Source organism: Arachis ipaensis, chromosome B2, assembly GCF_059453495.1.
Source record: "Arachis ipaensis isolate K30076 ecotype BB chromosome B2, ASM5945349v1, whole genome shotgun sequence".
NCBI lineage: Eukaryota > Viridiplantae > Streptophyta > Magnoliopsida > Fabales > Fabaceae > Arachis > Arachis ipaensis.
Window position 1 is genome coordinate 39190400 of NC_142437.1, and position 69122 is coordinate 39259521.

Genomic DNA, 69122 nt, shown 5'->3' on the forward strand with positions numbered 1-69122 from the left:
AATAATTAAGAGTAGAAGAAAACTAAATTAAATAAGATAGAATTCTAAATTGGAGAAGAAATAAAACTAAGAAACTTAAAACCTAGAGAGAGGAGAGGCTCTCTCCTCTATCTCTAAAAAACTACATCTAAACCTAAAATTATGTGAATGAGTTGTTGTATCTATGATTCCCCCACTCTGCAGTCTCTAATATGTGTTTTCAGGCTTAGAATTGGGCCAAAAAGAGCCCAGAAATCGCCCCCAGCGTTTTCTGATACGTGCAGCACGCGGCTCTGTCACGCGTACGCGTCGCTGAACTTTCGCAAGGTCACGCGTGCGCGTTGCCTAACTGCATGGAAACTATGACAAATTACATATCATTTTGAAGCTCCGGATGTTAGCTTTTCAACGCAACTAGAATTGCCTCATTCGGACCTGTGTAGCTCAAGTTATGACCGATTTATTACGAAGAGGTCAAGCTTGACAGCTTAGCAATTCCTTCAATTTCTTGTATTCCTTCCACTTTTGCATGCTTCATTTCCATCCTCTAAGTCATTCCTGCCCTATAAAACCTAAAAATACTTAACAAACATATCACGACATCGAATGGTAATAATATTTAAAATTAGCAAATTTAAGGCCAAAGAAGTATGTTTTCAATCATAGCACAAAATTAGGAAGGAAAATGTAAAACATGCAAATTATATAAATAAGTGTGAGTTTAGTGGATAAAATCCACTCAATTAAGCATAAGATAAACCCTAAAATAAGCAAAATTTGATACACAAACACACATATCAAGAGAGCTTTTAAAGGTTGTAATGGGGTTAGGGCCAAGGTAGGATTGTATTTGGTCAAGTAAACTGAAATCTAAATCCTTAATTAACCTAAACTTTCCACCTAAATTAAGATAGTCTATAATCAGAATATAAAATCTAACTACCCATTTACTATATTTACCACATATTCAAGCATCCGATTTTGAGTACAGTACATATGCATTGCTATCACAATTTACTTTGGGGCATTTTGTCCCCTTTTATTTTTGCTCTTTTTTTTCTTTTTTTTTCCTCAGTGCATATGACAAAGATATTGAATGTAAGAATATATGCTCAACTATTGTTTTGCACATTTTCATAAGAATATACAACACTCAATTCTCAAACCAAATATTGGCAAACCCAACTTCCTCACACTTAAATCATGAACACTCTCACTAGTCTAAGCTAACCAAGGATTCAAATTAAGGACATTATTGTTCTCCGCTTAGAGTTAGTGATGAGTTAAAGTAAAGAATAAATGGGGTTAAAAGGCTCAACATTGGTTTACAAAGGATAATGAAAAGGTTAAGGGTATATGGGTATGTACTCTCAGTGAAACAAGGCCTCAATCATATAAGTGCATGCATACATCAAACAATGAAAATATAGAATTAAGCAAGACAAAGATCACAATTTTAGAGAGAACAACACACACCAGAAATAAAATATTGGTTAATAAAATGCAACCAATCGAATAGACTCAAAATCTCACTGGTTTTGTGTGTTCGAGCTCTAAACCATGTTCCAAAATAAAATTCTTCAAACAAGTTTAACAAAAATTTTGATTTAAATTAATGAAATGCTATAAAAATTTTCTTGAAAAAGAATTCATCACTTCAACCAAGTAGTGGTAAAATATGCACAAAATCAAGCAAACATGCAATCAAACATGCAAATGCAACAATGAACTAACAAAGAAAATAAAATATTGGTGTTGAGAAGAAAATAACTAACCCACGGAAGTTGGTATCGACCTCCCCACACTTAAAAATTGCACCGTCCTCGGTGCATGCTGAGATGTGCAAGTGGACGGGTTGCTACACTGATGCTTTTCTCCAAAAATTGTGCAGATGGACTTGTCTGTCATCCCATTGAGAAGCTTTTCCTTTTCCTTCTCGATGGCCATCCTGAAAGAAGAGAAAAAAGAAGAAAAGGAACCCAGAAATAAAGATAAGAAAATAAATAAAGTATAGGTGGTTTAATGCCAAATAATGAGGGTCTCAATTACATGGTAGCTACGACATGCAAGTGAGAAAACAGAAGAAGCAAATGGCATACACCAATGGTAAAATAGGAAATTGGAAAAGAAGATAAAAATATGAATAAAATTAAAATGCAATGAAGGAAAGTATGCAAATGAAGTATGTAAAAGAGAATGAAAGAGAATAAGGATGAGAAGAAAGTGAGAAGGGAAGAAGAAATAGTAAGAAAGGAGAGAAGAAGGAAGAAACATAGAAAACAGGAAATGGAGTCGATGCACGCGCCTGCATCACGTGTACGCGTGAAAACTGAAGTAGCCATGCGACGCGTAAGCGTCGCCCACGCGTACGCGTGGATGGCAAAAAATGTACACTGACGCGTGACCGTCGGTCGCACGTACGCGTGACTACTCGCGCGACTCCAACGCCATGGCATCACAACTCTCTGTTTAAGCATCCTTTTACGCCGATTGGCAAGCCCACGCGTACGCGTCGTTGACGCTTACGCGTGGATTGGCAAAAATGCAGGGGAAGCGTACGCGTGAGTCTGGCTGTGCGCGTAGCACCCCTCCCGCTCGGCTCTCGCGCAACTCCCTATTCATTTTCAATATGTTGCGTATACACACACTACGCGTGCGCGTCGATTCCTCTTTTTTTTTAACCTATGAAATATGAAGCAAAATAATGGTAAACATGCAGAATTGGAAATTAACACTAACAAAAATAAAATAAAACTGATAAAAAGGAAGATCATACCATGGTGGGTTGTCTCCCACCTAGCACTTTTAGCTAAAGTCCTTAAGTTGGACATTTGGTGAGCTCCTTGTCATGGTGGCTTGTGCTTGAACTCATCTTGAAATTGCCACCAACGCTTGGACTTCCAATAAGCTCTATCGATTCCAAGGAAATTCCCCAAGCCTTGATGAAGTTTTTCACAAGCTTTGAGCTCCCAAAATTGATCCCCATATATTCCCGGATCCCAAATCTTGTTTCTACTCCCGTCTTGAAGTGGATCACCATTGTCCGAACCGGGTGGTTTAGCCTTGGAATTCTCATTTAAGCCCCAAACATCCTCCTAGACCCAATCAATTGAGAATTATATCAACCCTTGTAATTAGACCTTGAGCTTCCAACCATAACGAACCTAGGATGGTGTTGCCAACCGCTAACCATCTCCCTGTTACTCTTAAAATCGCAGATAGCTCTAAGTTATCCATCCGTTTCAAGCAGACCATATTCAAGTGGGAAGGTAGAGTTTAAGGATAAGAATTTTACCAACTTGAATGTTGTGTTGGATGGTAATGGCTTGGGGGGAAGGTATCTCCTGTGGCGACTTTGCCAATGTATGCTTCACTCTCTTGGGCTCCTCTTTGATGATCTCCACCTCTTGACAAGCTTCTGCAACATTGACCTCTTCTTTAAGTCCAATGGGGGAGGATTCAATTGTTGATAAAAACTCATCAATTATTGAATCCATCTCATGATCAACCTCCTCCAAGTCTTCAACCATGACATGCCTTGGAGGTTGTACACCCTCCTCAACATCAAATTCAAACATTTTGGAAGGAGGCTCTATGACTTGAGTTTCCCATGGAGGTTTTGAATCTCCTAAGTCCTCAACTACTTCCTCTTCTTCGATAATTTCGGTTTTCTCCACTTGCTCTAGTACAAAATCTCATCCTTGATAACTTCCACCTCTTGACAAATTTCTTCAATTCCCCCTAATTCTTCAACTACTCCTTCATCTTCAAGGGTCTCTCCTACCTCCACCTTTTGGGCCTCCCCTTGCTTCTCTTGAAGTATGGATGCGTGAACCCGATTCATTATGTCCCTAAGACGATCCCTTCTATCTTGTTCCATGTCAATAGCGTAATTGGGATCATGTTGCTCTTGGATTGATGGATATGGGTGAAAAGTAAGTGCACTAGAGCTTGAGGGTTGAGTATTGGGAGTAAAGGATGGATCCACACGAGATATAAGAGCTTGGAGAGTAGAGGTAAGACCGGTGAGAGTAGAGGTAAGTGTGGTTTGAAGCTCTCTTTGCCCTTGGCGAATAGCACTAAAGGTATCATCTATGGGAGCTTGGGGTGGATAGGAGGGTTCATTTGTTAGGAGAAAAAGCTCATAATGGGAAGATGGTTCTTCTTGATAAGGATATGGAGATGGTGTATATTGAGGTGGTGGTCCTTGAGAGTAATTTTGTTGGAGTGTGGGTGGTTCTATGTATGGTTCATATGGCTCATAAGGTGGTTGGTATGGAGGATAAGGGTTAGGGTCATATGGAGGTGAATGGTGGAAAGGGGCTTGTGAGTATGGTGGTTCATAACTATATTGAGGAGGGGGTTCATAGGCATATGGTGGGGCTTGTTGGTAACTACAAGGGGGTCCACCAAAGCTATTAGATTGATACACATCTTGGAATGGCTCATGCTCATAGTACGTTGGTGGAGGTTGTTGCCGAGAGGGTTGATCAAATCCTTGTGACTCCTCCCATCTTTGATTATCCCATCCTTGATGCATGTTCTCATTGTAGCTTCCATTCTCTACAACATAGTTTGAACCAAACTCATAGCCCAAGGGGTGAAAATTCATAGTAGCAAATAAAAACAAAAACTAATAAAAATAAGTAATAAAGTCCTGAAACTAACAAAAACTAACAAACAAGCAAAAAGCAAATATATACAATAACTAATAATAAGGCACACGTTTGTGATTCCCCGACAACGGTGCCAAAAATTGATGGAGGGAAAAATCGTCGGTAAAGAATTTCACAAAAGTAAGCGTATTGCAAGTATAGATTTAAACCGACAATTAAATCTCAATCAAATTTAATTTGTTTGTCACTAAAGCAAACCCAATAAAAATAACCGAAGTATTAAACCTCGGGTCGTCTCTCAAGTAATTGCAGGGAGGTATGTTACTATTGGTTATAAAATAGTATATTTTTGGGTTTTTGAAAGGTTGAACAAAGGATGTAAATGACAAGAAAATAAACTAATAATTAAGAAAAGTCTTGACAAGTATTGAGAATTGGAATTCCTATCCTCATTAACATCATCAATTATGATAGTAATTGCCTTTTGCTTTCACTTAGTTAACCTCTAACAATGAAGGAAAGTCAAGTGAGAAAAGTTAACTTAAGTTCACAAGTCCTAGTCAAAGACTAGATTTAGTGAAGCTTAAACCAACTAGCAAGTCTCAAATACCAGTCAATAAAAGACCTTTGGTAATTCAAGAGTCTCCAATTAATCAATCCAAGTTAAGAATAGGAAAATCTAACTTAAAACCCTCCCAAGCATTTTATCAAACACTTGGGAGGCATAACATAACAACATAGAAATTAATAAGAGATAATAAAACCTAATCAGCCAATTGCAAGGAATCAATAACAACAAATGAGAAAAGAAGTAATAAACATGAAATACTTCAAATTGCATTAGAAGGAAAATCAAATCTAACATGAGAATTCATAAACTAAATTAGCAACATAGAATAATCAACAAGGGAAATAAATAAACTAAAGTGCTAAAATAATTAAGAGTAGAAGAAAACTAAATTAAACTAAGATAGAATTCTAAATTGGAGAAGAAATAAAACTAAAAAACCTAAAACCTCTCTTCTCTCTCTAGAAAACTACATCTAAACCTAAAATTATGTGAATGAGTTGTTGTATCTATGATTCCCCCACTCTACAGTCTCTAATATGTGTTTTCATGCTTGGAACTGGGCCAAAAAGAGTCCAGAAATTGCTCCAGCATTTTCTGATACGTGCAGCACGTGGCTCTCTCACGCGTACGCGTCGCTGAACTTTCGCAAGGTCATGCGTGTGCGTCATCCACGTGTACGCGTCACCTAACTGCATGGCAACTATGACAAATTGCATATCATTTTGAAGCCCCAGATGTTATCTTTCCAACGCAACTGAAACTGCCTCATTCGGATCTCTGTAGCTCAAGTTATGATCGATTTAGTACGAAGAGGTCAGGCTTAGAAGCTTAGCAATTCCTTCAATTTCTTGTATTCCTTCCACTTTTGCATGCTTCCTTTCCATCCTCTAAGCCATTCCTGCCCTATAAACCCTGAAAACACTTAACAAATATATCACGGCATCGAATGGTAATAAGAGAGGATTAAAATTAGTAAATTTAAGGCCAAAGAAGCATGTTTTCAATCATAGCACAAAATTAGGAAGGGAAATGTAAAACATGCGAATTATATGAATAAGTGTGCGTTTAGTGGATAAAATCCACTCAATTAAGCATAAGATAAACCCTAAAAATGGGGTTTATTAGTATGCCGTGCGGATAGTGCAAGTTCGCACACCATTCTCAAAAGTGATATATATATATATATATATATATATATATATATATATATATATATATTACCCATCTTGTGCTAAAAGAAGAATATATTAATACTATTATTGGCTCAGGCAATGTGATAGAAGGCTCCGGAAGAGCTATAATTTTATTTCCCAAAGGAACAAAATTTATAATAAATAATACACTATTATCTACTAAGTCTCTAAGAAACTTATTGAGTTTCAAAGATATTCGCCGAAATGGATATCATATGGAGACGATGAATGAGGGAAATCATGAGTACTTATGTATCACAACTCATAATTCAAATAAAAAGGTTATACTAGAAAAAGTTACCCTTACTTTCATCTGGGTTATATTATACCAAAACTAGTGCAATTGAATCACATGCCATTGTAAAGCAGAAGTTTACCAGTCCAAATGAATTCATAACTTGGCATGATCGATTGGGTCATCCGAGAATAACCATGATGCAGAGAATTATTGAAAACTCCCATCGACATTCACTAAAGAACTAAAAGATTCTTAAATCTAGTGAATTTTGTTGTGCTGCATGTTCTCAAAGGAAGTTAATTTTAAGGCCATCACCAGTAAATATTGGATTTGAGTCTCCTGAATTCCTAGAAAGGATTCAAGGTAATATATGTGGACCTATTCATCCACCATATGGATCTTTTAGATATTTTGTGGTCATAATAGGCGCATCTTCAAGATGGTCATAAGTGTTCTTATTGTCTTCTCACAACCTGGTGTTTGCGAGATTACTAGCTCAAATTATTCGATAAAAAGCACAATTTCTAGAAAATCCAATCAAAGCAATTCGTCTTGATAATGCTGGTGAATTTACTTCCCAAGCTTTTGATGCTTATTGTATGGCTAATGGAATAAGTGTTAAACATCCAGTAGCTCATATTCACACACAAAATGGGTTAGCATAATCACTTATTAAGTGCCTCCAATTAATTGCTAGACCCTTACTTATGAGAACAAATCTCCCAACCTCGGTCTGGAGGCATGCTATTTTACATGCCGCAGCACTTATTCGTTTGAGGCCAACGAGTTACTATCAATTCTCTCCTATGCAATTAGCTTTTGGCCTGCAGCCAAATGTTTCCCATTTAAGAATATTCGGGTGTGCGATATATGTTCCCATATCACCATCTAATCCCACCAAAATAGGACCCCAAAGAAAATTGGGGATATATGTTGGATATGATTATCCCTCTATAGTGAGGTATGTTGAGATATAAATTGGAGATGTATTTAAAGCCTGGTTTGCGGATTGTCATTTTGATGAATCAAAATTTCTAACATTAGGGGGAGAGAATAAGCTTCCTGAAAAGGAAGTTAATTGGAAAGCATCATCTTTGATGCATTTGGATCCTCGATCAGGGCAATGTGAACTAGAAGTTCAAAAGATTATACATTTGTAAAGAACAACAAATGAATTGCTTGATGCATTTTTCGATACAAAGAGAATAACCAAATCTTATATACCAGCGGAAAATGCCCTAATTCAAATTGAGATCCCAATCGGACAAATAGCCACTGAAGCAAATTCACGCCAAAAGCGTGGCAGGCCTGTCGATTCCAAAGACAAAAATCCTCGTAAAAGAAAAGAGGTAAATACTATTCCTGTTAAAAAAGACATAGCAAAGACACCTATAGTTGTCCAAAATTTTGATATAATTTTAACGCCAGAAGATGTTCAGGTACCTGAAAATTGTGAAAATAACAAGATCTCGATAAATTATGTCTTTACAGGAGAAAAATGGGACCGAAATAAGATAATTGTCAATGAAATATTTGCATATAATGTGGCATTAAATATCATGCATGAAAGTAAGGATCTTGAGCCAAGATCAGTCGAAGAATGTCGACAAAGAAATGATTGGCCAAAATGGGAAGAAGTCATAAAGGCTGAGTTAGGCTCACTTGCAAAACGTGAAGTCTTTGGACCTGTAGTCCGTACACCAGAAAATGTAAAACCTATTGGATACCGATGGATATTTGTGAAAAATGAAATGAGAAAAATGAAGTTGTGAGCTACAAAACTCGACTTGTAGCACAAGGTTTTTCACAAAGGCCCGGTATAGATTATGAAAAAACATATTCCCCTGTAATGGATGCAATAACATTGCGTTATTTGGTTAGTTTATCTGCAAATCATAAACTGCATATGTATTTAATGGATGTGGTAACAGCCTACTTATACGGATCATTAGATCGTGATATCTATATGAAAGTCCCTGAAGGACTAAAGATATCTAAACCATCCAATGAATATTCACAGAGATTATACTCAGTCAAATTGCAAAGATCTTTATATGGTCTAAAGCAATCTGGACGAATGTGGTATAATCGTTTTACTGAATATCTGGCCAAAAATGGATTTAAGAATGATGATATCTGCCCATGTGTTTTCATAAAGAAATCTGCATCTGGATTTATTATAATTGCTGTGTATGTTGATGATTTAAATATCATTGAAACTCCTGAAGAGATTCCAACAACTATAAAGCTCTAAAAAAAGAGTTTGAGATGAAAGATCTTGGAAAGACTAAATTTTGTCTCGGCCTGCAGATCGAGCATACAAGAAATAGGATATTTATCCATTAAACAACATACACAGAAAAGATCTTGAAGAAATTTTATATGGATAAGTCACATCCCTTGAGTACCCCAATGATCGTAAGATCTTTGGATGTGGAAAAGGATCAATACCGTCCTAAAGAAGAGAATGAAGATATCCTTGGTCCTGAAATACCATATCTTAGTGCTATTAGAGCGCTAATGTATCTCGTTAATAATACACGACCTGATATATCATTTGCTGTAAATTTACTAGCAAGATATAGTTCCTCTCCAACTAGAAGACATTGGAGTGGAATCAAACAAATCTTTCGATATCTTTATGGAACGGTTGATATGGGATTGTTTTATCCCTATGGATCCAAGTTACAACTAGTTGGCTATGCAGATGCAGGATACTTGTCTGATCCACATAAAGGGAGATCTCAAATAGGATAACTATTCACATATGGTGGTACAACTATATCATGGAGGTCCACAAAACAGACAATTGCAGTAACATCCTCTAATCATGCTGAAATACTAGCAATTCATGAAGCAAGTCGTGAGTGTTTTTGGCTCAGGAGTTTGATCCAATATATTCTATCATCATGTGGACTAATAGATCATAAGATAGCTCCAACTTTCCTGTTTGAAGATAATACTGCATGTATTGCTCAACTTAAAGGCGGATACATCAAAGATGATAGAACAAAGCATATTTCTCCTAAATTTTTCTTCACTCGTGATCTTCAAAATCAAGGGACAATTGATGTCCAGCAAATCCATTCAAGTGATAATCTGGCAGATTTATTCACAAAGTCACTCCCGAAATTCTCTTTTGAAAGATTGGTACATGAGATTGGGATGCGCCGATTTCGAGACATTAAATGATGTCGACAAGAGGGAGAGACTGTACTCTTTTTTCCTTGGTCATGTTTTTTTCTGTTGAGTTTTTCTTGACAAGGTTTTTAATGAGGCAGTCCCCATCACAAAGGATTTTGTACTCTTTTTTCTTCACTAAAGTTTTTTTTCCATTTGGGTTTTTTTTAGTAAGGTTTTAACGAGGCATAATTCTAAATGGTCATCCAAGGGGGAGTGTTCTGATAAGGATGAAAGATGAGGTGGATGACCATCATTAATATGGGCATTTGATTTCAATATTGAATGGCTAAACTCCTCATGGCAAACATAAGTTAATGAAGTTGAAATTGTAAACTTCACACGCCTATAAATAGTGAAGCAATCTGAGGATCTAAACACAAGCAATAAAACATTCTCCTCTTTCTTTATACAATGTTAATATCTCTCTCTATTTATATTACTTCATATCTCTTTCTATTTACATAAATATATGAATTATTTTTATTGAGTTAATTATATTATTATTAGAGTCTTCTATTTACACATCTTTATTTTATATTTAGTATATCTTCCTTATTTATTTTACAACAATTTGCGAATTTTTTCTCTACCAATGCGTGTCCCTGGTTCCACCTCCATGGGTTTGACGCATGGAAACAACTGTATTTCAGTTGGTGTTTTGCTCCTCGGCAGAAACTTCTCACCTGTGGGAAGGTTATCGGGGGAGATCTTTGCCCAGCGATTGAAGAGAGTCATTCTTGCAGCAATCCCAAAACCACCATCTACCGGAAGAAAATGGAAATGCTAGCTTCTGATTGGATGATTGGGGTTAACAATAGATTGAGAACTCATTGTCCCTGATGAAGAAGAGGAAAAGAAGCAGCAATTTTCTCCCAAATTCTAAGGTACCTTCTTATCCATTGTGTTTAACGCATGTTTGAGCATCAGCAATCCCAAAACGATGGAAGGGTAATGGACCGTACTGCAATAATTTGAGCGGGATCGGTGGCAAATTTTGGGCACAAATTTTCAAAATTTTCAAATTTTAATCCTTTTTTCTATCTATTTCTCGGTTTCTCTCTCCTTCACCCACAGAAATCAGAATCACTCTCTTCTTTCGATGCTCTTTCTCCTTTTTCTCTCTTCTCTTATTGTCCTCCTCATTTTATCTTCATCTCACCAACTGGAAGTTGTGTTTCAAGTCACCAGAGATGGCTGGGCATTCGCTCATCAGAAAAGAGCTAAAAGTTGCAAATGTCATTGCTCTGGGGCGTAGATGAAGCCTTTCTTTACCTCCACTGGTCAGCTGTGGAAGGAGCATAAGCTAGCCGGAAAACCCGCAAGGTTCGGCATCAGCACTGGCACCCAAGGTGCTAAAAGAGCCCCCATTAAAGAGCTCATCAACAATGGTCACTCTTCCACTTTCTCTCACCAACTGTAGCCTTATTTTTCCCTGAACTGATAGCTTTTATTTTTGGCCTCAAGGAGTAGTTCATTGAAAACAGAGTCCTACATCTTGCTAAAATCATGGTAATTTTTTAATTTTTTAAGTCTTTACATTTTTTAACAGTGTTTATTTACATGTATTCTTATTACACTGTGTATTTATGTTCTTATTAAACTTCATGTTTTGGTGTTCATAGCAACGAACAAAGCACAGAGCGGAGTTCCAAGAAATTGTGTTTTGCTGTTATTAAATATTTTTTTATTTTTTAGAGTAAGGAAAAAGGAAACATTTTAATAATTATGCTGAGTTCAGCTGCTTCTTCAACTGCGGGTCTTTTTCCGGAAAGGAAAAAGAGTCGGCCAAGGTGAAAGAAGAATGGACCTTCGATAGGTATTCTTTTTCTTTGAGAAATTATTTTTGGCAAAAGAATGTATTATTTCTTTTAGAAATGGTATAAATACAGTTTCTAAATCGACTATTGAAAGATTTGAGGCTTTAAGGATGCCATTGAAAGTATTGATTTGTAGATGTATAAGATTCAGTAGTTACAGAATCAAACACAATTACTACAATATTCTTTTACTAGAATTATATGTATGCTCATACCCATTTTATTCTTTTTGGTTTGGAATCTAGTGAGAAAATTGAAGCTTTTTTTAAAAAAAAAATTTAGATGTGTATTCATTTTTGTACATTTTGAATCTTGGAATAGCAAGTAGACAAATTGGGCTTTAGACAAATGAGATACTTGGTGAAGGAGAATGCTTTGCTTTCCAATCCTGTCAGAAGCTTATTCAAAGATGTCTCCAAGGTGTGAATTATTAGTATATAATAAAACAATTTTGTCTTTGAAGGAATAATTGTTAGCTTCTTGACTTCATTTATCGATTTTATTGAAGAGTTTAGGACACATACAATTCTAATTATGTCTCTCACTTGAATCTTTCTCTCATTTCTTCTCATAACCACTTTCTTCCCTTAGAATTCAAATTGCAGACAAGAAAACCACATGCAAATGCAAAGCAAAGAGAACGATGGACATATAGGAGGAGCATACGTTGTTTCTAGGAGCCATAGTGCTATATGGAAGAATGGCATGAAATGTAATATTTTACTCCCCATCAATACTTACTTGTATAATTCTTTATTCTTGTGGCATTTCATCTGATGCATATTTGGTTTAGATTGCCAATTAATCTAGAAATGTATTCGGGCTCAAAATTTTGAAATTGATGTCATTGTTTGTTTCCTTTGATTTTATTTATTGAAATTTGATATGATAAAAAAAAATTGTTTCAGTTACTATTTGTCCTTTGAAATTGAGTGGCTTAGGCATTTATAGGTTTGGCAATTTTAAAATCTATTTACAGGTTTGCTAGGATCAACTTTCACAAATTCAGAGTACTTTGCCTCTGTCTCAACACTTGCACCACCATTCATGCTTTGCTTCTTATTATATGTATGCTTTTCTCTTTTATTTTTTATTAATTTTTCCTTTGCAAGGCCTTTTATTTGCTATTATGAGACAAACAGTGAGAAAGAACAACAAAAAGAAAAGATTTTAAAATGAATTTAACTATTTAACTATATAAATTTTGTTCATAAGGCAATCCTTATCTTTTTTAATTCTATAATTGTTGTTGTATTTAGATGATAAGGTTGACCAAATAACCATTTAGTTGTTTTAAAAGTAAGCTAAAATTTATATTTAGGCATATCTTGATGAGGAAAATAAAAATGTTGATTCAGGTAGCATTTGTAAGAAGGGGGCTGAAAGATTTAGATTTGATGATAGCTCTTTGTTAGGCCTTTTTCCTTTTCAGTTATGTTAGTAGTTGGTAGCGTTAGGGATATAGATGTTATGGTTTAGGTTTATGTATATTTTAGCTTTCTTTTTACCTTATTGCCAATAATATTTAGTTCCTTCAGCTATTTGGCATTTATTCAAGCAATTGTCATAAACTTTAGGTATACTTTGTTTGATAATTCTCAAATAGTATATATCTCAACATATAATGAATGAAATTTGTTTGATGGAAAGATTCTGGAATTTTGAGAAAGAAAGTAAAAAGGTGGGAGGTCAAGGTGTTGGGACTTAGCTCAGAGTTGGTGAGGAAGGGGAAGAAAATTGAGCAACTCATCAAGGAGGTATTTTTTTTATTTTAATACCAATCTATTGTTATTTTATTTTATTGAGACTATTTACTTAAAAAATCAAAAGCTTTGACTGAGCTGTTAGAAGGGCACGTTGTCCCCAATAAGAAATTTTGGACCTGTTGCTATTTCCTATCTTGAATATAAGATGATAAATTTTTGCATAAAGGAGGGTGCTGATGAGGAGGGTGTGGAACCAGTGAAGAAACAAGAGGAGAAAAGTGTTAACTAGCAATGTTTTGAAATGTAATGCATGTTAGACATTGTTAGCACTTGCTTGCTTGGTCATTATAGGTTTCTTGCTAAGGCGACAAAGCAAAAGCCTGCAAATCTGCCTTTGTATTTGATGAATACATTTCTGTCTTCATAATTCTATATTTACACAGTTGTTTTCAATCTTTGAATACTCGAACATATCTGTTGATGCATAGCTAGAAGTGTCGTTAGTATTTCTTTGATGTTGGAACAAAGCTTTGGAGAAGAGAACTAATTCAATAGGTGAGACACAGTGATTTTCAACACCATATCCTGTTGTTGAGTTACTTCCATTATTGTTGAAGAGCAGAGAAGTAGATTATATTGTTGAAAGGTACCGCTTATGGTGGTGTATGATCCTGCAAGTTGGATTGAAAGTGGTCTTATAGAAAAAACTTTAGTGATCTAGCGTTTTACTTTTATGAATTTTTATTTCATAAATTATTATTTTTATATTTCTTTTGATGGTTTGCAGAAAAGTATGGGTCGTCAGCTCAAAAAGTAAAGAATATTAAAGGTACCATATTGTTAACATATAATGCGTTATTACTGTCTAAATGAATAATGTTTGATAGTTTATGGAATTTTATTAGCCATACTTTTTGGTTTGTTAGATAGTAAACCATTTTAACTGTTGATGGCCATAATAATAACCTCTTCATTCTTTGTCACCCCTTTATAATTTCCTACTTTCCTTCGTTACCTTGCTTCTCTTTTCTTTTTATTGCTCTTTGAATATTTGTTTAATGATACTGATCTATGTATCACAACCTAATCCTCTTTTAATTCCATTGCTGTTATTGTGGTTGCACATATTAGTGTTATTTAGTTCTTTAGTTTCTATTGTTAGAAATTCTGCATTAACAAACACTAAGCAAAAGAATGAATGGCAATTTGTCACACATAATTTACACCGTCACAAAATACACAAGAAACCAAATATTTACGTTCAAAAATTGCCTAATCATCGGATAAAATACATGTATAAGTTCTTTCTGTTTCATATCAATAATTGGCACCAATTGCAAATCAACTTTATTGATAATAGTTATTTATTTATTTTGGTGCACCTATTTGCCGCTTTAATATGTGATAATTTCTTAATATTTGTAAGTATTACTAAAAATATCACGACCCAAAAGTTCAGAAGCACTTAGGTCAAACAAACTCATTCAATTACTATTGTCAAGGAGTTAGAAAAAATCATTGTTCTTAACTTATGTTGCTCATGTGATATCATAGATAGTCCCCCTAAATGGTTTCCATCAAGAATAATTTGATGGACTAGTAGAGGATGAGGAAATTTTTTTTCGAAAAAATTCCAAAGATACTATCAATTTATAAAAGCTATAGAAGAAAAAACCAGCACAATTATTGATTTAAAATACTAAAAGAAAATAATTATTTGACTAGGTATGAGCCACTGGCAACTGAAGTAGTCGATAGTTTATGTGATTTATGCTTTAAGGCATTACATTTTGTTTATTTTTGTTTTTGTTTTTGTGTGCGTGTGTAAGGATGTTAGCCTGTGCTTGAATGTTGATTTGTGTTACTTAAGCATATATGTTTAAGTAGAACAAAAATGTTGATTGTGTTGTTGTATCAATGACTGTTAGGTAACTATACATGTTAACTGTTGGTTTATTTTATTAGATAATTTGGCTAATGAAGAAATGTGTGTAATTTTCTAAGAATACATTATTAATTTATGTGATTAATAGTTGAAATTTATTTTCAGTTTTACAGCAAATAAAGAAGGAAATAAAAGGAGAGAGAGAAAATAAAAAAACTGAGAAAGAAATATGGAAAGTGAAGAATTTAAAAAATATCTTTTTCTTTTGTTCACTTCTATGTCATTGTGAATAAAAATAATTTTTTAAATATGTTAAAAATATATTATTCATAAAATACTCACTAGATAATAACTCATGAATAAAATAATATGTATCAAATTAAATTATAAGTCAAATTTTAAATTGAATAATTAAATAATAATAAAAAATATAATATATTATTTTTTTATAAAAAAATTTCAATGAAAAGGTAGTCTTAATATATTACGATTATATATAAAAAGTTATGTATAAAACAATGCACATTTGTGCTTAACTTTAGAGAAATGTTAGAAATTAATACTTAATGTTTAAAGTGTAAGTCAAGTAGTCATAAAAGAAAAAGTGTAAGCCAAATATTAAAAAATAATAAATTTTATTAGTTATATATTATCATTCTTTTTAATTAGAATACATATAAGATAGTTAATTCCTCTTTTATATAACAGCAAATTCATATATTTATTTGTTTTTATAAATTTAATTAAAATATAATTTAAAAGTTATTAACTAAAATTATTAATTGTAAAGATAATATATTCACTATTATTAAAAAATTAATCATTCTAAATTTTATATATTAATTTTTTATAATCGGATTAAACCATCATTATGATTTTATATATATATGACAAACATAACATTATCTACTTTCTATATCTTTCTGTCATATATCACTTATTCCACTACTTTAAATAGGTAATTTTAAAATTTTTACATCATGTATTTTCTTACAAATCAATAATACGTAAACATCTATTATTAATAATATAATTTATAGGGCAAATAACTTGGTTAAACCAAGTACATTTGAAAATGTCCTGAATGTCCCAAACAAAAATTTGCAATGTCAAAGTCCCAATGTTGATTTCTATATAAATCGAATTCACTCATTTCGATTTAGCCAAACACGAAGTAAATCAAATTTAAATTATTTGAATTACGTGAGAGAAGAATTTGTATGCAAATCGAATCAACTCAATTCGATTTCAGAAACCGTATAAATCGAATTTACTGAATTCGATTTCAGAAACCGTGTAAATCGAATTAACTTAATTCGATTTAGCCAACGGAATCAAAACCAACGTAAATCGAAACAACTTGTTTCGATTTAGGGCTTTTGTAATCAAACTGACTTGCTTCGATTTACATGCAATTGGAACGAGTATAGTTCGAATCAAGTTGATTCGATTTACATGCTTCTTCGCTATTTAAACAAATCGAATTCACTTGATTCGAACCCAAAAGCTCATACCCCACTCCCAACCCCACCACCCAGTTCCGAGATTCTCTGGAAAGCAACTCGGTTTGGACTGACTCTGCATGCATGGAGGACGACCCCAATCGTCTGTATCGACTTGATGGAGTCGCGCATATCGCTGGAGCCGTTCACCTCGAGGTTAGTGTTTTTTTAATATTTATTTTTTAAAATAAATTAGTCGTTAGGGTGAACTGTTAGTGTGGGAATTTTAAAATAAATCCAGAAACAGATATTTGAATTTAGTTCATGTCAGTCTTAGTGAGTCATTAACTATAGAATAGGGTTAGGTGTAGAGTAATGAACAGGGTTAAGTGCTGTATTTGATGTTTTTTGATAAGAAGAACATGTGTTTTATCTCATGTTAGTAACTATTTTGTTAATACGAAAAATTGGATCGTGAGTAATGTAGTAGTTAGGGGTTCTATCTATAAAGGATTGGTTGGGATTCATTGTGGAGTTTTTTTTTTGTGACGAATGTGAAAAGTTATGTTCTATTGTTATGCAGCCCCATCGATGCATCAGCAGCTTGAGACGGCAGCACGGTATGAGTTTGGATGATAGGATCGTTCCTTACTTGTAGATGGATGGTCTGTACCATCTTGCAAGATTGAACGAGAGTTGGTTTCGGTTGGACGAGCCGTTGGTCAGCGCCTTCGTAGAAAGATGGCGCCCTGAGACGCATACATTCCACATGCCGTTTGGAGAGTGCACCATAACCCTATAGGATGTAGCGTACCACCTTGGTCTCCCGGTCGACGGTCAGTATGTTAGCGGCTGCCTGACAAACTTTTTGCGGTTTATAGAGTGCGGCCGACCACCATGGGTGTGGTTTGAGGAGCTGCTCGAGGTGTTGCCTCCTGCGAACTGCATCGACAAGTTCACAGTGAAGTGCACATGGTTTGAGATCAACAAATTCCTATGGAGTGCATATTCCTGTTCAAGCCTCCAGAACTAGATGCCATATCCACAAGTTTCGCCAACAACTCTGGAGTCCTCACCTCAGGAAACTGACGGCGACAATGAAACAGCACCTGCATATCTTTGTCACTGCTAATAATGAATGAATCATACTTCACATCATCGCGTAACACGGAGATCGAAATACGATAGAACAACTTCTCCACCCGTTTCACGCCATGCAGTCCTAGTCTCTGTAGTATAGTACTCTTAAACTCAGCGAAACTTGTTGAAGGTTTGAGAAAAACACTCAGCGGGTCCTTGTCAGTGAACTTAATCCCTGATCGCGTTTTCTTCTTAATGGACCCTCTATAGCGCACAAGAGTTACTAAACTCTCATCACTAGCCATTGTGAATCTCACTCTTCTACAAAATTTTGCATAGCATCTGATTTTTATATACCTCTCTCCTTTATAAATCGAAACAATTACATTCGATTTACTCTAACGCTGGTTGCATGTATAAATCGAATTAAATTCATTCGATTTACGTTCACACATAAATCAAATCTAGTAGATTCGATTTACGTTCATTCCTAAATCGAATTTATTTGATTCGATTTCCATTAAATTTTGATTATTGGCTAATTCGAATTAATTAGATTCGATTTACTACCTATTTTACTAAATCGAATTTATTCAATTCAATTTATATAGAAATGTAATATGAGATTTTGACATTGCAAATTTTCGTTTGAGACATTTAAGACATTTTCAAATGTACTTAATTTAACAAGTCGTTTGCCCTAATTTATAATTTAAGATCAACAAATTTATAAAAAAGATTGTCTCTGATCCGCGCATAGGGTATATAGTCAACACCATACTTAGACCAACCCTGATGGCCCAACCCAAACCATGAACAGGTCAGTCAACTTAAACAAACCCAGAAAATTCTTTTTCAACTGCCAATCTGCCAGCCTTTACCTGCTGCGCAACCTTCTTTTTTTCTTTTTCCTTTTTCTTCAGTTTACCAAATTCCCACTCTCTTTGCATTGATTCTTCTCTTCCCTTCAAGCGTCGTCGTTTAGCTTCAAACGAAACGACCGATACAGCCTGCGCCATTCATCGTTCGACTCCCTCACTTTCTTCCTTGAAAAGTTTTTCAATCAGCTTTTACTATTTTTACTTCCCATGTTGGTTCCTCATCCCCGCAATTCTAGGGTTTCCATTGCCCCTTTCTTCTTCTTCTTCATATTCCACACCTTCTTCACTGGTATAAAAGTTTATTTCTACTAGAAAATGGCTGAGGAATTCTGATACTTATTTCATTTTATTTTAAAGCGTATTTAGCTGATAGGGTTTGTATTTGAATGTTGTGATGCACAGGGTCAATTTTATGTGCAGAAGTGTCGCTGAGTTCAATTGAGATATTTAAGACTCACGAGTGGCTGAAAGTGACTCCAACTGTTTATTTCTTGTGCAAAGGGGAGAACAAAACGGTGTTTCCAGATGTGAAAAAAGCCCACGTCTTCTATGATTTTAATGGTCAAGAATCTTGGCAGGTTTCTTATTTTGTGTCTTGACTTTTTTTTTCCCATTAACTGTTTATGTTTTGTCATGTTTTTTATTTCATATTTTGTAATTTGTTAATCGTGCCATGCATATTACTAAAACTATTAAATTAAGCATATGTTGCATTCTTTAGTTAGGGTTTAGGAATTATGACTTTGGAATAGGATAGTTGGTGAAGTTTGAGAGAGAATTATACAATTCGAGGGAAAATTTTGAGAGGAATAACTAGGGAGAAGACAAGAAAATCCAATTCGCAATTCACATAACTTACCTCTTGTACTCCTATTTATACTGTTTTCTCCTATAACTAAGCCGAATCTACTGTTTCGGTTAATTGGACTCGTACATGTTACAGACTAATGGTGACATAGATTGATCCATTGGTATGTTGAAACCGAATATAGTTTTTTCTCTGCGTAAGTGCTTATAATTTATGATATATCTCTGGTATGGTACTAGCATAAGTTTTTTTTATTGGATTTGTTGTGTGAGGGAGTTTGGGATGGGGGAGGGGTAGGTGGATGGAATTTTACTGAGATAAAACTAAGAGATTTAAGATATAATACTAAGCATTTCCAATCTCTTCTCAACATTGCTAAGAGATAAATTCATCAAAAAAAGATAACATGCATCAAACCAAATAAAGGGAAATGCCTAACCCTATTGCAAGGGTATTACTCTGACTGTGTTAAGTTCTGAATATTTTGAATAGGATATATGTTTGTATACTATTTGCGAGCAAGCAGTTGAGTAACTGTTATTTTTTAATTAAGATATGTGGCGGTATATTATTAGCATTTAGCAAACAAGCATTTGAATGACTGTTAGTTTTCATGCATGAATTCTAATGGATGTGCTTAAAATCTTAAAAGCTCGGCCATTAAATTCGAAGCAACTTCTGACATTTTGCTTTGTGCTTCCAGCCTTTGACCAACTTTTCAAGTAAAAAATGCAAGAGGTGTGGATTCTATGAAGAAGACAGCATTAAATCTGACGATGTGTTTGATGAATGGGAGTTTTGTCCTTCAGATTTTACTGCATCTAATGGTGAATATATCCGATTCAAGGAAAAGGAATTCAATGCTACTTTCCTATGCTCAGAGTGCTTATCTATACCTGGTGGTGAGTATCCTGCTGCCTTGAAAGTATATTTTTTGTCCACCACAATTATGCTATTGGACCTATGCATACATCAATCATTCAATTTGGAAAAGTATGTGACCTTGTAGAAGATCTAATTTCCACTGGTATGAATAAGTCTGTCGTCTCTAATTAAACTGGTCATATGTTACAATTCAATGGGTTGTTTAAGTCCAAAAGAGGAAATAAGATCAATCTGCTACTATGTTGGATTGCTTATGATGGATAATTAGGTTATCTAACCAAAATAGCAGACGCATTTGGTAAATACAATAGATGTTTAAGATTCTAACGAAATTAATATGTCCCTCCAAGGCCTAACAACACAGATTTAATTTTAGCAATTTTTTCGTTTTTGTTAACTACAAGGCTTTTGATTTGGTCTCGAATTATATAGCAAACAAATAATTGACGAGAGTAATTTATGGAAGGGAAGAAAAACTTAGACCATTTTATTTGTATCCAACTTGATGGAAGAGTATTTTATTAGAAGGCACATCAGGTTATTAATCATTAATTTCAATTATGGAATCTAACTATCTCCAGTGTTAATATAATATAACCTTCAAGCTTTCTTTCTTTTATTTTCATTTTGTGGTGCTCTTAATATATTTTATTTGCCTCTCAACTAGTCAAATTATTGCGTATGCTAGCTAGTGGTTTTCTTCCACTCCCTCATTGTTTCTGAACAAAACCTAAGGACTTTAGGTGAAAGCATGAACAGAAATCTTCTCAACCTTCCTCCACCATAGTCCTATGAAATTCTTCTATCCATGAAGAGAGCAATTGAACTCTATCTACTTTGTATGCTTGCATAAATTCTCATTTACATGCAATTCGAACTAGTCTATATATACACAAAACTAACTTGTATTCATTTTCTGTAGTTGCTAGCTTGTCTGGTGAGCATGGTAGGAAAGCAATGCATGTAGCAGTTGTAGTTTTGCTATGTGGCTTAGTCTCAGCTATATTGGCTGTTGGAGTGGTTATCGCGTATAAGTTCTGGCAAAAGAAAAGGAGGGAGCAGGATCAGGCGCGGTTCCTAAAGTTATTTGAAGATGGAGATGACATTGAGGATGAGCTGGGCCTTGGTACTGTGATATGATTATAATCATAGTAAAACAGATACCTACTGTACAGTATAGGTTAGGAACATCATTTTTGTTTATAGAAAAGAAAGGATGAGAAAAATTATTTTCATTCTAGTCTGACATGCTATCACGATCCATATAGATACTTTTTCATTTTATCATAGTTAAAGAATGGTGCCATTGACATTGTTCATATTTACTTGTACATGCTAACATATGCTATGTATGTACTTGTCAATGTTCCGCATTGGCTCAACAATCTAGTGGGTTCACACACGATAGAAATGACAAATTTAATAATCATCAACATCTTATTTTATCACTTTACACCAATTCTCTCTCTAGAAGATCCTTTTCCAAAACTAGTGCAAGTTTTCTTCAAATACGCATCAAATGCGTTTTAAGGATCAAGCAGATATTTCTCAACTTTGTTACAAATATGTCCTTGTGAATTCTTAACAAAATGATCCATCCGCAGCTTTGCTCTTCATTGTATGTGGGATAAGAAAAACTGAAAACCCATGTACGGCACTTGTGAACCCTAGGATATGGCATTTTCAATGGTCATTCTACTACAGTTTTGGGCGCGTTGTTGTACCGGAAAGTAAGAAATAAGGATAAAGTATTATTTTGGTTTTTAATATTTGGATCAAATCTTAATTTGATTTGACACTAATAGTAGGGAATTTGATTTGACACTAATAGTAGGGGTGGTAAAACAAGTCAACCTGTGGCGGGTTAGTCTAGGATTTAGAATACGCCAAATAAAAAAAATTTGCCAAATTTACACCACCAAATTTGCGAGTTTTGGCGGGACGGGGTGGTTATTGCTACAAAATTAATAATTATATAATTTTCAAACACTTTTTTTTATTTTTTATTTTTATTCTTCTTTTAGTTATTTTTATTTATTTTATTTTACAAGTTCGTTTATATGCTCAAAATTATGTGACTTGTTTTTTAAAATAAAGATGGTTTTAATGACAAATATTATTTTGAACAATTTTATTGAAGTTAAAAATTAAAAAAAATAGTGAAAAAAATTATATTATAATTTAACTATTTTTTATTTGTATTTAATTTTTTAATTATTATTTTTTTATTAATTGTAATGAATTTTATTTTTCCAAAAAAAAAAGGTCAAGCGGCCTAGTCCGCCGACCCGCCAATTCACCATAAAGTGGGGCGAATTAGCATTTTGAACCCACCTTAGTTGGCGGGGTGGGCCGGCCCTGTTTTATGGCGCTGGGCGAGGCGGGTTGAGGCGGGCCGACCCGCTTTGCAACCCCTAACTAATAGTAATAGTTAACGAAATGAGTAACATATACGTTAATAACGTTATTAGTTATCTTTTCTATGGGTTAGAAAAATATAATCAAAATTTTCTTATAATACTTTTTCTACTCAATTTTCTTTTTGTATAAAACTCCAAATCCTAACAATCAATAATCAACGCTTCAAACTCAAAAGAAAAACTTTTACATTAGTGATTGTTAGTGAATCGATTTTATTTACATACTGAAATCGAAGTTATTGACTTCTCAATATGCGAATTGTTTGTATCAAATTTAATGATAGAACAACATTGAACCCATTTAAAAATTTTTTGAGATTAGAATATGTTACGGATCCAGTCCACGGAACCTATACCCGGAACGGTCCCCGAACCCGGTTACCCGGGTTCGACCCGCTTCGCCCTTCCAGAAGGCCCGGAACCGGCCCGCTGAAACTCCTAACCAACTTTCGAATTCAAACGCCTCCCTTATCTTAGCCAAGTAAGATAAGATAAGATAATTCAAACGTCTCCCTTATCAAATAAGATAAGATAAGATGTTCACCATCACCTATAAATAGAGGACTCAGGTCCCCCCAAGTATTCATTCATTCCACACATCTTATACCTCTCAGATCCATTCTGACTCGAGCGTCGGAGTGTCTTTGCAGGTACCTCCCTCCATTGCTCCAGTCAAGTGATCCAGCATCCGCATCGACCCGCAAGTTCCCGATCCATCCCTCAACCCATACCGGAGACTTCCAGTACATTGGCGCCGTCTGTGGGGAACAAACGACGGTCGAATCGGAATGGCGGACGGATTCGAAGAGCATTCCATCAGCCGCCAAGACGACTCCAGAACGCGAAACCCTACCCCCGAACATCAAGAAACCATACTCCACGGAAGGATAGCAAGCGCCGTCCATGACAAAGAAAACGCTGCTATCGTCTCAAAAACCCGACATCCCGAAAATCTGGAAGATAGGTCAGCCTAAATAATCCAAGAACTCTGCCACCGAGTTCAAGAGCTCGAAGCCAGGATTGCCACGAAGGAAAAACACAATACCGGGAACGGAAGTCATGCGACCTCCAGATCCAGATCCCGCCACGGCAGATCGCCAGAATGGCGACACGCCAAGAGACATGATAGAAGCACCTCGCGTGACCAAAGACGCGACAGATCACCAGAACGGCGACACAGCAAAAGATACGACCGAAGTATCTCTCGCGACCCCGTTCACACGGACGACGACCGACGACACCGAGAAGCCAAGCGCACGAGGAACGACCACACAATAATGGGAGCTACTCCCTTCACAGAAAGGATCTTAAAAGCAAAACTCCCCAAAGGTTTCGATAAGCCCACGGACATGAAGTATGACGGAACCAAAGATCCCCAGGAACATTTAACGGCCTTCGAAGCCAGAATGAACCTGGAAGGGGCAGCCGACGCAGTCCAATGCCGAGCTTTTTCGGTAACCCTAGCTGGACCGGTAATCAAATGGTTCAACGCCCTGCCAAACGGATCCATATCCGACTTCCACGATATCTCGCGAACATTCATTGCCCAATTCACAACCAGGATCACTAAAGCTAAACACCCCATCATCTTGCTAGGGGTCACACAGAAACAAGACGAATCCACAAGAAAATACCTCGACCGCTTCAATGATGAATGCCTAACGGTCGACGGACTCACGGATTCCGTCGCAAGCCTCTGTTTAACCAACGGGCTCATGAACGAAGACTTTCGCAAACACCTTACCACCAAACCAGTATGGACCATGCACGAAATCCAAAACATCTCCAGAGACTACATCAACGATGAAAAGGTCAGCCAGGTCGTCACCGCCAATAAACGGCAACACAGCAACGCCCAACACGGCAACTCGGCGCCCCGACATAACCCACCACCCAGAGAAAGTTAGAGGGACCACCCTAAGCCAACGAGCACAAACCGACCGTCCAGAATCGGCAAGTTCTCAAATTACACACCCTTAACAGCTCCAATTACCGAGATATACCATCAAATAGCAGACCGAGGCATTATCCCAAAAGCCCGGCAACTGAAAGAAAGAACGGGCGGTAACAAAACTCTCTATTGCGACTACCACCGAGGTTACGGGCACAGGACACAAGACTGTTTTGACCTCAAGGACGCCCTCGAACAAGCCATAAGAGACGGCAAGCTCCTAGAGTTTGCCAAAATCATTAGAGAACCAAAACGCGCGGTAGTAGACAGGTCGCCAAAAAGAGAAGGACGCAACCCAAGAACGCAAAAACAAACCCCCAAGGAAAATCCAGAAGACGACCCAACCATAATAGTAAACGTTATCACAGGCAAAGACATGTCAGGCAAGTCAAAATCAACACTAAAAAAGGACCTCAAAGTCTTGGCCGTCAAAGACCAAGCCCCAACTACTATCGCCGACAAAACGATAACTTTCCTACCCGAGGACTGCCAACACTGCACCTCAGCCAAAGACGCACCTTTTGTCATCTCGGTGAGAATCGGAATGGGATTAGTTCGAAGAATACTGGTGGACACCGGGGAAGACTCCAACATCCTTTTTTGAGGGGCCTACGACAAGCTCGGGCTCCGCAACGAAAACCTTCAAACACACCGCAACGGCATCACGGGACTCGGGGACAACTTTCTCAAACCAGACGGTTCCATCACCCTCCCCCTCACCATAGGAACAGGCAACCAAAGGATGACAATTCTATCTGAATTCGTGGTCCTAAAAGACTCCACCGCTTATAACATCATCCTAGGGAGAAAAACAATCAATGACTTCTCTGCCATCATCTTTACCAAATACCTCCTTATGAAATTCATAACGGAAGACGGCTCCATCGGGACTATCCACAGAGACCGGGAAGTCGTGGCAGAATGCGACAACACCAGCCTGGCTTTACGGAAAAAATCCCGCGACGCGGCTGGAATATTCCTAGCCGACCTGGACGCCCGATAAGACGGCCAACCCAGGCCAGAACCAGAAGGCGACATGGAAAAATTACAGATAGGGGAAACCAAAGACGAATACACCTTCATCAACAGGAACCTCCCATATGACCTTAAGGAAGATCTTTCCCAATTTTTGAAAGAAAACAGAGACTTGTTCGCTTTCACACCAGCCGACATGCCGGGGATAGACCCCGACTTAATGTCCCATCGGCTAGTAGTGGACCCCAAGGCCAAACCCGTGGCACAAAAGAGACGAAAAATGTCGTCGGACCGAGCAGCCGAGGTCAAAAGACAAGTAAAAGCCTTACTCGAAGCAAACTTCATAAGAGAACTACCCTACACGACATGCTAGCAAACGTCGTGCTAGTAAAAAAGTCCAACGGAAAATGGCGAATGTGCGTCGACTATACGGACCTCAACAAAGCCTGTCCAAAAGACGCATTTCCCCTACCAAACATAGACGGATTGGTAGACGCCGCATCCAGCCACCGATACCTTAGCTTTATGGACGCATATTCCGGCTACAATTAAATACCCATGCACTGACCCGATGAGGAAAAACAGCATTCATCACCCCCGACGGGACATACTACTACACAGTCATGCCGTTCGGCCTAAAAAATGCCAGAGCAACCTACCAAAGACTCATCAACAAGATATTCCAGAACCTCTCCGGGTCCAAATTAGAAGTCTACATAGACGACATCCTCGCCAAAACTGAATCAGGCGAGCAACTCATCAGCGACCTTCGGCTCATAACGAACACTCTACGAAAGCATCGAATGCGACTTAACCCGACAAAATGCGCCTTCGGAATGGAGGCAGGAAAGTTCCTCGGCTTCATGATCACGCAACGCGGAGTCGAAGCTAACCCAGAGAAATGTTGTGCTATCCTCGATATGGCAAACCCAAAAAACCTCCACGACATCTAGAAGCTCACTGGTTGACTCACGGCGTTATTCCGCTTCCTCGGAGCATCAGCACAAAAAGCAATCCCTTTCTTCAAACTGATGAAGAAAGGAACCCCCTTCAGATGGGAAGCAAAATGTGAAGAGGCATTCCAACACTTCAAAAGAGTACTAGCGGAACCACCAGTTCTCGCCAAACCCCAAACAGGGGAGACCCTCTACCTATACCTCTCCATAACGGAAGAGGTACTCGCAGCAGCACTTATCCGCGAAAATGAGAAGAAAGAACAAAAACCCATATACTTCATAAGCAAAGTCCTACAAGACATGGAAACTCGCTACTCACGCCTGGAAAAGCTAGCTTTCGCGCTCCTCACGGCCTCCCGGCGCTTACGGCAATATTTTCAGGCCCATCCCATGACGGTCCGGACCGACCAAGCGGTCAAACAGGTGCTACAAAAACCCGACCTAGCGGGAAGAATGCTAGCTTGGTCCATCGAGCTGTCCCAATTCCAAATCAAGTTCGAACCCCGAAACGCAATCAAAGCGCAAGCCATGGCCGACTTCATCGCCGAGATGACTCCGGAAACCAAGCTCCCGAGTCATGGAAGCTGCACGTCGACGGCTCGTCAAACGCCACCTCCGGAGGCGCCGGGGTCATACTCGAAAGCCAAAACGGGGTCATAATCGAACAGTCAGTACGATACGAATTCCCAGTCTCTAATAATCAAGCAGAATACGAGACCCTCCTGGCGGGCCTAGCCCTAGCCAAGGACGTCGGAGCGAAAATCCTGGAAGTAAACACCGATTCCCAGGTAGTCAGCTCCCAAATCAACGGAGACTACCAAACGCGAGACCCTTTACTCCAACAATACCTCGCTAAGGTAAACAAACTGAAAGAAGGGTTCGATCGCGTCACCGTACGACACGTTCCCAGAGAACAAAATACAAGAGCAGATCTCCTCTCCAAACTAGCCAGCACCAAACCAGGAGACGGCAATAAATCGCTAATTCAGGAAGTCGTTAAATCTCCATCCATATCAACAATGGCTAGTGCTTACCTGACACTCTCCAGCCAAGGATCATGGACCTACCCTATCCTACAATACCTCCTCGACGGAACACTACCTGAAGACCCCAGGGAGGAAAAACGGACAAAAAGGGAAGCCGCCAACTACACAGTCATCGCAAGACGACTATACAAACGTGGATTCTCGCAACCCCTAATCAAATGCGTCGAACCCGGGGACACGGAGTACATACTCCGCGAAATCCACGAAGGTTGCTACGGCCACCACATCGGAGGTAAAATCCTTGCCCAGAAAATCATCTGGGCCGGCTACTTCTGGCCCACGGTTATCCGGGACTCCATGCAGTTAGTAAAGAACTGCGATAAATGCCAAAGGCACGCCAACATTCACTAGGCCGCCCCACACCAGCTCAGCATCATATCGGCAGAGCGGCCATTCGGCACTTGGGGATCGACCTGGTCGGACCCTTTCCTACGGCACCTGGTCAACTCCTATATCTCATCGTCGCCATAGATTATTACACCAAGTGGATCGAGGCCGAGCCCCTGGCCTCCATCACGGCAAGCCAATGTCGTAAATTCCTCTGGCGACAGATCATCACCCGATTTGGGATCCTCGAGATCGTCATCTCGGACAACGGAACCCAATTCACTGACAAAAAATTCAGAAAATTCCTAGAAGGACTACGTATAGCCCACTGCTTCAACTCGGTAGAACACCCCCAAACAAACGGACAGGTGGAATCCGCAAACAAAATAATCGTCAAATGACTCAAGAAACGGCTCGACGAAGCCAAAGGACTATGGGCCGACGAACTCGGATCGGTCCTATGGTCATACCGAACCACTCCCCAAACGACCACAAGGGAAACCCCTTTCCGATTAACATACGGAGTGGAGGCCATCGTCCCAGTGGAGATAGGAGACCCAAGCCCAAGGAAAACGGTCGGAGGTAACAACGAGGAAGCGGAACGAGACCTCATCGACGAAGAAAGAAGCATAGCCCATGTCAGAGAGCTAGCCCTTAAACAAAGAATCAGCTTAAGGTACAACCACGGCGTCATCAAACGAGAATTCGCGCCTGACGACCTCGTTCTATGACGAAACGACATCGGAGCCCCGACCCCAAGGGAAGGAAAACTCACCCCCAATTGGGAAGGACCATACAGAATTAAAGCCGCAATCGGAAGGGGAGCGTACAAGCTTGAACGACTTAACGGCGATGAAATTCCGAGAACATGGAACGCCGCCAATCTACGACGCTACTACACTTAGATTGACCGCCATAGGTCTTCCCTTGTCTTTTTTAACTTCCTTTTACTCAGATTTTTACCTCTTTACTACATTTGTTTTCCTTGTTTAAATTAAAGTATTAAACTCGGGTACTCTTTCCCGCCATCACGGAGGGTTTTAACGAGGCCTAAATAAAATTCCACTATGTTCTACCCTTCCCCCTTCTACCTCCCAAAACGGAATAGAAACATGGCCACAAACACCGAGAATTGATCACCCTCGGGACCTAACAAATGGATATCCCCAAACACTAGCGGCCTACTAAAGGTACTAAGTCACGACGGCTTAAAGATATAACGGCTCAAAATAAACATAAGGCCCGAACGGCCACACGAGTCACTAAAAAGAAAGCAAGTCATAAGCGGCCGCGATGGCACAACCCAAAGTTCAAAAATACACGTCCCACGGCCAACCAAATATCCAAAACAAAGACTAAGTTCAAAGCAAACTAAAATTACAAGATATAAAACTACTCAAGGTCAACAATTCGGCCATCACGGATGGTCTTGAAAGCTCCCATCACAGACACGTCCACACCCGGAGCCAACACCAAAGTCTGAGCCCTCATCGTCTCCTCGGTGGCAACGATCGCACCCTTAGCATCAGCCAACAACTCCGTCTTCTCCTTCTTCAGGGCAGCAACTTCGGCCTTCAAAACTTCCAGCTCGCCAAGAAGCACGACAGCCTGAGAACCCGCGTCGGAAGCCCGTTGCCGCTCCGCGTCCAGTTGGGAAAGAAGCGAAGTCTCGACCTCAGAAAGACGGAGGATCTCCGCCCCAGCTTCCTCGGAAGACTTCACTGCCTTCTCCCTCGCTACCTCGGCAGCCTCAAGCTGCTCTTTCAATGTAGCCACCTCGGCTTGCGAATGACGGAGCTTCTTGTCCAACAAACCGACCTGAGCCATCACGGGCTCAGCCTTCCGAACAACAACAGCAGATCGGAGGAGGGCACGATACACCGACTTAGCCTGGAACGAAATATCACAATCATCAAAAAATGGCTCTGTGCCAGACATCAAGTGCTGATCTATGAACCCCGAAGCATCAAAATGTCGATCCATCACACTGGGCACAGCACCCTCCTCCTCAAAAGTCTCGCTGCTAGGTTCCTCAGGCCTCTTTCTCTTCCGAGAAGCCTCGGCAGCCGTGACCACAACGACTTTAAGCGAGTTCACGGGACCAGGCGAAGCCCGAGCGTCGGCCCTCACCTCCGACGAAACCACCTCCTGAGAAACAGCCTGAGAGTCCACGACGGGATTAGAAACAGGGGTAGCAGGAGACGATGATCCCTCCTCCCGACCTATCGCCACCTTCAGCCGCGCCAGGGAAGTCAAACCACCAGCCATCTTAACTGAAAGAAACCAAAGAAAAATCAAGTTACAAAAACGGGAAAACAAACATGAAAACCGAAAAAGAGACAGCCACACACTAATATACGTCCGACAAGCCTCAGGATCCCCCATGACGTCTCGAGGATTTAACGGGCGCTCGCCAAACAAATGCCACAAGACACTAACAATGTCCTTATCCTCGGGAGACAAACCATTGTAAGTAACCTTAGTCGAAACCGACGGCCCGGCACGGAAATTCCAATAGGTCGAAAACCGGCGCACGCCCTCTAATGACAACCAAAATGGATGATGCCCCCGGACGGGGCGCACCTTAAAGTACTCTCTCTTAAAACCATGAAAAGAATCTTCAAACAAACAAAAAATACGGCGATGAGGCTGAGCCCGGAACGACATATACCCTTTCTTATGATTCCCCTCCTTAGACGGAAGAGTACATAAGAAAAGAAAAAGGAAGACAAGAAAAGAAACTGGGAGATCAAGATACTGATACACAAGCTCAAAAGTTCAAACGACTGCCCAACTATTCGGATGACGCTGAGACGGCGCCACGAAACACCGACTCAGCAGCTCCTGAACAAACGGCGAAAAAGGAAGCTGCACGCCGAGCCGAGTAAACATTGATTCATAAACCCACTTCCAGTCCGGAACAGTGGGCGAATCAAGGTTCAAATAGCAAACGCGCTCGTCGGCGTCCGGGAGGGCAAGCTCATACTGCCACTCCATATCGCCACCACCACAAATTGCCCCTTGATCACGGAGGCGTTGAAGATCGGCCTCCGTCATCCGCAACGGAACGCCCCACACGTCGCTAGTCACCCTAAAGGGGGCTATTGGAGTACCCACACCCTCACTCCTCCGCCGATGCATACCTAAAACATGGAGGAGCACCACCATCAGCCTACTAACCCTACGCAGAAGCAAGGAAGACAACCGAAACCCTACTGCCACTACCAAACCAACACAGCGGTGCTTAGCCCCTTTAAAACACAGACACCACCACCCAAAGCACAAAACGCAGTACAAAAAAGGAAATGGCAGAACAATGCATGGCAAATATAGAACAACAAAAGATCACAAAAGAGAAAACAAGGAAGAGCAGAGGAAAACCAACCTGATAATGCAGAAAACAAGCCTGGAAAACGGAGATGGGAGGCAGAAACTCAACTCCAGAAACGCAACAAAAAGGAAGAGATTTTTTTCAGATTAGAGAACGAAGAGAAAGTAAAATGAACGAGGGAAGCAAGAAAGAAAACCAAAATGGTTTCAAAAGAAAGCAGAAAGACGCAAATGGCCCTGAGCAATAATATGACGCACAGGGGCAATAGAGGAAAAACACCCAAAAACGTCCCCTTACAATAAATGCCCCTCGGAAAAGAAACCAATAAAGTACGTCTCGAAAAACGCAACAGGCACGATGGATACAGAAGAGTCGCGTCAAACCAAAAACGGCCAGGCGAAACGTCGCCACGACCTTAAAAGACTAGGGCCGACACGCCGAACTCCCCTCGAAAGGTATCAAACGACCATCAAACCGACCTGACTCGCGGTCGGAACCACATCTCCCCATCGACAAACCGACCTAACTCGCGGTCAAACCCGCATCTCCTAGCGACAGACCGACCTCACTCACTCTCATGCTCCGGGGGCAACACTGTTACGGTCATCAAACCCGGCATGTGATGAAACACCCAAATAACGCGCTCCTCGCCTGACCATGAAACGGCCAGGAACTCCCCAAATTGTCAACCTCGACTGAAAGAAACCAAACGACAATCTCCTTGCCAAACCACAACGGCAAGGAAAAGGTTCCTCCAGCGATGAGACCGAGCAACCTCACTCTCTCGCTCCGGGGGCAACTGTTACGGATCCAGCCCACGGATCCTATACTAGGAACGGTCTCCGAACCCGGTTACCCGGGTTCGACCCGCTTCGCCCTTCCAGAAGGCCCGGAACCGGCCCGCTGAAACTCCTAACCAACTTTCGAATTCAAATGCCTCCCTTATCTTAGCCAAGTAAGATAAGATAAGATAATTCAAACGTCTCCCTTATCAAATAAGATAAGATAAGATGTTCACCATCACCTATAAATAGAGGACCCAGGTCCCCCCATGTATTCATTCATTTCACATATCTTATACCTCTCAGATCCATTCTGACTCGTGCGTCGGAGTGTCTTTGCAGGTACCTCTCCCCATTGCTCCAGTCAAGTGATCCGGCATTCACATCGACCCACAAGTTCCCGATCCATCCCTCAACCCGTACCGAAAACTTCCAATACAGAATAAGACATTTAAATATTTTCTAAAATGAAATAGGATATTTGATATATTAAAAACCAAATTAAAATTCGATCCAAATATCGGAGACCAAAAGATAAATTGTCATTAGAGATTCAAAACTTACGGAGAAAATGTTAACCTTTGATTCCAATGTCAAAAGGCAAGACCATCTATCTACACATGACTTTGTTGGCTTCCAATACTCTCTTCTGAAAAGCTTGAGCTGCCAAGTCTTCTTCAAAATAAATTCAGAAATAAGTTTAATGCCTTTTATTAATTATTATATTTACATTTATATATATCTATTTGTTGAGTTAATGATCTCTCCCAAGGAAATTAAATGAATAATAGAGAACCGTGCTAAATGCCTTGGTCATAAACTCATAATACACACGAAAGTTATAACCTTGGTAAACTTGGCAGATATTTCCTTGTAATTCACATAAAATTCATGGTCTTGAATCTTGATTAGTTGGTTTGCTAAACAAAATGATACCTTCATACAAAAAAACTGCTTTATTTATATACTAGTGTTAAATCTGTGCAATGCACTGGGATGGCAAACGAGCAGAAACTAGTCGGGTTAGTTTATATAACTCGCCAAAAAAAGACGAGTCAGATTGAAAATTTAAAACCGTAAAACTTAAAAGGTCTATCTAACCCGCACCGTTTAATCCGTGGATTTTGGGGGTTTGACAGCGCGGGACTAGACTGGGAGACTTTTTTTTTAGGGCTATTCTTTTACAAATTTTTATAATGTTATTAATTTACAAGAGAATGAAGATGATAATTAAAGATGTTGAGTTATATTTTGGATTATATTTTATATTTGATTGATTATAAACTTGAAAACTATGAAGCACGGTAAGTTTGCTGAGTTGTCGTATCTGCGTGTCAGACACATTTCGGACATGACACTCATCGACACTTGTCCGACACGCGTGTTTACCGTGTCTTAATAAAAAAATAAAAATAATCTTCTCGAACACGTTTAAACACACCTAAATGCCATCACATGTCAACGTATCCAGCTTTATTCTTAACATGTATTGTTAAAATAAATTTAGAAATAATATATATTATTTATTAAAACAAAAAATATTTTAAATACTTTATATAATTAAAATAATATACACAAAATAATTAAAAAATAAATTTTTGTTTTAATATCAATAAAGTATCAAAATATCATTACTATTTTTTTAAAAAATACTTCATATTTTATATATATGCGTGTTCCCTTATCTTATAAGATTTTGAAATTCATGTATCATCATGTCCCATGTCATATCTGTGTCAGTTTCCATGCATCATAGCTTGGGCAACGTTTATTTACAATAACAAGATATTGAGACAGGGACATAAAAATACAAAATCTTGTTTGACAAATGAGACATGAACAGAGACATTGTGTTCAGAGATACTGAATTAGTGTATTTTGTGTCCATCCTGACAGAAATGACACAACTTATTTTTTATTTTTTCTTTCATTATTCTTGTTAGTTTTTTATAATTATATTTTTTATTATTATATTTTTCTTCTCAAAATTTTTAAATGAAAAAAATGAGAATAAATTAGATTTTCATAATTTGTTCTACTTTATTACCAAACAGAATACAAAAATACTAAATTTTGTATCTTTATCCTTTATGTCTTATTCTTAATATCTTATCTTATCCTATTCTTAGAAAAAACACAATCTTTCCTTAAAGATGTTTAGTTATATATTTTGAACAATGTTTGTTTTGCTTTAGACAATGTTAGTTTTATTATTTTGTTTCAAAAAATTTAGTTTATGATTATGTTTATTACATATTTATAATTATAAAAACTTTAATGTTTGTGAATTTAAAAATTATAATTTTTATGTCTTTAGAAATTATAAATTTATTGAAGTAGTTGTGAAATTATATATATTGTTTAATATTTAATGGTTTATAAAAAAAGATTTGGCGGGTTTGGCCCCAACCCGCCGTTAGGCGAGACGGGGTGGACCAGCCCGCCAGATAGCGGACTTTTGGCGGGGCGAGGCGGGCTTTCCTATTTGCCATCATGCGTGGGCTTACTTGTTAATTTAATTTAACATAGTAAATCGAAAATAATATTTTGTAATCATAAATTTTTTGAGTTAAGTATAATACTGTCATTATCACTATATAATAAATGTACTGAATATGTCATTTTATCTTTTTTCAAACTAAAATACAAATGAAACAGTTTGAAGTCTATAATATTTTTGAACTATGAAAAAAAAGATCTGAAAAAATAAACACATATATAACTGTATTAGTAGCATGTCAATTTTACACTAAACTTTATATCAAAAGACTAATGAAAGTTTATTGACAACCTAGTATTTTACTAATTTTATTTTACTAACCTAGTATTTGACCTAAATATTATTAAACACTTCTTTAAACACGATATTTGTTGTTGATGACTTTGAATCGCCGTCTTCGTCTAAAATTAAAACCTTCATGCCATTGCGACTCTTAATTCTTGACAAAGCAACATAAAGTTACCCGGATGAACATTGATTTTGATAAGTAAAGTCCTATATGTGATAACGATTGACTCTGACTTTTGTTGATGGTCATTGCAAAGCACATTGTTAATGAAAATTCTCTCCGTTGAAACTTAAATGACAATTCTGAATCTGAAGAGATCAAGTTCATTCTTGAAATGTATACTTTGTCGCCAATATTTCTACCGGTCACTCTCGTCACTCCAATTACGTTGTTGCCAAGTTCGTTAACTATTAACCTTGTCCTATTGTATAAACTTAAAGTATGATTTATGTTTCACAGTAACATCACAGCGACTCTTGGCTTCAAAGTCAACTTGTTGTTGGGTAGTCTCGAACATTTAATATCACTTAGGAACTATGGTGTGAAGCACTCTTGTGGTATATCTTTATACTCATCATCTTGACATGTGTCAAAATTTAGATACTCCTTTTTCATCCCTAAAAATATTGTCAAGATGAAATCATTTACCTTTTCGATACTCTCAAGTGTGGGTGCAAGAATTTTCCTACTTTAAAAATATCTATAATCTGACATATTTTACAACAAATTTAAATATACAAAGTCTACCAAATGAGAGAGAGGGTCATCAATAATTGTAATCAGTAGATTATCTGAAATTTCAACTTTTGACTCGTCATCAACATCAAAACCAATATTTTCATTTCCAACATCAAGTATCAAATTAGCAAATTTTTTCATTTCACCATCATGTTCATTTGAAGAAAATATTAGAAATCTCATGTTCATATGCAGCTTTAGAACTTTATAGATGACCACAGATGGAATGAGTTAATAGCTGATGACAATATATCATGTCTACTTCTCTTTCGGAATTACCAGAAGTATTTATCTAAAATCACCTCCTAAAACCACAACCATATCACCAAATGGTTGAAGTGTCTTATGTTGATCGGTAACTGACATAAGATCCCTAAACATCAGATCAAGTGCTTCAGAGCACATTTTATTAAGCATTGGAGCTTCATCCCAAATTATTAAGCTACTTTGGATGAGCAGCTCAACCTTCAAACTGCCATATTTGATGTTGTAAGTAGATTCATCAGTAATTATAATGGGTATTAAAAACCTAGAATGAGTCGTTCTGTCACCAAGTAAGAGTAAATACGCAATTTTAGTGGATGCAACATTTAAAATAGTCTTTCCTTTAGACCGAATAGCAGAAGAGAGTCTATTCCAATCCTACCATACTTATAAACGAAGTAAAAACCACAAGAGTCTGTAATAACAACATTGAGTATCTCATCAAATACTAACATTTTCTCATTAGTCATCCTTTGTTTTGTATATAAGTTTGTATGAGTCAACTCATTTGTGTCATATGCTGACTCCTCCTCTATTAGATTATTTTAAAAAAGGCGAACATTAAACAGCTCAAGATATGACATTGATTGATAGTCTTTTAAAAATTTCACATTGCTGTTGAGTATTTTTTCAATCTCTATAAAGTAAAGATTTTTTAATTCGTCATCAATCATGTTTAGTCTTAACAAAAGAATACGACGGTTTTATGAAATATTTAATAAATAATTCTAAAATAAAATCCATTAATATTATTAATAAAAATAAAAAGAGAATACGAATTTGATATAAGAAAATATAAGACACAAAATATTCCAGTTTTTTTAATTTTTTTTATATAGTATTTTATCAATCAATAATGTTCAAATTGCATTCTAAACACAATCTACTTTGCTAATGCTATTAGATATCAGTAACATCACAAATAATTTTTTTAATTAATGACCAAATACAAATTCAATTACTCTTTAATAGTTGCAATAATTTTTTTATGGTCACACAATAATCTTATAAAATAACAAGCATATTAAAAATTAAAATATGTAATCTTATTCACTGTCTTAATAGATTTATATATTGAATAACTTCCCTAATCAATTAAAAAAATTTTATATAATAAATATCACCTATATCTAAAAAATATGTTAATTTTTCATTCTAATTTAAAAAAAAAAAGACCATCTATCTACATATGATTTTGTTGGCTACTCTCTTCTCAAAAGCTTGAGCTGTCGAGCCTTATGCTCCAAAATAGATTCAGAAATAAATTTAATGACTTTTATTAATTATTATATTTACATTTTGTTGTGAAACAACTAAATAAATAAAGAAGATGTAATTATAAAATAAAGTAAATAAGTATAAATAGAAGACTCTAGTACTATAATTACTATCTCAATATAATAAAGATGATTAATATTGATATTAATATTATATGTAAAGAGTAATAAAAAAGAGTATTTAAAATACTTATAAAATAAAAGAAGAGAAAGAATTGTAGTAAAAATATAAAGAGAAGAGTATTTGATTGCAACATAAAGAGAGAATTGATTTCTTATTACTTGCTTATTTTATTTCAAACGTTGCTTCTACTATTTATACACATGAGAAAGTTTTGATTTCAACCTTCATTTATTTTAATTGTCTTGGAGAGAGATTTCTTCAATATAGAGAAGATAAACCAACGTGGTCATCCACATACTTATCTTAACACATTTATATTTATCTATTTGTTGAGTTAATGATCTCTCCCAAAGATATTGAATGAATAGCAGATATTTCCTCGGGATCCACATAATATTCATGGTCTTGATTAGTTGGTTTACTAAATAAAAGAATAAATAATTAAATTAACTTTAAAAAATTATTTATTTTTTAAATTAGTCTTCAAAAATATTTTTTAATCAAATTTATTTTTAAGAAATTTTAAATTAGTCATTTTAATTTTATCATCACTTCCATTGTTAACGGCGTCAAAATTTATTCATGTGACATAACATATATTTAGTAATCATAATTAGCGGTTAATGCGATAAGTTTATAAAATTAGATCAAATCAATTTTAAATTAAAAAATTTCAATGTGTCACGTTCTTCCCTAAATTAGGTTTTGATTTGATATAATTTTATAAACTTATCGTGCTAATAATCAATTAAGACTCCTATATATATATATTGTAGTATCACTTAACGCGTGTTACATTAACAAATTTTGACGCCATCAACAAAGAAAATAAGAGAAGAACTAATGCGATTAATTTAAAATATTTAAAGAAAGAATTTGATTAAAAAATTCTTTCGAAAATTCATTTAAAAAACGAGTGATCTTTTATAGACAAATTTAACCATTTATTCCTAAACAAAATGATACCTTCATACAAAAAAGCTGCTTTATTTATATATAAGCTCTCATTGTTTATTTTCTATGTTGACCGAGCTTACACAAGAATTAAAAATTGAAAGAGCAAAAACTGGATGAGTTTTCTCTGCTGCCAGCAAGACCATGTGAAAGAAGTCAAAGTCAGCGCCTTGGCACATGCATGATCCAGGAACTTTTACAAGTAACAAGCTTGCTTCTCTTCACATGTATTCTGAAAACTTGATCACTTTGCTCTCATTGATTATCATGGCTGGAGCAGTGATTGGTGGAGCTTTTCTTTCTGGCTTCATTAACGTTGTCTTTGACAGGTTCCTTTCTGTTGAGGCTGCCAACTTGGTCTTAGGCGAGAAGCTTGGCCCTGACTTGGTTGAGAGGCTGCAGACTGCTCTCTTGGCAGCTGAAGCTTTGGTTTTGGACGCCGAGCAGAAGCAGCTTGGGAATGAGCCTGTCAGGAAATGGCTCCATAGTCTCAGGGATGCTGTTTACAAAGCTGATGACTTGCTAGATTCTGTCTTCACTAAAGCCGCCACTCGAAAAGAGGTACCGGTGAGTACTTTCTTGCCCCGTTTCATCATGAATTACAAAGATAGAGAGATGATTATTGAGATTAAAAGAGTGGTTAGAAGAATAGAAGATCTTGAGAAATGCAAAGAAAGCCTTGGTCTGGAAAAAATTCCCACTAGAAGTTCCTCATCATGGAGAACTCCATCTACTTCTCTTGTGAGAGAGAATGTGTATGGCAGGGAGGATGATCAGGTGGCCTTAATCAAGATGCTATACGACAACAATCAACATCAGCTATCTGTGATTTCTGTTGTTGGAATAGGTGGAGTTGGTAAAACAACTTTGGCACAATGTGTGTACAATAATGCTGAGTTGATGAAGCGGTTTGATCTGAAAGCATGGATTTGTGTTTCAGAAAATTTTGATATTGTTGAAATTACAAAGAATGTTATAAAGGAGATTTCTCGAGATGCATCTTGTCTTGAGAATTTCAATTCGCTTCAACTTGCCTTGAAGGGACTGTTGTCTAAAAAGAAGTTCTTTATTGTTCTTGATGATGTTTGGAGTAATGATGGTCATGAATGGAGTAATTTTATAATCCCTTTTCAATATGGGGCTATGGGAAGTACTATTTTTATAACTACTCGAAGGGAAAATGTTGGATCGATAGTCCAAAATTATCGACCTTACTTCCTCAACGGGTTGTCGGATGAATACTGTTGGTCAGTGTTTGCAGATAATGCATCTTTTCCTAAAATATCGAATGGGAGTTCAGAACTAGAAGGAATAGGAAGAAAGATTGTCAAGAAGTGTGATGGCTTGCCATTAGCTGCAGAAACACTTGGACGCTTGTTGCGCACAAAGCATGATGTTAAGGAATGGAGCAAAATATTAATGAGCAACATTTGGGGATTCTCCGTGACAGATAGTAAGATTATTCCAGCATTGTTTATAAGTTACTTTCATCTTCCTGCATATTTAAAGCGTTGTTTTGTTTACTGCTCACTATATCCCAAAGGTAATCAATTTGATAAAGATGAATTAGTGTTACTGTGGATGGCCGAAGATCTCTTACCACCAGCGAAGAGAGGAGAGACTTTAGTAGAAATTGGTCGTGAATGTTTTGATGACTTAGCTTCCAAGTTATTTTTTAAACAAGTTCAAGATAATGGTGGGTATTTTGTGATGCATGATCTATTGCATGACTTAGCGAAATTCCTTGCTGGGGACTTCTTTTGTTGTTTAGAAGAACATGGTGAAGAAGAGGAGATCAGGACTATGACTCATCATTTGTCATATAGAAGTTTGCGCCATACAATGCCAAAATATTTTTGTTCCATTGATAAGGCAAAATCTTTGCGGACATTTTTGCATATCAATCATCTTCCTCGAAGGAAAATGTCGCATCACAATCTTCTACCTCCTTCTTTCGGCATGGAAAGTGCAGCACGTGACGTGTTATCTAAGTTCAAGTACTTGAGAGTTTTATCTTTTCATAAACTTGATGTGTTGCCTGATTTAATAGGTGAATTGATTCACCTACGTTATTTGGATCTCTCTTGGACTCATATTAGAGTATTGCCAGAGTCATTGTGCAACTTATACAATCTACAAACATTGAAGTTACAAAACTGTTTGAATCTAACAATGTTGCCCAATGGCATGCATAATCTTGTAAAGCTGCAACATCTTGATATCCGAAGAACCCCTTTGGAAGAAATGCCGAGAGAAATGGGCAAACTGAAATATTTGCAGCATTTAAATTGCTTTGTTGTGGGAAAACAGGAAGACAATGGAATCAAGGAGCTAGGAGGACTTTCGAATCTTCACGAAGCACTTGAGATCCTGAAACTGGAGAATGTTACCAGTAGCAGCGAAGCAATGGCCGCAAGGATATCAGATAAGATACACATTGATGAACTGTCTTTGAGATGGTCTTTAGACGGGGATGTGGTTTCAAACACACAAGTTGAAAGAAATATACTCGAAAACCTGCATCCTCACTATGGCTTGAAAAAGTTAATAATAGAGGGATACAGGGGTACAATGTTTCCAAATTGGATTGGACATTGTTTATATCACAATATTACTAGTGTATCCCTGGTGTCTTGTAACAATTGTTGTATGCTGCCATCACTTGGTCAGCTGCAATCTCTTCGATCCCTCGACATTGAAGGTTTTGGCCAGCTCGACAGTATTGGGATCGAGTTTTACAAGAACAGAGACAATGATTCTTTGTGCATTGCACCCTTTCCCTCATTGGAGTTTCTGAAATTTTGTAACATGCCATGTTTGGAGGTGTGGCACTCATTTGATTCATATGCTTTTCCTCAACTCAAGAAACTTCAGCTACAGAATTGTCCATTGTTAAAGGGAGATCTACCTAATCACCTTCCTGCATTGGAAAGACTTGACATTACCGGTTGCCAACGATTCGTTTCTCCATTGTCAGGGGTTTTGGAAATTCACACCCTGCACATATATGAAACTACAGAAGGGTCTCAAGAATTATTGTTTGATATGAAGAATTTATTGATTCGGGGATGTCATCCAGAGGTGGAGTCTATGTCTAAGGCAATGTCCATCAACCACTTAGCTTTTCTCAAAGTAATGCATATCTTTAATTATTCCTCTGCAGTAGCATTACCAAGCAATCATTTTCCCAAATCTTTGGCTAGACTAAGAATTGATAATTGTAGCAAAGTGGAATTCCCAAAGCAGCAGCAACAGCAATATGATTTGGTAGAGCTAGTAATAGAAAACAGCTGCGATTCACTCACCTCATTTTCATTGGAGCTCTTTCCAAAGCTTGAGCTTCTTCAAATAAGGAAGTGTGCAAGTATGGAATCACTTTCAATGTCACTGTCACAACATACTGCTCTCCATCGTCTCGTCATTAGTAAGTGTCCGAATTTTGTGTCGTTCCCAGGAGAAGGATTGGCTATGCCTAACTTGGCTTATTTCGTCGTCATGAAATGCTACAAGTTGAAGTCATTGCCTTGTCACATGAATGTCCTTCTCCCAAGTTTAGAGTTTCTCAATATATATGGTTGCCCCGGCATTCAAGCGTTTCCAGAGGGAGGCTTACCACCTAATTTGAAGAAACTTTATGTGGGAGGATGTGACATGCAATTGAGCAGTCTGTCATCGATGGGAAACTTTGAGGCCCTCACTCGTCTTAACATAGAAGGTGCTGGATGTGATAGCATAAAGTCATTCCCTCAGGTAGGTTCATTGCCTCGGCTTCCCTCCCTTAATAGGCTGGGACTCCATCATTTTCATAATTTGGAGACACTGGAATGCAATGAGCTTCTTCACCTCAACTTCCTTCAACAGTTAATAATAGAAGAATGTCCGAAACTGGAGAATATGACCGGCAAAAAGCTTCCTTCCTCTCTGTTACAACTACAAATCGATTACTGTCCTTTGCTATTACAACTGTGTGAGATGAAGGATCCAAAAGTTTGGGCCAAAATTTCCCATATCCCCATCATTGAAGTCAATGGCAAACAAATTCTCTAGATAAGGATTATTTCTTACCAGGTATTGATACTAATTCTCATATTGTGCATCTTTCTGAGCATCATGTTTATGATGGTACCGCTTTAGTTCACACATGCACAGAAAAATAAACAAATTCTTTTGCAGATATAATGATAGGCTAACAAGAAAAAAGATAAACTTTGTATTAATGAGCGTGCCCCTTTCTCATTGGCAGGTAAATAGTATGAAGCAATAAGAGTTGCAGACGAAGAAAATCTCCTTGAAGATCAGTAAAACAAAACAATCTCGGAGGGTTGTTGGAGTTTTGTATTCTTGAAAGAGCCTTTTGAGTGAAACACTTGTGCTAGCTTGTTGCTGTTGTTGTTGTTTGAGTGGAACCGTGTTATGAGAGTTGAAACTAAACTTTGGCTCTTATAGGTCTAATAATATATATTTGTAAGAAGTTTTTTTTGGGTCAAATGACACATACACTACAAACTCACACAGCATTGCCAAGTTTTGAACCCGGATGTAGTATATTAAGAGGTATGCTAATATGCCATCTCAATTCCCTTTAATCGATCTGCTGTTGTGTGGATACCCTTCCCTGGACTCTATATTTTAGCTGATGAAATAAAATCTTTGAAAGCTTAATTTGAATATTCGTTTTGGATTTTTGGTAACATATTGTGCAATTAACAGTAATTTGCCAGTTGTTACATTAAAGAATTTAGATAATACAGACATATAAAGAAACTAAAAGGTCATGAAGAAAAAAAAAAGAAATTCCGTGAGAGATAAATACTAGTACAGACCATATTTGATAAAGCATAAATCATTTGTAAACCAAAAAAAGAAAATGTACAGACCATTTATCTTGATTCTTGACTCATCTAAATAATTTTACACTTATCTTTCTAAAAAATAAGTTGCTAGTTCGGACTTTTCCAATTACTCCAAAGTTAGAATTCACAAAAAAAAAAAGATGATGCTTTGGATATGAATCTGCTACTGCTGCTTCTGTGCAGTCAGAGGATGCTATAATCATATTAATCAAAGCAAGCAGTTCCCTGAAAAAATCATATTAAGGGTATCTATGGATAGAGTGTAGGAATAGGTAGAAGTCTTCGTGGATGAGCTCTATGAATATAGTTACAGAGGTCATCCGGGAAAATTTCCACTCCATTTTTACCCCTAACAAATACGCCCGCCATTTTTAAACAAGGTTGCCCATGGATCAAGATTCTGTTAAGTGCATAATTCACTTTACAAAGAGAAGCGTTGAGCATCTCGTTATAAGCTATATGCAGAAACAGACACTGAAGCAACATGAACCCTAAAACATTGAAATCTCAAAATCGTTAAATGAAGACGGACCATATACATGCAAAACGGGTTCATGACAGATACATACATATACTCATCTCAAATAAGGGAGCATTTCCACCCCATGTCCAATCTATAACAATAATAATTTGGCCAGTAGAAATAGTACCTGACACATGTCATATTTGTGCCTATGGGTGTCTATATTCTATAGGACATGCAAACATGCCATCCCATTGACATATCCATATTTTCTAGTGATAAGTATTTACAACTCATACTATACTGCTTAATGCACTTTTGGGGAGCCAAATCTTATGTCTGCATGCCATATCTCTAACGTTGTTAGCATTTCACAAATTGAAACATAGAAGAGAACTAAGGTAAAGAAAAAGAAATGACCTTTAGCAATGGAGTTTCAGGGGGCCAAAAGATCTAACTAGGAGTGCTCCAAATTGAGTTGTTGAAATTGTGAAGCTCCTTTGAATTGGGACCATAAATAGCCTTAATTGTATCCCTGCAGCAACTACAAAATGAAAGAGGAAAGGAGTAGAATGTAAGGAACACATTCAATATCTTTCTATCATGGGAAACTTTCTTTAACTCTAAGGGATGTTTGGTTCAGAGGTAAAAATGCAGTAAAAACTTTCATTGCTGAGTTTGATGTGAAACTACACATGGAGCTCATCCGTGAAAAGTTCCACCCACTTTTACCTCCTAACTAAACATATCCTAAATGGTTTTACATATTAAATTCTGATTGTTTCTGGAAAAATAAATTTTGGGGCATTGTAGAGGAATATGAATTCTGTTTTAGCAAACCCCAACATCATACAGTTAGCATTGTGCGCCAAATAAATAAAGGAAAAGATTGACAAATATTACAAGTTTATAACAGCAAACTTTCACAGAATCCCGCTTTCCAGCTAGAGCAAAACTATCCTTTGAAGTAAAGAGATAGATGATAAATCCATAATTTATGATAAAATAGTTAAAAAGAATGAAATTATCAACTTAACTTGTACTTATTACTTAAAAATACATGTTTTTATGAATTTTCTCCTAACTATGCTTAATTGATTGAAATATGCTTTTAAGGCCTTTAGAATCATCAAATTAATTTCATTTTTTTTTTTCATTCAATGCTTTGATATGTTTGTTGAAGTTGTTTAAGGTTTAAGAGGCAAAAATGGTTTGGAAAGATGGAAGAAAAGTATGCAAATGTGGAGATTTCATAAAGAAATGAATAACTGGCAAAGCTGCAGAGATGCGTATGCTAGACGTGCGTGTGTACGCACGACTCATTTAAAATGGCACGTGACTCGCGATTTGGGAACCGTTTTGGCCCATTACAGACAATTTTTGAGTCATATTAAAAGCAAGCCTTGAGGAGGATCACACACACATTCACATGCACTTTTTTTCTACTTTGTAGGGTTTTAGAACCTTGAATTCTAAAGAGAGAAGTTCCAAGGGTTTTTTATGAGTTTCTCTCTTATTTTTAGGTTTTAGTTAGTTTAATTGTAGTTCTTAGTTTATAATTTCTTATTTTTCTACTCTAATGTCTTAGAATTTCTCGTTACTTCTTTTATTTTGTTATTTTACGTTCTTCAATCCTTGTTGAATTTTCAATTCTATTTAATGAATTTGATGTTTTATGCTTTATTTTTTCTTACTTAGGATGTTGTTGCTGCTTTCTTGAATTGAGCAGTTGTAGTTTTTATTATTCATGCAATTTATGATGCTTTATTTTTATGCACACCAAGTGTTTAATAAAATGTTTACATTAGTTATGGAGTTGATTTTTCTTTCTCTTGGCTTGGGATTGAGAAATTAGGCGACCTTGAATCATTAATGTCCAAGTTGATTGATAATGTAGAGATATTAATTAATCTTGTTTCCGCTAACGCTAATCTTTTACTAATTCAATTAGTAAGTTAGTTAGGACTTATGGATTAGGGTTAATTAAGCCTAATTAACTTTCCTCAATTTGTAGAGATTGACGAATTAGGTTTGTTCTTTGTAATTATTATGTTGTGGTTAGTGCCAAAAATAGTGATCTTTAACCCTCAACCCTTGCCAAGATCGTTTTACCATTTGAATTTACTTTCTTCTACTAGTTAATTGTCCTAATTGTTCTTTGTTTAAATTCTCTTGACATTTACTCATTGCTTGCTCTTTTAATTTCTTACTATTTAAATTGTTGTCAATTGCAAACAAACCCCCGATCCTCATAGCCAATGATTGAGCACTACATTGCGATTCCTAGGGAGAACGACTCGGGATTAAACTCCAGTTATTATTTTGAATTGTATCATTTTAAACTAAACTTTGAGAGTGTTGAATTCCAGTTTAGAGCTAAAATGAACTTGAGCTTTTAAACTTGTGAATTTTCTAAATCGGTCTTTAGCATTCATCAATAGATATTCAAAGTGCAAAACCACTTGCAAATTTTCAAGGATCCAAAATGTTGGTTCAAATAGAAAGCACCAAAAATTTCAAACAAAAATGGATTGGATGACACTATAGGATCATGTCGTAAAGTATGTACATAGTTAGACCATCTAAATCTAGGTTTTATCAATGATTTCGCCTTTACTGTTTCTTAGTCTCTTGCTACCTCTAGCAATTAGGCAATTCTCCATCTGATCTACTATTCTTTCTAAGACTTCTATAAGCCTTCTCCACAAAAGATCAAACTATATGATACAAGGTTCTACCATATTTTCTACAATAGATGCTGTGCCAACTTTCTTTTTAGTTGATTTATTTCTCTTTGATCTTGTCTAGTCCATCGACCTACCGACACAATATTCTCATCTTCGCAACAATGAACTCATAAAAATTTCCCATTACCCTGCTTTCGACCAGATCAAGTGTTGTGCAAATGTATGTGTACTTCAATAACCTATATATATGGTAAAACTTCAGAAAATTTTAGAAGTATTATGACAACAAAGCGGGGGAAATGTTTTTAGGAAACATTTTCAGCAGAATAACATTTCCTCATCTCTTGATCTTCTTGAAATTAAACAGACCCTTAAAATTAAAAATTGGACTGAGAAATCTAGCATACCTGCAGGCCTCCTTGTTGAATTTCTTCTCGCTAATTCCATACAAAGAATCAAATATCTCTGGCTCTACACGACAAAAATATGGGCGCTCTGCAGAAACAAAATGGAAAATGTAACAAGTTAGGCCTCGAAGCTAACAAAAATCCCCCAAGACGAAATTCAACTACCGAAACTGAGACGGACAATCACCAGAATATATAGAGCATTTCCTAGTAATCTTCTCATAGTGTATGCACCATCCATCTGGACCTATTAAGCTCTTGTAGTGCTGAAATTCATTACAGCAAATCAAGCATGAAGGAAATGACAATAACAAAGATAAATGGATCATTTCGTAAACATACCACAAAACATCCCAGGCTCATTTTAGGCAATTCATTGGTCCCTAAGTTTATTATACAATTATTACTGACAATGCCTAAGCAAAAGGCAGAACTGCCAGAAAAGGTGAACTAAGGAATAAGAATGAAAGGAATAACATAAACTCCAATCAATAACACTATCACATCCTATGTTATAATTACCAAACAATAAAACATATTATTATTCTTTCCCGTTTTATATTTTAAGTGTGGATTCATGTAAGAATGTTTTCTGCATACATATATTCTCATTATAACAGAAGTGTTTGACTTAACTATCTACTATCACAAAAATAAATAAATAAATATATAAATAGAATACGGTGCAAATATATGATTGATGGACGAATGCTAAGGCTTACCAGAGAAGGTAAGGAGTCCTTATATTCTAAAGTCTAAATCCCAACTCTCAACCCTAAATTCCAATTCTTAACTCTAAACCATGAAACTATGAACCTTAAACCCTAAATACTAAATTCTTAACTAGAAATATGAGCTATTGACATAAAATATAATAAACAGAGATAACAAAGAATGTACCACTCCTTACTTTGTAAAGAGCGGGATGAACCCATTGGATGGCAGCGTAGAACTGGTCCTAGCAATTAAATTGAAGTCTTTTTTTTTTTTTCCCTTTTAAATGAATCAGAAAGAACAAAAGAGCAAAATGGAGAGAAAACCTCAACATGTGAAGGGTCAGTGAAAATTTCCTCAGGGGAAGGGAAAGAAGGCCCCTTCTCAAGCTTACAGCAAGCACCACAGCCCTCCACGCAACGCCACCACGCTTCCTTCTTCTCACTCGCCCCGAAACCGGCGTTGCTGTAGTTGCTGCTGCTGCTGCTGCTGCTGCTGCTCTGCCTTTGCTCTTTGGTGTCAGTCTTAACCGTAGCTTTCTGCCGCGGACGACGCGCCGCCGCGGGGGTTATGGTGGATAACTGGCGCGAACGATGATGGGTCGGCGAAGTCGCTGTGGGCAGAGGAAATGGCAGCGATAGAGTGGCGGGAGACATGATAAGGCAAATTGTAACTTCTTTTCTGTTCAGTTGTGTGGGGGCTGTTTTATTTTTTGGGGGGCTTTTGTATATGGTGGGTTATATTTTTTTTGGTGACTATATGGTGGGTTATATGGTGTAGAAATAAAACTTTTTCTACACACCAGGAAGTTAATGTGGCATGGATTTAAGAGTGATATCTATTTTTTGTTATTATTTTTTTGTTCAAATTTGATAGATAAATGTATAAAAGTTCAGATTTTATTTTTTTCAATTAAATACATTTATTCTAGTGAAACATTAATTATAAATATATTTTTGTTGTATTGGGCCCAAAAAAAATAATTTTTAGACTATAATGAATTGTTATTAAAAGAATATTTTATTGTGTTTACTTTATCAATAAAATTAATTAATTTTCATTAAATATTCTAAGTATGCGATAAATAATGTTAAATATTATTAAACAATAAATATTCAAATTCAAAGTTTAATCTCTAAATTATTATGTATAACACTGAAACTTTTTTTACATTTTGTATAAGAAAATAATAGGTGTTATTTTTATTTTGTGAGAGTAATTTTAAAAATTTTTGTCATTTGATTTATGAATGGTTGATTTCTGTATATAGAATTATTGTTGTATTTTTTTTCGGTTAGGTAGAAGTGGTATGTTTTAATTTAATATAGATGTAATCACAAATCAGAGAGTCTTATTTATATTTTAAAAATTTTAAAAAAAATTAAAGTTCATCAATAGGAGGATCAGATTTGTGTAAGTTCACAAATCGGAGAATCGATTTTGTGTAAGTAGTTCACAAATCGAAAAGTCGGTTTTATATTTGGTGAATCTGTTGGTTTTGGGTGTGTATTGTGTGATTATAATGGCTCTTGGTTGCGTGGTTGTAATGGTTCTTTACCACGTGCTACTATTCTTCGAAGCGAGCTTTTTGCAATTTGGAGAGGGCTAATTCTAGCATGGGAAGCTGGGTTTAGAGAGGTTACTTGCGAGACCGATTGTTTAGATGCTTTTATCCTTGTTAATGATAGAAACAACCAAGTGCAAAGTTATGATAATGATTTGGTGACTAAAATCAAAGAGGTCTGGAATTAGAAAGCAGAAGTCAATCTAATTCAAAGAGATGCCAACCAAGTTGCTGATGCTTTGGCTAAATATACAGCATCTAATGGCATACAGCAATTGGAATGGAATGAGCCTTGGGAAGATTTAACAGTGTTGTTGCAACGGGACTACGTCTCTAGTGTTTAGTGTTTTTTCTTTGTTTCTTCTTATCCTTAGACACAAAAAAAAAAAAAAACAAAAGATTTGTTAAAGTTCACAAATCGGAGGGTTGATTTTGTGTTTCAAAAATTTCAAAAAAGTTAAACTTCACAAATTAAAAAGTTAGATTTGTGATCTCCATATAAAAAAAACACACCAAATTTCATACATTATTAAAAAATATTACTATGAATTCAATATCAAAATTAAAAAGTGTTTAGGGATAAGTATTGTTTTGGTCCCTAACGTTGAGGGTCATAATCGAAACCGTCTCTATCATAATTTTCGATTTAGAATCACCCTTAACGTTTTTTTTTTTCGTATTAAAATCATCATTTTTAATAAAAAATTATAAAATTTTAAAAAAATAAAATAAAATACGCGGGAGGAGGGGAAAGGACGCGGGGGTGGGGGTAATGGGGTAGGGGGAAGGGGAGAGGGGGAGGAGGACGGCAGCAGCGAAGCTTGGAGCTGTCGTCACCGTCGTCGTCGCCGTCGCCGCCTCGCCCCCTCGGGCCGCTTGCTTCTGCTTTCTTGCTTTTCTGATTTTGCTTCTTACTTCTACTTCTTGCTTTTTGTTTCTGCTGCTTCTACTTCTTGGTTTGGTGGTGGTGTTGGTGGTGATGGTGATGGTGTTGATGTTGATGTTGGTGTTGGTATTGGTGTTGGTGGTGTTGGTGTTGCTTTTTACTTCTGCTTTTTGGTTTGCTTTTGCTGCTTGCTTTTTGCTTCTACTGATTTTGAATTTTTGCATCTGTTTCTGCTTCTTGGTTTGGTGGTGGTGGTGGTGGTGGAGGAGGAGGTAAGTGCTGGTAGGGGTGAGTGCATTTTTGTCCGAAAAAATTAAAAGGACGATTTTAATACGAAAAAAATGTTAAGGATGATTCTAAATCGAAAATGACGATGGGACAGTTTCGATTCTGACCTTCAACGTTAGGGACCAAAACAATACTTATCCCAAGTGTTTATGAATTAGTTAAAAAAAATTTCTTTAATCCATGAATTATTTATTTTTTTAAATTAGTTTATAATATTTTGATTTATAGTATGAATGATAATTTATTTAAAATTACAAATATAATAATAAAGTTAAATTTAAAAAAATGAGAGAAAAATTTTAAAGAACAAAACTGGAGTCTAAAACATAACTAAAATTATTTGGTACGTATGAATATTTTTTAAAATGTTCAATATTTAAAATTATTTGATATGTATAAATATTTTCTTACGTTCTAGTTTTGCATATGAATATTTTCTCATCTTTTTAAATTTAACTTTATTGTTATATTTGTAATTTTAGATAAATTATCATTCTTACTATAAATTGAAATATTATAAATTAATTTTAAAAAATAAATATTTCATGGACTAAAGAATTTTTTTAACTAATTCATAAATCAAATGACAAATTTTTTTTAAAGACACTCTCATAAAATAAAAATAATACTTGTTAATTTTTTATACAAAATGTAAGAAAAATTTAGTATTATTGACAAATTTTTTTAAAAGTATTCTCACAAAATAAAAATAACACTTATTAATTTTTTATACAAAATATAAGAAAAATTTAGTATTATATACAATAATTTAGAGACTATATTTCGAATTTGAATGTTTATTTTTTTAATATTTATTGTTTGTATTTAATATTATTTATGCATACTTAAATATTTAATAAAAACTAATTAATTTTATTGATAAAATAAATACAATAAAATATATTTCTTTAATAATAATCTATTACAGTCCAAAAATTATTGTTTTTCTTTAGCTCAATTTTTTTGGCCCAATACAACAAAAATATATTTGTAATTAAAGTTCCTCAAATATTTTAGCCGCCGATTCTTCGTCGCTAGTTGTTCTGAAAACCGGTTCGAACCAGTCGAACCGTGAACCGTTGCCAATTACGATTTGAAGTTTTGAACAGAAGCTAAAACCGTCAAAATTGAAAAACCGTTATTGGACTGCCGAATCGGCCGGGAATCGATTGGTCGAACCGAACCGTGACCCGGCCAGTTTTTAAATTGTGTCAAAAACGGCTGCGTTTTGGTTGCTGAACCCTAACTCCTTAACTTCCCTAACCATTACCCTCTCCTCTCCAATCTCCAGAACGCGAAGCAGCACTCACCTGGACGGCTGGACCTCGAGCTTCCGGCGCAACTTCCGTCCAGCCACCGTCGCCGTCGCAACTTCCGTCTAGCCAACGTCAGCCAGCTCTGTTCGCGCAGCCACTTTCCATCGCGCAGTAGCTCTGTTGATCTTCGAAAACCGAAACCACCGCCAGCGCCACTTTCGGTCGCGCAGCCACTTCCCCCGGCGCCAGCTCTGTTCCATACTTCCACCCCGTCAGCCACTGTCTTGCCTCTTGCCAGCCACTATCCCCGCCAGCTCTGCTTTTTTCCAGGCTTCCAGCTTCTAGCCCTAGGTATTTATTTTTTTCTTTGTAATAATAATTGTTGAATAATTGATTGCGATAAGGATCACTGCCGGAAACGAGCCTTTTCTCATGTCTCCCGAACACAAAGCCAATTGAGATGAAAACTTATATTTGCCCCTTTACTTCTGTTGTCGGCATACTGGTCTTGGCCTTTAGGTAGCGTTTGGTAGAGAGATAGAGACTGAAAGACTGAGACTGGGAGACAGAGACTAAGAGACAGAGACCGAAATAAATTTTAATATTCTGTTTGGTGCAAAGTGAGAGACAGAAATTGAAACAAGAATAAAAGTTTAATTTAATTTGCACAAAAGATAAAATTGGAATTAATTAATTGAATAAGGGTATTTTAGGTATAAAATGTTATTAAAATTTCAGTCTCTGTCTCTAAAAATTTCAGTCCTCTGTGTCCCTACTTTTTGGAGATACTGAAGTACTGAAATTTTAGGGACAGAGACAGAAATTTTAGTGTCAGTCTTTGAGCCAACAAACATGATACTGTGTCTCAGTCTCTCAGTCTCTGTCTCAGTATCTCAAAACAAACGCTATCTTATATTGATTAGTGATTAGCTCTGGTTCATTACTGATTTTGTGTGTTGTGTTTTACTGTTTTGTTTTGTGATTTAATTGTACCTAGATTGTGACTCTGTTGATTATTTGATGGCAATTATTGCACTGTTTCTGACTGATTAGTGATTAGCTCAGTGCTCAATTGTTCATTTGTTCTTCACTTGTTCATCATTTTTTTTTGTTTTTTACGCTCTGTTTCTGTCTTTCGAAGGTTTGGTTGATTGGTTGTGTTGTTAATTTTTGTTGAACCATTATTTGATTGTTGGTTTACTCTGGTTCTGCTGCTGTTTATTGATTATTGATTATTTCGAAGCTCTGTGCTGCTGTTTTTGTATTGTGATTTTAATTTACTAATTATTGATTTTGAATGTCTTGTGATTGTTGATTAGTGATGTGTTGCTGACTTGTGTTTGTTTAACTGTTTTGTGATTTACATGTGCTTGGATTGTGACTGCTTTTCTGATTTATTGAGTAACATGATGAAGGAGCATTAAAGTGTCAAGTTTAGCTCTGGGCTATTGTGAAATCCTTTTGCTTTTCCTGATTTGTTTTGAGTATCTTCAAGTGAATACAATTTTGTTGTGAGAACAGAGACACCTCTCTTGATTAGAAATTTGTGGTATGTTAGGTAGCAGGTTAGAATTAGGTGGCAATAGCTTTGAGTCTGTAGCTATGGAAGAATGAGGTTTCTGAACTTCTAGTTTGTGTTAAATGATATGGAGTGTATAGCTGCTACTTCAAGGAACCTTCATTCTTTTTTTTTTTTTTTGGTGAGGAAACCTTGATTCTTTTTCTTTGTTTCTTGGACAAATTTAAACCAAAGTTGGAAATGGTTTGATATTTTTTGGTATTTTTTTTATGTAATTGCTTTAATTGATTAATGTCATCACAGCAAATATTTATAAGATGAAGAAAGAATTTTGGTTTCTCTTATAGCAAACTTTGAAAGCAAAAGCTTAAGTTCATTAAAGTATTTAAGTTTGTACTTTATCTAAAGGTCTTAAATTGATGATATTTTATGTAGTGCTTTAAATTTTGAAGATATTTTAAAATTTATATTAGATTATAATTATATTTTAGAGTGTTTTATTTATAATTTATTTATTATTTTAATATAAAACGGCTTTTTCAGTTAGATCACAGTTAAACCAATTAGACCACTAAACCAGTAAACCAATAACTAAAGCAGTTTGATGACCGGTTCGATTTTCAGAACCTAAATTCTCACTCTTACGCACGCCAACCGTTACGACTCTTCCGTCTTCCACTTCTTAACTCTCCCCTTCCAACAAGAACAACAACAACTATCTCTACGCCGTCATTTCTAATCTGCTGCGCTGTGCACCAATGTCGATTGCCACTCAGCACGTTCTTCAGGTGAGGGACAAAATCGAACTTTCCGACATTGAGCGCAGGATCTTCGATAGGCTTCTCGCCACTGTCCGCCACTTCAACCTCCAAACTCAGGTCCGCGTCGCCGGCGGCTGGGTCCGTGACAAGGTCCCCCCTTTTCTATCTGTAGATAGCTCTTTAGCCCTAATTTTTCTGTTTGGGATTTGAATTTGGTTGGTTTTGCAGCTCCTGGCGAAGGATTGCTATGACATCGATATCGCTCTTGACAATATGATGGGCACCGAGTTTGTCAACAAGGTGAAGGAGTACTTGGTGTCCATCGGTGAAGGTAAAGATGTTCATGATAAGGGCAAGATTAAGCCGTATGTTCCTCCCGATTTCTCTTCTTTATTGCTTTCTTTTACAATTTTATTGTATGTTTCTCATGTATTACTCTGTTTAGTCATGAAAATTGAATTCTTTGAAGCAATGTAGAACATAAATGACATTTTTATTTTTTGGCAGCAACCCTCCCCGGTCTAAACATTTGGAGACAGCAATGATGCGTTGGTTTGATATGAAGATTGATTTTGTTAACTTAAGGAGTGAAGAGTATACTGAGAATAGCCGCATTCCTTCTAAGGTATGTTACCGCACACACTTAATGGTATTCTTGCTATATGCATATTCCACTTCTTTTCTTTTGATTTATTGTCATGTAAGATAAGATGTTCTGCTAATTTCCTCCTAGTTGGACTCACGTGAATGTCTTGTCTTGTTATCGATGAAGGTGAATTTCCTCTATGTTTTGCACTCTCCTTGTTTATTAAGCTAATTTTATGGCAACATGAACGTGTTGATTATATACCATTGCAATGTGTGCGTGTGTGTATTCTCCGCATGACCAAGTCAAGTTCAACCGAATAAAGTTTTTCTTCATGTCTAACAGCAAAGCTTTGGCACACCTGAAGTGGATGCATATAGGAGGGATTTGACAATTAACAGGTATCTTTGTGTTTTTATACCTGGGCTATGGCCTATCATTTTTTTTCGGTGAATGTTTGGTTGTGCATGACAGCTTATTCTACAATATCCACACTGACTCGGTTGAAGATTTTACGAAGAGAGGTTAGAATTGATATATTGCCAAAACAAGTATAAGAATTACTTGACCCTCCCTCCCCTTCTTCCCTCCACACATTTCTTTTTTATATCTCCACATGTAACAATCTCATTGGCACTTTGCAGGGATCTCAGACCTTAAGTCTGGAAGGATAGTGACTCCTTTACCTCCAAAAGCTACCTTTCTTGATGACCCTTTACGAGTTCTTCGAGCCATTAGATTTGGTATACTTTAATTTCGAAGATATTTGCATTTTTGTATATCCGGTGAACGTTATATATATATATATATATATATATATATATATATATATATATATATATATATATATATATTTTGTATGCTTTTATATGAAGATTAAACTAGGTTTCAAGCTCTATTTAAGAGAGATGTGTTTTATTATATTTAGGTGTTAGATTTGAATTCACTCTAGATGAAGATCTGAAAGTAGCTGCTGCATGTGGTGATGTGAAAGATGCTCTAGCTGCTAAAATTAGCAAAGAGCGCATTGGAACAGAGGTATGTGCTAACCCTCCCATTCCCTTCAATATGGATACTTAGGAAGTGGTTTTCAATTACGGAATGCTATTGGATATTTTGAAGGAAATAACTTACACATAAAATTGAAAATTTAGCCATCTATGGGCTTGCGTCTTATTTTATAGGTTGATCTTATGTTATCTGGAAATCAACCTGTCAAAGCATTGACTCATATTTGTGATCTGACATTATTTTGGAATGTGTTCAGTCTTCCTTCTGAGTTTGAACCTGCTATTCCAGATGGATGTGAAAGGTAAGTTTGCAGTTTTTTTTTTCTTTTTTTTAAATAGGTTAAAAGGTGTAGAATGACTGCAAATCCTTTTATTAGTTTCAACCACATCTTGCACATAGAGAAAGAGTAGCTGAATATTATTGCGACTTTTACCCACCAAAAAAAAAGAAGAAAAAACAATAGTAGTTAGTGCACCACTAGCAACCTTAGATATTTGTTGTGAACTTCAAATTTGAAAGAAGTTTCATTATAATATTTTGAGACGTGTTATTATTGTATTCACAAACACAATCCTAATCATTTTTTCTTTTTTCAAGTTCATTTCTTTTTTTTCCCCTCATCACATTACATGTTATAAAAGCCTTGTGAAATATATGGAGATGTTTGCAAAACCAAATGTTATGAAAAGGAATAGAGGTGAAAACCATAAGTTGGATGTAAGATGCATCAATTTTTTACATAAACGCATATGGCTCTTCTTGGCTCTAGTATTCAATTAACTTTTGATATAAGATCAGACATTGGTTGAACTTGACAGATGACATGAAGTGCCAAATTATGAAGAAATTGGTCTGTGGTTTGTGGATAAGAAGAAATTGTTTGGTTTTTGTTAGTTTTATGACGTAGTTTGATGTTGGTTTAGTGTATTATGGACTTGAAATATTGTAGCAATGATAGTTTTTATTGAACAAGTAGTTTGGATGAATGGTTTGAGAAAATTGATAGTTATATTATTAATGGGTTAAGGAGAGAGTACAAAGGCTAGTGGAATTTGTGTTTGTTAGTTGATTACAATGAACTCCATGATAGTCTATTTATAGGCTTCTTAAGTTGATTCTAAATAATTCTAAGGCTTAGATATTTCTAGATATTAACCTATATATTTTTAAATTTAGATATTTCTAGTACTTCATTTATTTACTTAACTTCTAGACTTCTCCATCAAAATATCTAAATATTTATTTTTATGAAACAAAATCATGAGAATTCTAGAGAATTCCACAAATGTGTAGCATAATCAATAGTTTATTAGCAATACTACTGGAGTAGTTGACCAAATTATGAAGAACCACTTTTCTCACTTTTATTCCTTCACTACCTAAATGGCTAAACCCTATTTTTGCTTTTGGTTCTCTATTTTGTTTTTTATTATTAACTTGCACAAGACAAAACGGTTATTTTTCTTGGCAATGGTGATCAGCTAATTCTTTCACTTTATCCAGGCTTTGCATTGCTTACTTGGATACTGCATGGAACCTTATCCATTTACTCAAAGATTCAACCTTTAAAGTGAGTAATGTGCTTTTCATTTTTACCATAATCCATCTTCACATATATTGTTGTCACAATAGAAAATTGGTGACATTCGATTATCATTTTTGGATTGCTTGATTATATTTGGTCATGATAAGTGATTCCTTTGTGTTACTTAGGACAGAGAAAGGAGATTGTCACTTTTTGCTGCATTGTTCCTCCCACTTAAAAATATCACTTACCAAGTTAAGAAAGCGAAGATGGTATGTGTCTCGTCCACTCTATGTGATACTATTTTTGAATTTGTAATGTTCTTTTTGAGCTTTGAACTGGTACATCTAGCAAAGTGTCTAAATTAGAAATCTAGTGTCTTGCTTTGTTCTTTTTTTCCCCCTTTGGTTGGTGTTTTGGAGTATTTCATATTAGACCTATAGAAACCAAAATCTATATATAGTTAGACTGTCATGCGACACATGTAGAGATGACAACCACACTATTAGACAATCTTGGGAGGGACTGTTTGTCTCATTTCAAGGATTATTTATATTGAGCTCAAGTTTTATTCGACACTCAATTGAAAACTCAAGCTGATTTTATCCGTGAAATCTTATTTATGAGGAACATTTTAATATTCTTATATGATGCAGTTTCTTTAGTCAGTCTTCTTGTATTCCAAATAACATGCTGGTTTAAGAGGATAACATGTTATTTTGAATTATAGGTTCCTGTTGTCAATTATATTATTGGTGACTCACTCAAAAAACCCGAGGATGCAAAAATGGTCAGTTCCCATTTACCCTTAGTACAACCCAGAATAACAGAGTTCTAACGTTTGTATTATATATCATTTCAGTTTTTCAGAATCTGGTTTATGTTTCTCTTGGTTAATGTGTTTGTAATTGTATATGTCTTTTAAAATCCAGGTGCTTCATTTACACCAAGCATCACAGAAATTCTTGTCATTGATTCCTTGTCTTGCATCTAATGAGGATTTGCAACCTGATGATGTTGATTGGATTAGAGGATTAATTGATGATGTCTCTATTGCCTCTAGAGTCCGGGTTCTAACAGGTACACATTGTTCTTGGTCTGCTACCTTAGTATTGGCAGTATGCCTTTTTATTTCTTAGCTCATATTGTCCTCAATCTTCAGTTAATTCATTTTGCTAGTTTTGTAAGTTGTGTTGTATGCTAATTTATTATACTTTACTGTGTTGTGATTTTCATCTAAATTATTTTTTTTAGTGGAACAAACCATGGACACTACCCTCAATTCACTTTATAATCATTGTTTCCTACATAGTATTTGCACTTCACTCAAGCCACATTCTACACTTTGCTTGTTAAGTAATCAAGTTTATGTTAAGCCACTTAGCTAGATTACCCCAATTAAATGAAAGGAAACATAAGTAAGGGATTCCTGGATAAAGTGGAAGTATTTTTGCAATGTGATGCCCAGCTCTTCTGCATCCATTTCTCTAGGATGTGACTGTAAAGTTATTTTACATTATGAATTGCATCTGACATGACCAAGATTTTATATTTGATTTATTTAGGTTTTCTCTTGAGGGAGCTTAAAGGTTTATGGAGAGTTGCACTATTGTTATCCATATTATTACATCCCATTGGCATTAACAACACTGAGGATGAATCCTCACAATTGCACAAACGAAGAGATCTTTTTAATACAGTGGAGAGTTCTATAATAGAACTAGGTGAGCTATATTAGTCTGATACGTGTTTAACTTGTAGCATTGATGCTTATGAGTTTTGCTTGCATCCTCTGAAGAATGAATGTGTAAGATGTGTATAGCTTTTACTGGAAATTTACTGCAGCATCTACCTGTTCTACTTCATATTCATAAGCCTAGTTAGCTGAGCATTTGAAGTTATATCTCTTTTCTCTGTTCCATCTATGCTTGCCTTTGTTTTAGTTATAGTTTTCACCACTTTAAGTGAAGTTATGTAAAGAAGTTAACCAAAATAGGAGCATGGATGGCTTGAGTAAGATGAAATGATTGGGAGCCCACGTTACGTCAAATATTAACATATTTTGGTGGATAACAGGCCTCGACAAAGTTTGGGAGGTGAAGCCTATCAGTGGCGAAGATATTATGAATGTCTTACAGCTTGAAGAAGGACCACTCGTTAAGGAGTGGGCAAGTCATTTTGTTTACTGCAATTTTGTTCGCACAGTCATGAACACTGCACGTTGACTAAATTTGAGGTTTTAATGTATCATTTTCACTTGCAGAAAGAAAAATCAATGGCATGGCAACTTGCCAATCCTTCTAGAACTACTGAGGAATGCATTGACTGGTTAAGAGAAACCAATTCTAAGCGGGTAAAGTTGGAGTGAGGTCGGAATGCCTTTGATCATTTGTCTGTTCCCATACCATGTCACCATGGCACCGAGATAGAAATACGGAACGAACACCTTTGCCTTGGATGATACGGGGAATCACTTCATGCACACATGGCTTGTGAATGTTGTATGAAGCTCACAATTAGGATAAAAGTATTTATGTATATAAACATGATATATGAATATATCTAAAATTATTTATAAAGATATGTATTTATATTAATTATTATTTAAAATTTAACCTTGTAAATAGTTCATATTTTTTAAGCAATCCTTTTTATATATCAAATTAGTTATAGAAAAAGATGTAGAAATAATCAAAATAAAATTGCATGACATAATTATATATTGTATGCAAGCACTTCATGTTGGGGATTTTTTATTTTAATAAATAAATTAATTATAATAATTACTGAAATAAATAATTTAAAAAATATTTATTGAAATAAATATTCTTCTTTTATCTTGTTTTTACTGTAAATGAGATAATTTTGTATATATTTTGTTTATAGTGTAAATGAGAAATGTGTAGTTTTTCAATTTTTATATATGTTATTTCGTTTAGACTATAAACGAGATATGTATTTATAAATAATTAAATATAATTTTTGAAAATAATAAAAAATATTAATGATTTAAATTGGACTAAAAGATGGATGATTTTAAATAATAGAAAAGATAAGCAATCCATTTCAAATAATAAAAAAGATGAACTGTCTATTTAAAACACACATAAAACACACAAGAGTAACTTAAACTCGCCACTATTAACACGGTTAACTTTCATTCATTGACGGTTTTTATTAGGATTTATATAAAAATATTAAATTTCGTTTGTTGTATGGAGTATATAAAAATTTGGTTTGTTGAATGGAAGTACATCAAAATTTCAAATATAATTTAAATAACTTATCCCAAAAAGAACTTAATAGAGATGGATTGATTGGTTGGATGATTCCCATTAATGAATAAGAGTCAATCCTGTTCGATCAAAACAAAAGTAATCGTGTTAATAGTGGGCAGTTTAACGGTCTACTTATGTGCTTTCAAAGTAAACGTGTTAATGTGCTCATTTTAAATGGACAGTCCATCTTTTCTATTATTTAAAATGGACTATTTATCTTCTCTATTATTTAAAATTATTCATTTTTTCTATTATTTGAAACATTCCATTCTTAAGAGTTCGATCAAATTTAAATTATTAATACTTTTTATTATTTTCAAAAATTGAATTTAATTATTTATAAATACATATATCTCGTTTACACGGTGAAAATTAAAAAATTATACATATCTCGTTTATATTGTAAACGAGATACATGCAAAAAAAAAATTGCCAATGAGTTATAGCTCAAGTGGCATAGTCTCCCCGGGTTCGAGTCTTCTATCTTTGATAAAAAAAAAAAAAGAGATACATGCAAAATTATTTCATTTACAGTGTAAACGAGATAAGAGAGGAGTATTTATTTCGATAAATATTTTTTAAATTATTTATTTTAGTAATTATTATAATTAATTTATTTATTAAAATAAAAAATCCTTCATGTTGGTGTCGGAGACATTTGCCCCATTGAACTTTAGGAAAGAAAATAATAAATGTATAAGTATTTATATAATGTCTTCATTGTAATAATGTTTGTCTTTTTTTTTTTTTTTACCAAAGATAGGAGACTCGAACCCGCAACCTCTTAATTGAGTATGGGGAGACTATGCCATTTGAGCTATTACTCGTTGGCAATAATGTTTGTCTTTAGACTTAAAAAAAATTATTTGTGTTATAAAATTTTATGTTATTAGATAATAATGTCATGATAAAAAGTATTGTATCATAAATTTAATGAGTTAAATATCAAATTCGTCCCTAAAAGATACCGCGATCTTCATTTTAGTCCCTAAAAGATAAACTTAATCAAAAGAGTCCGCGAAAGATATCCAAGTTAATCACGTTTGTCCTTCCGTTAACTCCCTTGGTGACCTGGCTAACTTCTGCTGATGTGTGTTGTTAGGGTCCAACGTGGAAGAGGCCAACGTGTCATAAGCTATTGCTGACAAGGTAAATTTGGAAAAACAGTTCAAATCAGTCTCTAATTGTTTGAAACCTAATCCTAATTTCGACGATAAATACGTCGCCTTCAGCAATCAGAGGGCCATATGCCAGGGTAAGTGTTGAAATTGCTGGTTTGGGGCGATGATGGAGGCAGCAAATGGAGGTCGTGGTGGTGGTGTGTCGTTCTTCTCGAACGGCACTACGGCAGTAATGGTTCCAGCGCCTCAATGCGAACCAGGAGAAAAACTCATGAGGAATCATGTTTCTGTGGGTTGAAGGCTGTGATAAGAAAATCTGGGACAGCAGAGAACCCAAATAGACTATTCCATGCATGTCCAAGGTACAGGGTGAGTGTTGTGTAAGAAGTTAAAGGTTTTCCATGCTTCTTTGTGTTTTGGGGTTTTATTTAATTTTTTGTTTTCTGATTTTTGAATTTGCAGAAGGGCAGTCACTACAATTACTTTAAGTGGGTTGACAATGATGAGTATGAAGGGGTTGGCGAAGGTGGAACAAAGAAAGATTATGGGGCTGAGCTGCAGGTTGATAGTGACTGTGATGAATGGAGGTTGAAGGTGGCATGGAGACTGGGAGCTTGGAAGCTGAAGTAAAAGCATTGAAAATGTTAATAATTTTCCTGTTTGTGGTAGTTGTGGTTAATGTGATCGTTTGTTGTTTGTTATCTAGTTCCAAGTAAAACAAATCCCTTGAATGAGAATAGATGTTGCATTTGGTTTTTTAAGATCAAGACAACACAATCCAATTCAAATGTTCCAAACAAATTCGAATTACTGTTACAGTAAGATGTAATAAGGAATAAAAATAATCACTAGTCAAAGTACTATTAAACATTGAGTTGCCATAGAAGGCTAAATGTCACATTGTGTTAAGGATAAAAACCACAGCAAATTCATAAGGTTTTACATGAGGAAACAAACCTAAAAAGTAGGCTAGATTACCAAAATAAAATGGCATAGTACAACTTTCAATTACATAGATAACCAAAATGTTCATAATGGAACTTCAACTGCCCAGTGCAAAAAACATAAAGTATCCTGATACAAACAAATTCAAGCAGAATACATTTCAACACCAATCAAAGTCATTTATCAGTCTTTCTTGGGTGCTTGAAGCCTGGAGTAGGAACGAAGGTCATAAAGTTGGCCAGCTTTTTAGCAGTGGCTGAACTAGTCCCTTGATTGTCTCAGCATAGATAGCCACTGGTGCGGCTACAGTAGGCTTAGGAGAGGACTGTAGTCTGGCTTTCCCTTTAATGACCTTTAACTTAGGTGGCCTAGCTGTGACTTGTTCCTACATAATTTAATGGCATATTTAGATTTACATTTAGATTATAAAAGAAATCACATATGTTTAATAGTTGACTAGTCATGATACAACCTGTTGTGTTTATTGGGTTGGTGGTATGCTTTCAGATTGGCTAATGTCAATCACTATTGGAGGTTGTGTTGGTGATGGAGCTATATCTGCTTGAGCTGGATTATGTTCAGCTGGGACAGAATTTACTTCAGGGTCAGCCCCATCTGCAGCAGGGGCAACCACAGCTACTTGCAGCTGTAGCTTCCTGGCATGCTCCTCAGCTTTCGTAGCTTTCTTCTTTGCACAGCTTCTCTTGTTGTGTCCTATCTCACAACAATACATGCATCTGATAGGGTTATACTTCCTCTTCATCTTTGTCTTTGACCCAGTAGGTTGCTCCTCTTTATCCCTTCTTCTTTTCTTCGTTGGTCTTCCAGGCTTGGCCTTAAATGGTGGTGGGACGGGAGCTGGGTATGGAGTTTTTTCCCACAGATCCTGTCTTTTCACTGGGTTGACATTGAAGCAATAAGTCTTCCTGTACGCTTCCATCTTCAACCAGTCATGACAATAGTCTTCAACCCGTTTGTCATTTTTATCCTGTATGGCCGATATTGCATGCATACACGGCATCCCTTACAAAGACAAATCAATGATTATTTAAAGATTGTGCATGAAAGTAGATGACAATAAGTAAATGTTGAACTTGTTACCTGTGAGTTGCCAAAAGCGATAGTTGCATGTGTGCTTTTCCAGGTCAACCACCATATTGGTTGGCCAGCCATGAACTTCATAGAGTTCTTCTTTTTCATCGCCAGACCATTGAAGAGCCCAGTGGCTAGACAACGTCGTCATGGCTTCAAGTCTACTCTGCTGAACAGGGGGTAGAATCCCTTGATAGTTCTGTAGCTTCTTTCGATTGTCAACAATACTCTTCATGATGATTCTTCTAACTTCCTCAGCTAATGTCAGGATGGGCTTGCTCCTGTCATGCTTGATTTTTACGTTGAAAGACTCGCAAGCATTGTTGCAGATGTTATCCACCTTTGGCACTTCACTAAAATGCGCCTTTGTCCATGCATCCTTAGGCCATTTGTCAAGATATTCCCAGGCTTTTAGATTGATTAGCTTCACTTTGTTCATGTTTTGATTGAATTCATTTGTTGTCCTCGACCGAGCACATTCCCAAATATGTGATTGTTAGTATCCTGTCCACACGCTGTTAAAATTTGACCCCCATGTAGTGTCTTCAGAAACGCTCCATCAAGACCAATTAAGGGTCTGCAACCTGCCTTAAACCCCCTCTTGCAGGCATCAAGACAAACATAGAAACAATCAAATAGGGGAGGATTCTGAGGCATGGGGATAACAGATACTTGAATTGTGGAGCCGGGGTTACTAGTCAGCAACTCATTGGTATAGTCCCACACCAACCCATATTGAGCTATCTCATCACCCTCCACTATTTTCCTAGTAGCTTTCAAAGCTCTTGTAATGCATGTGCTATTCAGATAGACGTTGCACTTTCTCACAAACCAGTCATAAACTTCTCGATGCTTCATGGTAGGGTGTTTTCTAAGCTTGGGTACTAGTTTACTAAGGGTCTAGGTTTGGGTTGCAGCTCTGTTTTTCCTCCTTCTTGGACAAGTGTGATTATCTACTAGAGTCTTAATTTGCCAAGATCCATCTTGTTTATTACATGCACAGTATACTACCCATGGACAATCTTCAGACTTACAAACAGCTCTAACTCTAACCTTGTCATTTTTTGAAAACAAAATATTTCTACCCCACTGAATTGTATAATCCCTTGTTGCTTGCATGAATTCAGACTTGGACTTAAATACCATACTAACCTCAAATTTCAACAGTCCAAACTTTGTTTTCTCATTGAAATGAGGTATACAGCTGGTGATTCTTCATCAGACTCCAACACTTTATCAGAATCCTCTAAATGCCAGGAGTCAGCATCTGAGGCACCATCACTGTCATCTAAATCTAGTAACAAAAATTTCAAAACATAAGCTACCCTAACATTTGCAACATACTTCAAAAAACAAGTAACCCTAAGGAAATTAACATACCAGACTCAGAGCTTTGTTCATCTTCAGAACCCTCATAGTTGGAATCATCAGTGTCTATTTCTTTATCACCTAATCTTTTCTTAGGGGGCTTGTGCTTCTGTCTGACTTCAGACCTGCTGTCCCCTTTTCCACTTCTTTTTCTGTTACCAGAGTTACTGTCACTGTCACTGCTATAGAGGTTGTCTCCTACAACTTTTGGAGGCCTATACAGTTCATCTTCAGTACTCTCATAAGAGTCACTGTCATCTTCATGGAGGGGAGCTTCTTTCACTTGTCTTCCAGATCTCGTGACTCTGCAGCCACTGCTACTTTGTTTATCCTTATTCCCTTGTGAGTTGTTGCCTGCTTGTGATGATGCATTTGATTGAGGTGGGACTGATTTGGCCTAATGACTGGTCTTCTTGGCCTGATGAACAGGCTTCATGGGCTGAGATGTTGTCTTCTTGGCCAGATGGACTGGTTTAGTGGGCTAAGAATTGGGCTTAATCTTTGGTTTGTTGGGCTCATAAATGGGCTTCATTATTGGTTTGTTGGGCTCAGGAATGGGCTTTATTGTTGGTTTGTTGGGCTGTGACTTGGGCTGTAAAGTTGTTTTGTTGGGTTGAGAGGTTTGCTTCTTGGACTGAGGAACCATTGTTGTGGGTTTCTTCACAGGTTGGGAACTGCACTTCTTAACTTCCAAAGTCTTCCTCTGTTTCAAGCTTTCTGCTTCCACATTCACTACTTCGTCCTCCATGTTGTCTACTATACAAGGCTGAGAAATACAATTCTCCAGGTAGATATTGATTAGATTGTAGTTTCTCCTACAATCCTTGCACATGGCAACCAAGTCTGCGTCTGTGACTAACCTTCTCAACCCGGATGAAAGGGGAACTCCAGGATCTTTCCACCAATAGTTTCCAGCTTCAATGTAACCCAACTCCATATAGTAACCCCTTACAAAGAAGATGTCAAGCGTGTCTCCTTCAACCCCCATCAACACCTCTGTATTATCAGGTTCATATACCGTATCTCCTTCCACATTCTTTTTAAACAATCCACCATGGTGAAACACAAAAGTCATCGGAGGACCTTCCATCTACAATAACAAAAAACAGAACACCCTTAGCCCACACAGATTGCCACTAGCTATTCTCAATCATAACATAACAAACCCTAACCCCAAACCAAACATGTAGCAACGAAACAAAACCATCATCAAAATCAAAGACCCATTACTAAATATCATTAAAATGGCAGTCAAAGCAATGCAGTCTGACACACTCAAAATATTCAACAATAGTCACACAAACCCTTAGCCTGCTCAAACCCCTACCCGAAGTCAGACAAAGACATACAGAACGCCACCCCTAAGTCATAAGGCCACAAACTGAATAAAAAAACATGATAAAACTATTATTCTTACCTCTAACCGTCACGATTGCTTCTTCCACAATCAATGTTGCTAACACAGCCGACGACCTCTGTTCTCGGTAGCAACACCTACTCTGCTTTGATCGTCAACCAACAATGACAAACGTGGATGGCGACGTCCGAATGCAAGGTGAAAGGGTTAGGACATGGCTTGAGGGAGACAAAACATTTTGGAGCCAAACATGGAGATACTTGTTATGGAATGGGGTGAGACTCTGCAACGTAACATTTTGAATCTACTCTGGCAACAAAACGACGCCGAATCATGACTATCAGGGCATTCACTCAAAACGGCGTCGTTCTCCTTGTCTGCCATCGTGGCAGTTAACGTCACACGTCAGCAGACGTTAGCCATATCATCAAGAGAATTGACGGAAGGACAAAACTGATTTACTCGTGTATCTTTCAAGGACTCTTTTGATTAAGTTCATCTTTTAGGGACTAAAATGGAAATTGCAGTATCTTTCAGGGACGAATTTGAATATTAACTCTAAATTTAATCTATTGAGATAATAATAATAATAATAATAATAATAATAATAATAATAATAATAATAATTTGCATTAGCTACTTAGTTAATTATCCAAAATCAAACTTAACTTTTCGAATATAAATGAAACTATTAGTATTTAGTTTTTTTTTTTAAATCTGATACACAAAAAATATTGTAGAAACATAGACATTTATATATATATATATATATATATATATATATATATATATATATAAAAGAATTGTGAATGTTTGATTTTAATTTTAGTTTTTCCACAATATTTTGTCTCCATTACACCTTTATAATAGATAATTAAAGTTGGTTCATCCAAGATATACTCTATAAATTTTTTTAACTATTATGCAACATTGCTAAATTATTAAAATAAGAAAATATTTTTAAATTAATATATTTTTTATCTGTTAATTAAATTATTAAAAGCTTAATTAATATATTTGGTTTTAGATATTTAAATTTATTTGTGTTATTTTTTATTATTTTTGTATATTATTTTTGCCCCTACTACTAAAATATTTTATAAAGTGTAATAGTAGACTTGTTATTACAAAATATTATTTTAGGGTACTTTATTTTTTATTCAATTCCTCAAGAATTTTTCTTAACCAAACTATTTGCGTTGCAAAATTTGCTGTTGTTATATATTCTGCTTCTGCTGTAGAGAGTGCTATTACTGGTTGTTTCTTTGAACACTATGAAATTGCACTATAACCAAGATGAAATACAAACCCTGAAGTACTTTTTTCTTGTTTCAATATCTCCACCCCAATCACTATCAGTGTAACCGACAAGATTTACTTCATTAGTATTTTCATAAAAAAATACCATCATTTAAAGTACCTCTGATATATCGCAGAATCTTTTTTTTCCGCTTGAAAATGGTCGGTACATTACAAGGTTTCTCCATAAATCTGCTAAGCAAACTAACTCCAAACACAATATCTAGCCTAGTTGCAGTTAAGTACCTCAGACTTCCAATCAAGCTTTTGTAATATGTGGGATTTACTGATCTTCCTTTATCTTCTCAACTTGAACTTCTCTTTGACTGGAGTAGGAACTAGTTTTGAATGCTCCATCTGAAATATCTTCAAAATATCATTTGTATATTTCTTCTGTGAAATGAAGATTCCATAATTTTTCTGAACAACTTCGATGCCGAAAAAATAAGATATCAAGCCCATATCTTCCATTTCAATGTACTTTATCATAGCCTCCCTGAATTCTACAATTATCTTCAAATTATTGCTTGTAAAAATCAAATCATCAATATAACGGCAGACAATCGAGATTTATCCAGGTTTAATAAACTTGATGTAAAGGATATGCTCAAATGGACATCTTCTAAAACCATTATCAGTGAAATAAGAATCAATATTCTTGTACCACACTCTTGGTGCTTCTTTCAACTCGTACAAGACTTTCTTCAACCTGTAAAGTTTATCTTCTTCCCTAGGAATTTCATATCCTGCAGGTTGCTCAATATACACTTCTTCTTCTAAAGTACTATTTAGAAATGCTGACTTAACATCCATCTGATGTGTCTTCCATTTATTTTGGATCGAGAGTGAAATAATCATACGAATAATGTCTAATCTAGCAATAGGAACAAATACTTCAAAGTAGTCAATACCTAGTTTTTGTTTGTATTCCTTAGCAACTAATCTTGTTTTGAAACGATCAACTTCACTATTGGGTTTGTACTTAGTTTTGTAAACCCACTTTACTCTAATCGACTTCTTATTTGTTGGTAAATTTGTCAACTCCCATGTGTCATTCTTCTCAATGGCATGAATATCCTCATCCATTACTTTCTTCCAATTGTTGTCTCTAAATACTTCTTCAAAGTTTAATGGCTCACAATCTGAAAATAGAGCAAAATTTATGATATCTTCATCGAACAGATCGTTGTCATTGCCAACTTCATAATCTACTAATCTAGCAGGTAGTCTCCATTTTCTTTGAGGTCTTCTAGATGATTCTGGTTGTTCGATTGTGTATGGTTGTCTTTCTTCTTCTTCATCATACGTATTTGGAATTACAATCGGCTGCTTTTTTGTCTTTGTGTTCGAGTCCCACATATCTTTCTTGTCAAATTCACATCTCTGCTGAAAATTATCTTCTTTAATTCTGGATTACATAACTTGTATGCTTTTGAGTCTGTGCTATAACGAATAAAGATACACTTCTTGTCTTTGTCATCCAACTTCTTCCTTAACTGGCTGGTACATGGCATAAGCAGTACACTCAAAGTCTCTGAAATGATGAATGAAATGCTGCTTTCCACTCCAAGCTTCCTTTGGAGTTTTACACAAACATTCTTTGTTGGACATCTGTTCAAATTATGAACTACTGTTACGACTGCTTCTGCCCAAAACTCTTTAGGAATTTGTTTGACTTGAGCATGCATTTTGACTATGTCCATGATGGTTCTGTTCTTTCTTTCAGCAACTCCATTTTGTTGAGGAGTATATTTGGTTGTTAATTGGTATTGAGTTCCATGTTGCTTAAAGTAATATAAATATGAAAGATATTTTGTCCCTCTGTTTATTCTGAGAATTTTGATTTTATAGCCACTTTGTTTTTCAACAAACATCTTGAATGTCTTAAGACATCACATGCTTCTGATTTCTGTTTCATAAAATA

The 69122-nt window shown here is 36.1% G+C and overlaps 5 protein-coding genes and 1 pseudogene across 10 annotated transcripts; 5 read left to right on the forward strand and 1 right to left on the reverse strand.

Moving 5' to 3' along the window:
- The first annotated feature begins 18504 nt into the window (after positions 1 to 18504).
- Positions 18505 to 21603, forward strand: LOC107625237 (uncharacterized). Its single transcript, XM_016327816.3, has 4 exons — positions 18505 to 18880; positions 18994 to 19169; positions 20103 to 20301; positions 21207 to 21603. The coding sequence occupies exons 1-4, from the start codon at positions 18799 to 18801 to the stop codon at positions 21422 to 21424; spliced, it is 675 nt and encodes a 224-aa protein (XP_016183302.1). The 5' UTR covers positions 18505 to 18798; the 3' UTR covers positions 21425 to 21603.
- Positions 21604 to 23492: 1889 nt separating this feature from the next.
- Positions 23493 to 25259, forward strand: LOC148573665 (uncharacterized; annotated as a pseudogene).
- A 1402-nt stretch (positions 25260 to 26661) lies between these two features.
- Positions 26662 to 27983, forward strand: LOC148573666 (uncharacterized). Its single transcript, XM_088505813.1, has 2 exons — positions 26662 to 26805; positions 26871 to 27983. Exons 1-2 carry the CDS (start codon positions 26662 to 26664, stop codon positions 27981 to 27983), a joined length of 1257 nt encoding a protein of 418 aa, XP_088361939.1.
- A 10332-nt stretch (positions 27984 to 38315) lies between these two features.
- Positions 38316 to 42833, forward strand: LOC107627176 (putative disease resistance RPP13-like protein 1). The gene is made up of 2 exons (XM_016330030.3): positions 38316 to 42286; positions 42462 to 42833. The coding sequence occupies exon 1, from the start codon at positions 38396 to 38398 to the stop codon at positions 42263 to 42265; it is 3870 nt and encodes a 1289-aa protein (XP_016185516.2). The 5' UTR covers positions 38316 to 38395; the 3' UTR covers positions 42266 to 42286; positions 42462 to 42833.
- Positions 42834 to 43045: 212 nt separating this feature from the next.
- LOC107625236 (zinc/iron-chelating domain protein) lies at positions 43046 to 48089 on the reverse strand. Of its 5 annotated transcripts, none has more exons than XR_015905416.1 (5): positions 47669 to 48089; positions 46816 to 46894; positions 46629 to 46716; positions 43910 to 44078; positions 43046 to 43471 (listed from the first exon to the last, which is right to left on the reverse strand). XR_015905416.1 is itself a non-coding variant. In XM_088506278.1 (5 exons), exons 1-4 carry the CDS (start codon positions 47996 to 47998, stop codon positions 43988 to 43990), a joined length of 588 nt encoding a protein of 195 aa, XP_088362404.1. In that variant the 5' UTR covers positions 47999 to 48089; the 3' UTR covers positions 43046 to 43296; positions 43955 to 43987. The 5 variants fall into 5 exon arrangements, 3 of the variants coding, with proteins under 3 accessions (XP_088362404.1, XP_088362403.1, XP_016183301.2); XR_015905415.1 differs by having other exon boundaries at positions 43046 to 43526; XM_088506278.1 differs by having other exon boundaries at positions 43046 to 43296; positions 43955 to 44078.
- A 3273-nt stretch (positions 48090 to 51362) lies between these two features.
- LOC107627175 (tRNA nucleotidyltransferase cca2) lies at positions 51363 to 59401 on the forward strand. 2 transcript variants are annotated; one of them, XM_088505351.1, is made up of 16 exons: positions 51363 to 51687; positions 53480 to 53766; positions 53845 to 53981; positions 54124 to 54241; positions 54548 to 54603; positions 54677 to 54726; positions 54847 to 54945; positions 55131 to 55240; positions 55387 to 55514; positions 56717 to 56783; positions 56927 to 57010; positions 57469 to 57528; positions 57671 to 57818; positions 58304 to 58462; positions 58815 to 58906; positions 59002 to 59401. In XM_088505351.1, the coding sequence occupies exons 2-16, from the start codon at positions 53614 to 53616 to the stop codon at positions 59104 to 59106; spliced, it is 1566 nt and encodes a 521-aa protein (XP_088361477.1). In that variant the 5' UTR covers positions 51363 to 51687; positions 53480 to 53613; the 3' UTR covers positions 59107 to 59401. The 2 variants fall into 2 exon arrangements, with proteins under 2 accessions (XP_088361477.1, XP_088361478.1); XM_088505352.1 differs by lacking the exon at positions 58815 to 58906 and having other exon boundaries at positions 59002 to 59193.
- Positions 59402 to 69122: the final 9721 nt, after the last annotated feature.

What these genes read in the sequence shown, in the direction of transcription:
- LOC107625237 (XM_016327816.3), top strand. Translation starts at nt 18,799, where the DNA reads ATGTTGGTTCCTCATCCCCGCAATTCTAGGGTTTCCATTGCCCCTTTC. An exon ending in ATGGTCAAGAATCTTGGCAG is followed by an intron (nt 19,170 to 20,102) that starts GTTTCTTATTTT and finishes TTGTGCTTCCAG; the next exon opens with CCTTTGACCAACTTTTCAAG. An exon ending in GTGCTTATCTATACCTGGTG is followed by an intron (nt 20,302 to 21,206) that starts GTGAGTATCCTG and finishes CATTTTCTGTAG; the next exon opens with TTGCTAGCTTGTCTGGTGAG.
- LOC148573666 (XM_088505813.1), top strand. Translation starts at nt 26,662, where the DNA reads ATGAAGAAAGGAACCCCCTTCAGATGGGAAGCAAAATGTGAAGAGGCA. An exon ending in ACCTCTCCATAACGGAAGAG is followed by an intron (nt 26,806 to 26,870) that starts GTACTCGCAGCA and finishes ATACTTCATAAG; the next exon opens with CAAAGTCCTACAAGACATGG.
- LOC107627176 (XM_016330030.3), top strand. Translation starts at nt 38,396, where the DNA reads ATGCATGATCCAGGAACTTTTACAAGTAACAAGCTTGCTTCTCTTCAC.
- LOC107625236 (XM_088506278.1), bottom strand. Translation starts at nt 47,998, where the DNA reads ATGTCTCCCGCCACTCTATCGCTGCCATTTCCTCTGCCCACAGCGACT. An exon ending in CTGACCCTTCACATGTTGAG is followed by an intron (nt 46,895 to 47,668) that starts GTTTTCTCTCCA and finishes AATGAATTTCAG; the next exon opens with CACTACAAGAGCTTAATAGG. An exon ending in GAAATGCTCTATATATTCTG is followed by an intron (nt 46,717 to 46,815) that starts GTGATTGTCCGT and finishes TTGTTTCTGCAG; the next exon opens with AGCGCCCATATTTTTGTCGT.
- LOC107627175 (XM_088505351.1), top strand. Translation starts at nt 53,614, where the DNA reads ATGTCGATTGCCACTCAGCACGTTCTTCAGGTGAGGGACAAAATCGAA. An exon ending in ATAGCCGCATTCCTTCTAAG is followed by an intron (nt 54,242 to 54,547) that starts GTATGTTACCGC and finishes CATGTCTAACAG; the next exon opens with CAAAGCTTTGGCACACCTGA. An exon ending in GAGTTCTATAATAGAACTAG is followed by an intron (nt 58,463 to 58,814) that starts GTGAGCTATATT and finishes GGTGGATAACAG; the next exon opens with GCCTCGACAAAGTTTGGGAG.